The 60,948-nt window shown below is 48.1% G+C and overlaps 4 protein-coding genes, 2 long non-coding RNA genes and 1 pseudogene across 10 annotated transcripts in view; 3 read left to right on the top strand and 4 right to left on the bottom strand.

The window, feature by feature from the left end:
- Positions 1-16,331: 16,331 nt before the first annotated feature.
- LOC101836001 (O-sialoglycoprotein endopeptidase) lies at positions 16,332-23,300 on the bottom strand. Its single transcript, XM_005087477.4, has 11 exons — positions 23,078-23,300; positions 20,413-20,532; positions 20,109-20,284; positions 18,691-18,786; positions 18,144-18,193; positions 17,926-18,004; positions 17,423-17,488; positions 17,236-17,326; positions 16,967-17,042; positions 16,777-16,875; positions 16,332-16,537 (listed from the first exon to the last, which is right to left on the bottom strand). Exons 1-11 carry the CDS (start codon positions 23,190-23,192, stop codon positions 16,498-16,500), a joined length of 1,008 nt encoding a protein of 335 aa, XP_005087534.1. The 5' UTR covers positions 23,193-23,300; the 3' UTR covers positions 16,332-16,497.
- Positions 19,245-19,344, top strand: LOC121136125 (annotated as a pseudogene).
- Positions 23,301-23,354: 54 nt separating the features above from the next.
- Positions 23,355-25,790, top strand: Apex1 (apurinic/apyrimidinic endodeoxyribonuclease 1). Its single transcript, XM_013126273.3, has 5 exons — positions 23,355-23,446; positions 23,648-23,759; positions 23,955-24,139; positions 24,818-25,010; positions 25,097-25,790. The coding sequence occupies exons 2-5, from the start codon at positions 23,705-23,707 to the stop codon at positions 25,612-25,614; spliced, it is 951 nt and encodes a 316-aa protein (XP_012981727.1). The 5' UTR covers positions 23,355-23,446; positions 23,648-23,704; the 3' UTR covers positions 25,615-25,790.
- A 78-nt stretch (positions 25,791-25,868) lies between these two features.
- Positions 25,869-29,315, bottom strand: Pip4p1 (phosphatidylinositol-4,5-bisphosphate 4-phosphatase 1). Of its 4 annotated transcripts, none has more exons than XM_005087473.4 (7): positions 29,066-29,304; positions 28,598-28,788; positions 28,027-28,133; positions 27,685-27,790; positions 27,466-27,518; positions 27,283-27,373; positions 25,869-26,675 (listed from the first exon to the last, which is right to left on the bottom strand). In XM_005087473.4, exons 1-7 carry the CDS (start codon positions 29,226-29,228, stop codon positions 26,532-26,534), a joined length of 855 nt encoding a protein of 284 aa, XP_005087530.1. In that variant the 5' UTR covers positions 29,229-29,304; the 3' UTR covers positions 25,869-26,531. The 4 variants fall into 4 exon arrangements, with proteins under 4 accessions (XP_005087530.1, XP_005087531.1, XP_021079429.1 ...); XM_005087474.3 differs by having other exon boundaries at positions 29,087-29,303; XM_021223770.2 differs by lacking the exon at positions 27,685-27,790 and having other exon boundaries at positions 26,564-26,675; positions 29,066-29,315.
- An 11,432-nt stretch (positions 29,316-40,747) lies between these two features.
- Positions 40,748-47,802, top strand: LOC101828969 (purine nucleoside phosphorylase). The gene is made up of 6 exons (XM_040735766.1): positions 40,748-40,929; positions 44,484-44,653; positions 46,070-46,173; positions 46,365-46,540; positions 46,654-46,844; positions 47,227-47,802. Exons 1-6 carry the CDS (start codon positions 40,763-40,765, stop codon positions 47,445-47,447), a joined length of 1,029 nt encoding a protein of 342 aa, XP_040591700.1. The 5' UTR covers positions 40,748-40,762; the 3' UTR covers positions 47,448-47,802.
- Positions 47,803-54,406: 6,604 nt separating this feature from the next.
- Positions 54,407-55,596, bottom strand: LOC121136091. The gene is made up of 3 exons (XR_005873219.1): positions 55,502-55,596; positions 55,061-55,175; positions 54,407-54,636 (listed from the first exon to the last, which is right to left on the bottom strand). It is a non-coding gene; the product is annotated as an uncharacterized LOC121136091 (long non-coding RNA).
- A 2,141-nt stretch (positions 55,597-57,737) lies between these two features.
- Positions 57,738-60,948, bottom strand: part of LOC121136117 — a 5,425-nt gene continuing 2,214 nt past the window's right edge. The window contains exon 3 of one of the 2 annotated variants that reach the window (XR_005873243.1): positions 57,738-58,536. This is a non-coding gene — a long non-coding RNA (uncharacterized LOC121136117). Of the gene's footprint in view, positions 58,537-60,683 lie in introns of those variants that run through there. The other variant, XR_005873244.1, reaches the window with a different exon arrangement.

Raw genomic sequence — 60,948 nt, 5'->3', positions numbered from 1 at the left:
GACCTCTGGAAGAACAGACAGTGCTCTTAACCACTGAGCCATCTCTCCAGTCCCCAAACCCCCATTCTGTATGCTGTATAGTGTAGCGGTTAAATGCATGAGTATGTGGGTCCGGAAAGTCTGGGTTTCAATTCTGTATGACCCAGACTTTCTGCATGTACAAGTCTCCTCGGTAATCAATTGGGAATAGTAACTTACTTGGTTGCTGTAAAAGAAGTAATGTTTCGACTTTACTGCTTAAAAAACAATTACCTGTATTACTATCGTCGAAACTAGTGTTGAAACAAAAGTTAGGAGACACAGACCCTCCAGCTAGGTATTCACTTTTCAACTGTCTTAGAACAAGGGCAGTAGCCCTCAGTTTAGATTTCAAAAGAAAGCCTAAATATTTTACTAAACTCTATTCTTTTAACTAAAGGCACATTGCAACTCAAAGCACATTCCCAAATCCCCAGTGTCACAAAATCACCCGGGGTTACAGAAGATGAGGCAACCTCCTAGTCCTCGCTCACACCTTCGAGATAGCTGACAAGGTCCACCTGTGACACAGAGCCCAGGACCCAATCCCTCCTGACCAGTTAAGCTCTCTGCCGGTCCCTGGGGTTGAAAAGCACAGACGTCTGAAGATGGGAAAAGACCAAAGCAAGCTTCTGAGTGGGAATGCAGCAGAGCTGAAACGAAGAGCTTCCGCAACCGAAATCCCTTCCCACTGGGAGGAGCCATGATGGTGGGAGGGAAGGGCGAGCCATGTGGGATTTTGTTTCCATCCTGGGAGGGGGCGGGGCCTGGAGGCTGGGGCGTGGCTCAGAGGTCGGGGGCGGGGCCCAGCGGCCAGGGGCCGGTGCGGAGTCCGCAGGTCGGGAGTGAGGGTTTGTTTTGGACACCAGGAGCAGGGCCAGAAGGTCTGAGTGGGATCTAGAGGCAAGGGGCTGGCCGGGAAGCTGGAGCCGGTGATCCTCCCCAGGGGCTGCGGAGTTCCGCCTGCCTGCTGAGCCATGTAGTGGGAAGCCGCAACTCAGTTCAAAGTGTTGGTAATAGGGTGCTCCAAGCATTCACTAAGGATACTTTTACGTTTGGCTAGAACTGAAGGAAGTTGGAAGAAGAGTTGGATTTAGGAATTAATTTGACATTTGTCTCTCCTTCCTCTTTAATATCTGTGGGATTTGGGGGTGGGGGGATCCTTTAACCGCTTTGCCTGACTTTGTCCTGGTTGGTAGATGTAATTGCTGTACCTCCATACCCCCTGAAGGATTAGGTAAAAACCTCCATAGCTGCTTAACACTTTACATACCAGTGACAACCAAACTGAAAGTGCAAATCAAAGTCGTATGTGTGTGTATATGTATAATTTGGTTTTTCGGACAGGGTTTCTCTATGACTTTGGAGGCTGTCCTGGAACTAGCTCTTGTAGACCAGAGCTAGTCTCGAAGTCACAGAGATCCGCCTGCCTCTGCCTCCCGAGTGCTGGGATTAAAGGCGTGCGCCACCAACACCCGGCTAGTCGTAATATTTTTAAAGCTGTCTTCTGCCTAGCCTTCACTTCCCTGGAGTCCCAACCCTCCTGTGGAAGGGTCCTGAGAGACGGAATTACAGGAGCTGGGCCTATCTGTTGTGAAATACTTTAAGATATGTTACATTTGTTTTGGTTTTTTTTTTTAAGTTAGAAACAAGCTTGTTTCACTTGTCAATCCCAGCTCCCTCTCCCTCCCCTCCTCCCCTGCCCTCCCCACCAGGACTCCCAGTCCCCCACACAATCTACAATCCGAACATTTGTTTTAATAATGTAAAGATGTGTTGCATTCTTTTATGTTGCATTTGTTTAACTCTGTGAAGCTGTGATTCTTTGCCTGTTAAAAACACCTGATGGTCTAATAAAGAGCTGAATGGTCAATACAGAGGCAGGAGAAAGGACAGGCGGGGCTGGCAGAGAGAATAAAGAGGAGGAAATCTAGGAGGAGAGAAGGAGGGACGCGGATCAAGGAGCAGAAAAAAGTTAGGGCCAGTCACCCAGCTACATAGCCAGACACTGAATAAGAAGGAAAGAGAACATAGACAGAAATAGAGAAAGCGCAGAGGCAAAAGGTAGATGGGATAATTTAAGTTAAGAAAAGCTGGCGCCGGGCATTGGTGGTGCACGCCTTTAATCCCAGCACTCGGGAGGCAGAGGCAGGCAGATCTCTGTGAGTTCGAGACCAGCCTGGACTACCAAGCGAGTTCCAGGACAGCCTCCAAAGCCACAAAGAAACCCTGTCTCGAAAAACCAAAAGAAAAAAGAAAAAAAAGAAAAGCTGGCTAGAAGCTAGCCAAGCTAAGGCCGGGCCTTCATAAGAAAGAAGACTGTGTGTGTGTGTGTGTGTGTGTGTGTGTGTGTGTGTCTGTGTGTGCGTGTGTGTGTGTGTCTGTGTGTGTGTGTGTGCGTGTGTGTGTGTGTCTGTGTGTGTGTGTCTGTGTGTGTGTCTGTGTGTGTGTGTGTCTGTGTGTGTGAGTGTGTGTGTGTGGTGTGGTGTGTGTGTGAGTGTGTGTGTCTGTGTGTGTGTGTCTGTGTGTGTCTGTGTGTGTATGTGTGTGTGTGTCTGTGTGTGCGTGTGTGTGTCTGTGTGTGTGTCTGTGTGTGTGTCTGTGTGTGTGTCTGTGTGTGTGTGTCAGTGTGTGTGTGTGGTGTGGTGTGTGTGTGAGTGTGTGTGTCTGTGTGTGTGTGTGTGTGTCTGTGTGTGTGTGTGTGTGTGTGTGTGTGTGTGTGATTTATTTGGGTGCTGGGTGGCACCCTCCCCACTAGCCAAAAGATTAAAGAGCTCAAGAGTCAAAAAACAAACACCACTTGTCAACTTCCAGTGACTGTCACCAAAGGTGGTGATTACAACCCGGCTAGAACTTTGGTCTGCACACCTTGACCTTCTTCAGGGTCTGTTTAAATACACTCAGGAAGGATTAGAAAAGTAAACAGCAGACCCAGCTTCACCATGTTGTTTTCCAACTAGCTTTCCCTAACCTGAACGGTTCCTGAAGGGTTAAGCTTCAAAGTTTAAGATTTTAAAATGCAATGAGTCCAAGTGCACTTTGGGATACATAGCAGGCCCTCTTTCTAGAACAAGGAAACAAATACAACACTGTCAGCATAACTGAGGCTGGTGGCAGCTGGAGAATAATTTTATGTGGCCAAAGGACTTTAAGGTTTGGGCTATTTCTTTGGTTCTCCCAAGGCAACTTTCACAGTATCTGTTACCAAATGTCAGATTCTGTCTTTTCTATAGTCAAAAGGAAAGAAAAAAAAAAAGACATGACTTTCTACTGACAGCTGTGTGATATTACAGATAGTATCTAGATATTCAGTCATTTGAAATTTCTGTATTGCTGTCTTCAGAACTTTTTGGGGGGCGGGGTCGAGACATGGTTTCTTTGTACTGCTTTGGAGGCTGTCTTGGAACTTGCTCTGTAGACCAGACTGGCCTCGAACTCACAGAGATCCGCCTGCCTCTGCCTCTGCCTCTTGAGTGCTGAGATTAAAGGTGTGAGCCACCAATGCCCGGTGTGTTCAGAACATTTTTTTAACACATCACCTATTTAAAAATAAAGCATTGACTTAATGCCTCAGCCTAGCAAGGCCTGAAATATTTCAAATTTCAAAATAAGTTTACTTGTTCTGTAATTTTTTTTATATGATCAAATAACACACAAGCCATTTTGAGCAAGAAACTTTCTTATTTCTTGTTTGTTTGGTTTTTGATTTTCAAGACAGGGTTTCTCTGTAGTCCAGGCTGGCCTTGAATTAACAGAGATCAAATTTCCATTTTTAATCATGGTTATTCATACAGAATCACCTTGTAGTAATCAAAGTGCATGTTGGGATACACAGTAGACCCTGCTTCAAAAACAGGGCAAAAACAAACAAAAATACAACCCCATTAGCATAATAACAGAAGTTAACAGGCTGGCGGCTGCTGGAGAGCTTGGGAAACTACTTCTACAGTGATGTGTAGAAGAAACCTGCTCCTTCATTGCTGGGTTTATGCACATAGCAATACTACTATGTTACCAGAAGCCCAATGACATGCTCAGGTGTTCCTAAAACCTTCTAGGATAGGATAAATGTTTTCAAATGCCTCTCAGATCTCAGAACATGTTCTGGCACCTATAAAGAAATCCAAGTGTATATAATCTTTAACACAAGCACATGCCAACATTTATTAATGAGAAAATTCATTATGTCATGTTCAGTTATCATTGCCTTTTGGTTTGGGGATGGTCTAGCTAAATAGCCCAGAATGGCCTCAACTTAGATGCACCTGTGTCTGCCTCCCCAGTGCTGGGATTCTAAGGATGTGCCCCAATGCCCAGTTTTCTGATAGTTTCAGCATGACATCCCTTTAGCTGCCCCTGATAACTGGCATTTCTTTCCAGTAAAGAAGGTAACTGAGGAGGGGCACTATAGCCACCGTCTCCCAAAACACATGCCCTGGAGTAGAAATTCCCTGTGGATTTTGTTTTCAGTCACACAGGGCTCAGAAATACAGACAGAATGTATTCCAAGTGTGTGAGTCACAACATGACCTGAGAGTGACTTCATTAGCACCGGTGAACACTTAGCTATCAGCAAAAACAACTTTCTTCAGTCCACCCATTTCTGGTTAATGTCTTGTTTTCCCAGTTTTCAACAAGGGAGAGCTGTTTTAAGAGTTTCAAATGTTTAGCTGGGCAGTGGTGGCGCACGCCTTTTATTTAATCCCAGCACTCAGGAGGCAGAGGCAGGCGGATCTCTGTGAGTTTGAGGTCAGCCTGGTCTACAGAGCAAGTTCCAGGACAGCCTCCAAAGCAGTACAGAGAAACCCTGTATCGAACCCACCCCCTCAAAAAAAAAAAAAACAAGAGTTTCAAATTTTTAACAGATAGAAGTAATTAGAGGAAAATTTTACTGTCGTTCTTAGAGTCTCAGGAGTCAGCAATCACTATGACATGACTGGCAAGGATTTGAGCACTGAACGTACAGATTAAACACTCTCCCTTGAGAAATATCAGTCCCTATTCACCTCTCACCAACAGCCATCAATCATCATCCTCTCTGCCTTCACAAGTAGGTAGAGCACAGCCCAGTGAGGGCTATGAACTGTTCTTGTGTGAGTGTGGAGCTTTGCCAATTAGGAAGATCCCACATACTGAACTTCATGTCATAGTTGTAAACAAGTGCCATTTAACTAAAAACCTCTTAGCTATCTTAACAAGAGTAGTGTTTTTTTTTTTTTTTTTTTTTTTTTTAAATAACAAACGCAGTTTTTTTTATTTGTTTTATTATATATACGGTACTCTTGCCTGCATTGCATGTATGTCTGAACACCAGAGGAGGGCGCCAGGTCTCATTACAGATGATTGTGAGCCACCATGTGGTTGCTGGGAATTGAACTCAGGACCTTTGGAAGAGCAGACAGTGCTCTTAACCACTGAGCCATCTCTCCAGCCCAAGAGTAGTGTTTTTTTGTTTTGTTTTGGTTTGGTTTGGCTTGGTTTGGTTTTGGTTTTTTGAGACAGAGTTTTTCTGTGGTTTTGGAGGCTGTCCTGGAACTTGCTCTTGTAGATCAGGCTGGTCTCAAACTCACAGAGATCCACCTGCCTCTACTTCCCGAGTGCTGGGATTAAAGGCGAGCGCCACCACTGCCAGGTTTAACAAGAGTAGTGTCTTGAGGGTAGACCTTTTTTTCATGCTAGGAATGAACCCAAGTCCTCACACATTCTAGGCAACAGCCCAGCCACTGAGCTACAATCCTTATTTGAGTGCAGACACTTAAGACATTCAGAAACAGAATTTTGCTGGGCATAGTGGTGTATGCTTTTAAACCTAGGACTTGGGAGGCAGAGGCAGCCAGATTTCTGTGAGTTCAAGGCCAGCCTGGTCTACATAATGAGTTCCAGAACAACCAGAGCTACATAGTAAGACCATGTCTTGAAAAAAAAAAAGCTAAACTTAAAAAAACAAAGCAAAAATAAATAAATAAATCAAACAAACAAAAGACCAGGGTGTGCCAGTCCTTGTGGCACATGCCTATAATCTTAGCCACTTGGAGGGCAAGGGAGAATTGGGGTTTTAGGATTAGTCTGGGCTACATGGTTCGACCCTGCCTCAAAAATGATTAAATTTTACTTGTTTTTAAAACAGGGTTTCTCCCTGTGTTTCCACGACTGGTCCAGCACTTGTTATGCGTAGCCCAGGCTGGCCCTGATCTCGCTGTCTTTCTGCCCCAGCTTCCCAAGTGCTGGGATTTCAGGCAGTTGCCACCATGCCTAGCTTAAGATTTAACTTTCAATTATCTTGCTTTTCTCATTTACAAACCACCCTAGATCACTAGGAGTTTGGATTAATCTTGGGCATCAGATTTAATACATGAAGATCTTGTTAAATTTTCTCTACCTTTCAACTAAAACTTGCCAGTAACAGTATATAAACATGTTCTCCAAATTTTCCAAGTTCCCAATAATAAGCACATTTTGTGTGCATTTGTAAGTTGCTAAGCATTTTTAGCAAATAGAACATAAAAAAGTTCAAGATCACAGCTACTTGTCTTTGGACAGCTGCTATGCAAAGGCACCAGACTACACTATGTAAAATCCAGAATTTGTTCTATAAGGAGTAATTCACTCAGACTCACTAGAAAACATTCTGGATTTCCATGGAGCAAAGCATCGGACAAGCACGGGCACCAGAAATGGCTGAGCAGTATCCACAGAGAAGTTGGAAGGAAAGAGGAGGGTAAGAAAATAGAACTGCTCTCATGGAGAACAGACAGGAGGGAAACAAGACTGTGGTGCACCAGGACCCACCCAAACCTTCGTGCTTAGAGGATGAACCAGACCACACAGGAGCGCACCCGCACTTCTTCACCCAGTGAAACTGTAGCAGCCCTTGCTGTGACCAGAAAGCTGATCACAGGGAGGAGATGACTCTCCCTTCTGAAGGGTATGGAGCTCTCTTCCAAAACCACGCTTTTAGGGTGATAAGCACAATGAACCCCTATTAGAGAGACGTATTGCTTATGCTTTGTATCGGGGTAAATAAAAGGGGGTGAGGGAGAGACAGGGGGAAGGACAGAGACCATCCATAAGAGACTGTGAACACCAAACACTCGATGGTTTCTTGGCCAGCTCAACCTTGAGTCTCACACGCCCAGCCCAGACGCCTCCACACGCACAGTAACACGGAGTCCTGTTCAGAGTCCCATAGCACACAGTGGTCTTAGCCCCACAGCTACAGCCATACTCCATGACGGTCATTGACAGATTGCCTTTATTTTAGTCAGTGAAATTCATGTGGGCAAGTCACCAAGGCGGTATAGGCTGCCAGCATCACCCTAACATCTACTACATGGTACTCACCGGGATGCTAGTCCTGTAACTAGTATTTGTTATTAGCACGTTTCTGAGTTAAAAGACCGAAGGAGAATATTGGAGGCTGTTTGTACACGGTGAAGATGTATTGCTGTGGTTGGTATAATACAGAGCTGAATGGCCCAGTAGCTAGGCAGGAGGACAGGCAGGATTTCCGTGGAGAGAGAGGAAGAGGAAATGAATCCATGTGCACACACAAAGCACCATCGAGATGTGGAATGAGTTAGACACGCAAATGGGGGAGGTAAAGCTACTTAGGAGAACACAGACTAATAAAAAAATGGGTTAATTTAAGTTATAAGAGCTAGTGGGGCAAGCCTAAGCTAAGGCCGGACCTTCATAATTAATAACCAGTCTCCTTGCTGTTATTTGTGAACTGGTGGCCCAAAGGAAAGTCAGATTACAGGTGGGCTGGGCATGGCAGCACACACCTTTAATCCCAGCACTCAGGAGCAGAGGCAGGCGGATCTCTGCGAGTTCGAGGTCAGCCTGGTCTACAGAGTGAGTTCCAGGACAGTCAGAACTACACACAGGGAAATCCTGTTTTGAAAATTGCAAAATACTTAAACCTATTAACAAAAGACAAATATCTCTAGGATACTGAGCAAAAGATACAGTATGCACTTTAAACCTATGACGTCTAATTTCACCAATACATCAAGAAAATATAAGCATTGTCAATTAATTTGGCAGACATAAATAAGTACATTGACAGCCCGTGCTCATAGGAAGAAGTGAATGATTGGTGCCTCTGCGTGGAGAAATTGGTACCCACTTTCAGAGGCGGCTTGCTCTCCATCTGACACAGGGAGAGCAAACATCAGGCCAGGGCTTCCTCTGTAGGAGAGCCAGGAAAAAGGAATCTTTTCAGAGATAACTCCTGAGCAAATCCAGAAATGCCCCATTTAGAAAGCTCTACCTTATTATCTGCAATGAGAAAAGCCCACAGTAATGTCTTTAGGCTTATGATACCTTGTTATGCCTGCAGAGGTTTGTTTATTTGTTGTTGTTGTTTTTTTAATGAAGTTTAAAAACAAATTTTAATAGTCCAGTTGAGTTCCTTGAACTTCATCCTAACACAGGGACTATAAAGTGTGGGATATAGCTCAGTATTGTGTGTAAGTCTGTTTGGCAAAGATCAATATGTTGCTCCTACGATGAGCTTTTCTTACATAGCAAGTTGCCTGGGATAGCATGGAAATTTCTTTCTCATACCTTTTGGCTCCTGTGCAGGTCATTTTTCCAAAGCTAAATACTCAGGCTGTTGTCATGGGCTCTCTATGCATCAAAGACAATGGGAGAATTAGTCTCTATGGGATTTAGCACTAGCCTACTTGGAAAGCTGAGTTACATATGAAAATAATCTTAAAGAAACTGAAACCTAATGGGATAAAACCATGTCTGGGTCTATTCTCACATTTATGAAGATTATAATTCTAAATGCTATTTTATAGCTATTTTTAAAGTAACATCTAAAATTAGATGCCTGTTATGTTTCAGAGTCAATGCTAAGAACTTTTAGGGTTTTCTCTCAATTACAATCATAAAACGATTAACTTGAGTCCATTGTTGTTGTACAATACACAAGAAATTATCTAACCCCAAACACTGACAGAACTTGGTACAGACAGCTTATAAAACCACAACTAGGCCGGGCGTTGGTGGCGCACGCCTTTAATCCCAGCACTTGGGAGGCAGAGGCAGGCGGATCTCTGTGAGTTCGAGGCCAGCCTGGTCTACAAGAGCTAGTTCCAGGACAGCCTCCAAAGCCACAGAGAAAAACCAAAAAAAAACAAAACAAAAAAAAAAAAACACAACTAATCAGATTTACATCGACATACTTCCTTTTCTCTTACAGAATCCTTAAAAGATTAATAAAAGTTAAGAACAGATGAAGAACTAAACACTCTTTGTTGGTAGAGAGCTTGCCTAGCATACATGAAGCCCTGGGTTCAAATCCCAGCACAGAATAAACCAGGCTTGGTGGTGCACACCCACAATCCCAGCACTCTAGAGGCTGAGATAGGAAAATCAAGGTAATCCCTGGCTGCATATTAAAGTTTGAGGCCAGTTCGGGATACGTGAGATTCCATGTCAAAACAAAAGAATACGGGAATCTGATATGGTGGTACGTGCCTATAATCCCAGCACTTGAGAGACTGAGGCAGGAGGATTCCAAGTTTAAGAACAGCCTAAGAGGCATAGCCAGATCTTATTCCAATATAAAATTACAGGACAGTATGTTATTATGTAAGCTATTGCCAAGATATAGGAGTGTATCAAGCCACCTAAAATATAGAAAACAATATATGCAATGACAGCAGGCCGAAGATGAAGGGAAACTTCGTTTCATGAAGTTCCTGCCTTCAGGCCTTCTCGGTGTGTGGTTCCTGGCGAGCCCGTTAGTAAATGATGCAAGGCACTTGGGACCAGCCAGCGCATCACAATGACATGGCATTAAGTTACACACTCCTCCTATGGACCCAAGCTCCCTCTTCTCCAACTCTCCCCGTTAAGCTGCTAATGAAATCAAAGTGGGTCCCATGCCAGACAACGTCTTGTGGGAGTGGGCTACCCCGAAAGATCATAAACCAATTCAAGCTCAGACAAGCAATTGCAAATTGAATTGGTAACATAAAGAACCCTGAGTCACCACCACAGAGTTGATAAATCCTCATTAATGCTTTTCGTATGCATACGAAAGTGTTACCATCTTCACCTGTAATAACTAAAGTGTGATGTGTGTGTGTACACTCTCACAATCCTGCCCCTGCCTCCAGAGTGCTAGGATTACAGGTGGGCATCACCAATTTTGTTTTGGTTTTTAGAACAGGGTCTCATTATGTTAACCTGGCTGGCTTACAATTCTCTGTGTTGACCAGGCTGGGTGGGCTTGAACTCAGAGATCCTCTTGCTTTTGCCTCCCAGGAGATGGAATAAAGGTATGCATCACTATCCCCAGCGATTTTGTTATTTTTTTCTTATCCCAATTTTGTTAAAAGTTTAAGGTACCGCCAGGCGTTGGTGGGGCACCCCTTTAATCCCAGCACTCGGGAGGCAGAAGCAGGCGGATCTCTGTGAGTTCGAGGCCAGACTGGACCGACAGCCACGAAAACAATAAAAAAAAAAAACCAACAACAAAATACTGTCCTCTTTCCAACAGTGTAGTCTATTGGTGCTGTCACCAAAAGAATTCTAGCGCACCACCATATTTCCTTTCTTTCTTTTCCTTCATTTTCTTTCTTTCTTTTGTGTGTGTGGGGATGGGGGGGGCAAGGTGAAACAGGATCTCACTGTGTAGCTCTGGCATTCCTAGAACTTGACATGTAGACCAAGCTAGCTTTGAACCTATAGAGGTGAACCTGCCCCTCACCCCCGCATTCCTCTCCATACTCTAGCCAGGGGCTGTGGGACATAAGGGAGGAAGCTATCATATCTGGGTACCAAGTCACTCTCAATTCAGATGTCAGCAAAAGCAAGTACTTGATCTTTGGAGAACTGATGTGGACCGTCTCTCCTGCCATCCAGACCTTTTTCGTTTGAATCCACAAATCTTCCACCACGGAATCCAGGCTACTGTTTTTTCAGTGGGTTCCAGGTGTATACTCATCAGTATACTCCTAACCCAGGGCTGAGCTTCAAGCCCTGCCTTCTTCTATAAAGTATAGACCTGACAAACCATTAAATGTCATTAAATGTTGATTGAATTAACAAATCCAAATCCTGTACCAATGAAAACTTCGTGCCTGCCCTTGGCGAGACACAGGGAGGAGACTTTATTGGGCAAGCCAGATGTGGTGGTGAACGCCTTAAATCCCAGTACTCAGCAGGCACAAGCAGGCAGATCCAGGCCAACATGGTTACATAGTAAGAAAAACTTTAGGGAAACACTGAACCATCCATGAGTAAGCAGAAGCCTGAACTTTTTAAACAACTTAGGGTTTTTGCATACATGAAACTGTAAATGGGAAAATATGCAAGTGTCAGCTATGTGGGATAGCATTTAGAAAAATCAGGCGGCATTGGTGACACAGACTTGTAATCCCAGCCCTTGGGAGGATGAGGCAGGAGAATGCCATGCTGAAGTCTAGCCTGGGATATATAGCAAGACCTTGTCTTTAAAAAAATCAAAAACAAACAGTGTTTCTACAGCTATGATGGCAATTCAAGAAAGCTAGTGTTCTACTGGACTGAAACTAGGCACCATGAAAAGACTTTTGAATGACAGGAAAAATCTAGTTTTAGGATTGTTCAATCATTGCTTTATTCAGCACTAAGGATGAATGTTTTTATAACTTCAAAATAAAAAATGAGATAGTTAACCTTCTGAGTTAACAAAGCTGTTATCTGAAAATTTGTTTTTAGACAATAAGAAAGTATATGAGAGAAGAATAAATAAAAAGAAAAAAAAAAGGAAATGGGCCGATGTCATAATCCTACAATGGAAAAAAAACCTTAGGATGTGTGGTTGGAAGGGACCCTGAGGAATCTTACCTTTGGGTCATATTCTGTGTTGTTGACATTCAGAACTATTTTCCTCAGATCCAATTTACAGGCCAAATCTACAGTGGAAACTACTTGAACAAACAAGTCAACCCAGAAATTGATAACGACATAAATAATTTGAACACCAACTTCTTAGCGTATTTCACAGGCTTTCCCTTAGTAACTTGCTAGGGGAAGAATTCTCAGTGTTAAATGTAAAGTAACATAGTCCCTAGTAACTGTAAACCTCAATGTGCTAAAACATTTTCTAACATTTCATGACTAAAGTTAAATTTTAAAACATAAAAACACTGTCTTAAAACAGAAAACCAAAAATCCCAGTTTGCAAATTAATCTCTATTTTATATTCTTTATGTTTACCCAACGCTAAGTACCATTTAAAACAACTTCAGCACTCTAGTATAAACAACACAAGCCTTCAAGAATGTGTCTGTTAGCCCTGAACTTCCTCTTAGGGGACCAAGAATCGGTGCTTCCTTTTATACATAGCCAGACTGTCACTAGTTATAACCTGGTGGTGGCACACACCTCTGATCCCAGCACTCAGAAAGGCAAAGTCAGGCAGATCTCTGTGAATGCATTGTCTTGAAACACACACACACACCAACTGAAAAGTAGGGAAATTTGAAATTGTCTTCCCATTGTTCTGAAATTAGCTGTCATGTTCAGAAACATAAACTCTAACCTGGAACCATTCCCCACTTCAAAAGCAAGCACACTTAACTGTAGTTGAGGCACAATTCCAGAACACACCAAAACAGGGTCCGTTGGTCTCTTGGATGCCACAGGCAAAGCATCTGAAGTTGGTTTTCCTGGAGAGGGCTGGCTGGAGACGGCACCATCGGGGCACAGGTGTGAATGGGAGTCAGGTGACCTGGGGTTCTCAGCGTGAAATGAGAAACAGCAAAGGAGATAAAGAACCGCCAGCTAGAAAACAGACAGCAAAGTCTAAAGCCGTTTCAAAGAGCAAGTGTCAAAGGCTTCAGGCAGACTCACACATGAACCAGAACCTACCCTTAGATCTGTGACCAACTCATTAGCGACCCCGGGAAGAACAACTCTGCTGGGATAATTTTATTTGGGGTTTTTTTTTGTTTTGAGACAAAGTGTCTCTGTGTAGTCCTGGCTATCCTGAAACTTGCTCTATAGACCAGGCTGGCCTTGAACTCAGAGATCCACCTGGCTCTGCCTCCCGAGAGCATTCTTTTTGTTTTTTTGGGATAGGGTCTCACAGAACCTTGGACTCATGTGCCTAGATGACCTTGGAATACTCATCTTCCTGCCTCCACCTGCAGAGTCCCCGGGTTCGAGGTGTGCATTGCCACTGTAGGGCTTTGTATTAGGCAAGCATTTTACACCCTAAGCTCCATCCTCAGCCGCAGAAGAGATCTTAATAGAGGATTCAGAAAGAAAGTGGAGGCAACTCTTTTAAGTTGAGCTGTGAAGTACAGTTGTCCCGTCAACTCACTCACACTCAGTGACACCTGTTGGGTGGCTGTTTAGTAATAAGGACGTAGCTCACACACTCAGTGACACCTGTTGGATGGCTGTTTAGCAATAAGGACATAGCTCAGAACTGCCTAAGTCAAGCAACTGTATAATGGTACTCCATAGAGTTCTATAAAAACCAGAAGTAAAACCAAACCACATTTTTTCTTCCAGAAGGCAAGACCTGCTTTACATCCAAGGGTAGGAGTATGGGCTGTGTGTGGAGCAGTCTTCCAACCTTGATACCAATGATATTTTTGCATAGAGCTTTGTTTGTAGAGCTTTGCTATAGACCGCAGGGTACTGTCTGGCATCCTCGGCTTCTCCTTTTAGGCTTATTTTTATTTCGCGTGTATGGGTGTTTTGCCTCATGTCTGTGCTTGGGGCCTGAGGTCAGAAAGCATCAGATTCGTTGGAACTAAAGTTACAGACAATTGTGAGCTGACACCTGGCTGCTGGGAATCGAACTCAAATCGTCCTCTGCCAGTGCCCTTTCCGGCTGAGCCATCTCTCCGGCCCCTCCTTGGCTTCTCTTTAGTAGCATCTTCATTTTGTCTTCCTAGGATAAAATCAGACCTGGCTGGGAACCTCCGGCTTGTGGTGCCAGGACAGAAACGCTAGGTGTTCGGTATGAGGTGTGAACTTGGTAAAGGTGTGGTCTGAGTGAGCATGGCCCCCACGCGATCACACATCTGAATGCTTGGTCCCCAGCTGGTGGAACTGTTCGGAAAAGACTGGGAGGTGTGTCACTGGGGGTGGGCTTTGAGGTTGCAGAAGCCCACACTATTCCCAGCTAGCTCTCTAAGTTGTAGATCAGTATGCAAGCTCTCAGCTAGGGGTCCCTGCCGTGACAGTCGCGGACTCTATCACCCTTAGGAATAGAGAACATCAATTAAATGCTTTCCTCTGGTCACAGTGCACCGTCTCTTTACAGCAGCACAGTAACTTACTTAACTTACTAAAATACTTAAAAACGTTGAAATATATACGTAAGAAGTAGTTGGAAGGAAACTAAGAGACAAGGGTAATATGGACAGAGAGAGGTATGCTGAGGATTAAAAGATAGGGAAGTTATCAACGACAGCGAGTGAGAAGGCCAGGAAGACAACGAGGGGCGGGTGGGGAGGACCGCCTTCAGTATCATTGTGATCAGCCTGTGCGGGGTGAGAGGACGGCCTTCAGTATCATTGTGATCCATCAACCTGTGCGGGGCTGGGAGGACCGCCTTCAGTATCATTGTGATCAGCCTGTGCGGGGTGAGAGGACCGCCTTCAGTATCATTGTGATCAACCTGTGCGGGGCCGGGAGGACGGCCTTCAGTATCATTGTGATCAACCTGTGCGGGGCCGGGAGGACCGCCTTCAGTATCATTGTGATCAGCCTGTGCGGGCAGGTTGCACTTGCACTTTCGGCTGCACAGACGTGGGTATAAAGCAGGAAGCAGAATGGGGCTGGGAACGCAGCTCCTGCCAGACCTCTGGATTCAGGCCCTGCGCTGTACAAAGTGGGTGTGGTGAGGTGCGCCTGTAACCCAACGCTTGGGAGGCCGACACGGAGGAGTCATCCTGCACTAGTTTGTTCAAGGCCAGCCTGAGCATCTGCAACGAGGAATTTAACTGAGGAAAGGAAGTAGGGTCAAAGGGTTGCAGGTCCCGGAAGCGGGAGGAATTCCGCATACTAACCCGAGGAGCCAGAGAACAGCAGAAGCATGGGATGGGACTGTGACACGGGACAGTGTGTTGCAAGAGGTGGGGCGTGGCGGTGCACGCCTTTCTCCCGGCACTCAGGAGGCGGGGGCAGACTCTGAGGGTTTGAGGCCAGTCTAGTCCACGTATCAAACTCCAAACCGGCCAGGGCTACAGAGACCCTGTCTCAAAAAGGCAGAGGAGGGAAAGAAAGATGAGGAGCAGAGGGTGTGTGCACCAACTCCATGCCCAGTGGCACGTGGATGTGAAAGACTCCCTACCGGGCGTTAATAGAAGCAGTCTTTCCAAGCCGGGCGTTGGTGGCGCAAGCCTTTAATCCTAGCACTCGGGAGGCAGAGGCAGGCGGATCTCTGTAAATTCGAGACCAGCCTGGACTACAGAGCGAGTTCCAGGACAGCCTCCAAAGCCACAGAGAAACCCTGAATCGAAAAACCAAAAAAAAAAAAAAAAGCAGTCTTTCCAAAAATCCAGGCCTCAGAGCAACGCCGTGAAGAAAGCATTTGAACAAGAGGGCGAGGATATATGGATTTTACAAATGGCTGATTTTACAAGGAGTCTGGAAGTGGGAGCCCCCCCCCACAAAAAAGATGGAAAGGCACATGGCTGCCAGAGGCTGAGAGAGGAGCTTGGTAGTTCAGGGCCTCTTGTGGCAATATATATGACATAATTCTGTAGTTCTGATGCTTGTATTGGTGCTGAGGTGTTTATCTGGGATGCCTCCCCGATATCGGCCAGTGAAGGTGTTTGTAGGAGTACATTAAGTAAAGTTTATGAAGGACAGGAGTTTTAGTAAAGTTATCCTGAATATACACTTCAATGAATGTGAACGCAATTCGTTAAGTGTAGAGCACTCACTCAGCACAGGGCATCCCAGAATACTCCTAATTAGGATACTGTTGCTTTTTTTTGTTTTTGTTTTTGTTTTTGGTTTTTTGAGACAGGGTTTCTCTGTATTGTTTTGGAGCCTGTCCTGGAACTAACTCTTGTAGACCAGGCTGGTCTCGAACTCACAGAGATCCACCTGCCTCTGCCTCCCAAGTGCTGGGATTAAAGGCGTGCACCACCTACGCCCGGCAGGATACTGTTGTTAATGGGACGGTAGGACAGCACTCACGGCTGTCTCCAAGTGGCAGTCATCAAAACTATCTGCACCATCAACAAGTGCTACTCTGACCCCCACTGGCTTGTCCACTGACCTCACCGTAAGAATTTACCCAGCACTCACGCTGTGTATTGGTCCTGAAAAACTCAACCCAGTTGTCAACGTGTAAAAACAATTTCTTTATTTCAGAGTCATGTTGGGGTTCCATAGGAACCCTAAGTCTTGTGTGGGGTCCACACACTTGCCAGAGAAGAGTCCATAATATCACCAGGACACCCCCACAGCAGCGCCCACGCGGCAAGCTGTTCTGCTGTGTAAACGTCGCTAGTCCCTCCACGTCACCTCTACCTCGTCTGTCCTGTACCTGTGGAGAAGCAGGAAGACCCTGTTTGCACTGTTTTGGTTTGTCTTTTGAGACAGCATCTGTAACCCAGGCTTATCTCAAAATAGCAATCCTCCTGCCTTGCACCACATATTGGGACTGCAGGTACACGCCGACCAACCCCATCACCCACCGCATTGTCTGTTCTCTGACTTTCGCAGCGGTTAATTTTTACCTGTCTCCTGTACCTACCATCTACTCTCAGAGGAGGCGTCACTCACCTCTGTGTAATCCCAGACTCTCTGAGAGGGGTCCTGTGTCCGGCTTGAAACATCTCCCAACCTGCCTGGGCTATCATGGCCCCATTGTCAATGCAGAATCTGGGGAAGAAGTGACAACAAGGCTCGTGGCCTACACACAGAAAAGCCTGATAAGGGACCAGGAGAACTTGAGACAAGGAGGAGGCTTCACCTCTCATCTGTGGCAAAGAGCTGGGCTCCCCGCTCCTGGCACATGGCTGCCATCATCTCCTGCAGCCTCGTGTTACCTAGGAAGAGACAGGAACCACAGGGAACTCAGGCTTGGCCGTTTCGCTATCAAACCAGCTGTGCTCCCAGGACAGGTTACCAGGAGACCGGGGAAGAGATGGAACAGGTAACCCTCCAAACTCTGGTAATGTAGCGCTTCGGGAAGATGGCTATCAGGACTAGGAGGAAGGCGCGCTGCCCGGTGACACATACATCCAACTCCTCCTACGATGAGGGCTTCCTTGGAGCCACAGTGTGCCATGGCCCGCTCTGTGATCTCCACTAGCATTGCAAACACGGTTTCCTGTGGAAGACGGGGGAGGGGGGCATCAGAGCAGCACCCCACCTCAGCCCAGCTCCACTCGAGAGAGTTTTGCATCCCAGCTTTTCCCTCTTTTACCTGTAAAGAGAAGCACAGGTCCTCAGGGGTGCACTCCCCTGTGGCCAGCATTCTCTGCGCTGCATCCTGCAATTAGAGGGGGGGAGAGCAACCCAAGAGATGAGTGCCCGGCATGCGGCTTTCGTGAGAACAAAGATCCCTGCGCTTGGGAGCACAGCTGACTTCCTTACGACCGACATTCTAGGAGTGCCACACCCCGCGCCACTCGTCGTCTTCTGACTGTTCTTATTTTCAGGCCCTTTGCCCACGCAGGAAGGAACCACCTTCCCTACACCGCGTCCCTATTGTTAGAATAGCACCATTGTGATCCACCCAGCACCATTGTGATCCACCCAGCACCATTGTGATCCACCCAGCACCATTGTGATCTACCCAGCACCATTGTGATCCACCCAGCACCATTGTGAGTGAATGCTTATGCGGGAGTGAGCAGTGAGCACAGGGGACACACCACCTTCAGAAGCAGGGACGTGCTCCCGTCTGGTTACCGCTCTCACACTCACCTCGATGAAGGACAGAATCCCTGAGAACGAGACATCCATCCCCTTTACTGTGTATGGCAGCTCAACTAGCTTCTCGCCTCTACGTAGAAATGAATAAAGGCACTAAACCTGGAGTCAGCTGGCTGCTCGCCTCCAACGCCCCTCCCACGCCTCACTGGCATGCAGACAGAAGGCTCTAGAGCCCAGCCGCGGGCCAGGCGCTCCATACATCCTCTTACCTCTTTGCCATCTGCTCAATGTTGTAGCCGGGACTTGGGTCATTGGAAATCTACCGGAAGGAGAGAGAAGCAGAGAGCCAGGAATGCACTGTGTACAATGCACTCTTCTACACACGTGAATGGACTTAGCACTCTGGGATTCCTCCCCAAATCAAGGTGAGGAAAAGCAGTCAATATACATATATATATATTTTTTTTTTGGTTTTTTTTTTTGTTTTTTGTTTTGTTTTTCGAGACAGGGTTTCTCTGTATTGTTTTGGAGCCTGTCCTGGAACTCCCTCGGTAGACCAGGCTGGCCTCGAACTCACAGAGATCCGCCTGCCTCTGCCTCCCGAGTGCTGGGATTAAAGGCATGCGTCACCAACGCCCGGCCAGTATATATTTTTATAAATTGTACACATATAGAAGAACAAACATGTTCATAATAAGTTACGGATACATAAAGTGGCAGAGAAGGAAGTTAGATTTGCAAGAAGCCCAAAATCTAAAAATACTACTTCCTGCCTCTTATTTCTTTTTGTTCCCCAGACCGACATCAATGGCTTACCTTCAGCACTCTAGCAAAACGATCCAGACAATTTCCCACAGCAATATCAATAGTTTCCCCAAAGATGCGGTAGCGATGTTCTGAGTAGGATATCACCTAGGAATGACGAGAATGCCCATGAAACTTAAAGTGTTTCGCTATGTGACAGAAAGTGGCATATTGCCAACACAAGACATTCCAGTAAGAAAGGGAAGTTGTCTACAGTGGCTATGCAGTGAAGTCTAATGCCAGCCTAGACACACGGCGAGACCCTGTCTCAAGAAAACCAAACCAATCCAGGAGCTGGTGAAATGGCCCAGTAAGTCAAAACACTTGCCATGTGAGCCTAGAGACCTGAGTTTGACTCCTGCAACCCACATATAATAAAGGTCGACTCCTGAAGGTTGTTTCCTGACACACACGCATACACACACACACACACACACACACACACACACACACACACACACGTCCACATACACATACAAAACGAGCCCAAATATGACCAAGATATTAAATATATGTATGAAGTTGGCAAACAACAACAATGCTAATTTCAAAGAACTAACAAATCAGTGCTTACTTTGTAGCACATACTAAAATTGTAACGATGCAGAGAAGATTAGCAAGGCCCGTGCAAAGACTACACAAGCTCATGAAACATCCCATAGTATTTATCCTAACAAACAAACAGAAACCACAGACAGACAGACACACCAAAAGGAAACCCTAAAAATAAGAATTTAAAACAAAGCCAAACCGGAGCTTTTTGTGGCGATCCACACAGATATTCCGTAAGTAACAAAGAGTAATCTCGGCACTTGGAGGGAGTTAGGAAGATCAAGACAAGGCAGGGAAAGCCTGTCTGCCACGGTGAGGCCTTGTCACAAGATCATGAAACAACAAGAATGGAAGGCTGCTGATCCCAGCTACGGGGGCTGAGGAGGGCGGGTGAGTCTGGGGCTGGGTTATCTGGAGTCTGATTGTCAGAAAAGGAACTGAGTGGGTGGATACATGAAGAAAAATTATCTGTGGGATTAAAGAGATGGCCCAACCGGCAAAGCACTGACTGCTCTTCCAAAGGACCTGCGTTCAATTCCCAGCACCCATGTGGTGGCTCACAGCTGTCTATTTTTAAACTCCAGTTCCCCAGATCTGAGGACCTCTGATCATCCTTGGGCTCCTACACACATTAAAACAAACATACAAACAAAAAAAGACATTATCTTGAAGGGTTAAATCCACATTCCTTCCTTTTTAAACTTAGTTGCACGTGTGAAGTTCTAACATTTTAATTCTCCTCCAAACCCTGCAACTCTACACTTGTTGTGTTGTCTACAGTGTCTTAGGTCCAGAGCCCGGGCCTTGTCTTTGCAGCTCCTACGACTGAGGTGGAATACCTCAGAAGCACGACGGAACACAAAGACTACTGTAAATACCTGAGTATTTCCTCCGCTGACATACAGAACAGTCGGGCTTACGGCTCCGGTGATGAGGCGGCCCATTTCAATGTGACCTATGCAGTGGTTCACAGCCACCAAAGGCTTATTCCACAGCTGCGCCACAGTGCGAGCGACCACAGCTACAGAGGCCAGCGGGGCTCCCATTCCAGGACCTAACAGATGGGATCAGAGTGCTCGGCGTTAGGAAGAGCAGGTGAAGAAAGCAGACTGGAGAATGCAATGCGGGCAGCTGTGGCCCCGCACACACTTCCTCCCCTGCCGACCGCTCTCCCAGACTTACCTTTGGTGTAGGCGATGCAGTCAATGTCCTGGGAGGTTAACCCAGCCTCTGTCAGGGCCTCTTGCAGGAGGTCTAGGATGACAGCTCGATGGTGCCGGGCCGTGTCACCTGGAAGGAACCCTGAGGAAAGGCACCCAGATCAAGACGGGAACAAGGTAGGTATTGGGTTGGCGCAAAGGGAGCTGTGACATGGGTCTATAAATGTTAAACCATTATAACTGGGTTCAAACATTTCATCAAAACAGGAACTTTTTTTTTTTTTTTTAGAGACAACGTTTCTGTGAGAGCCTATTCTGGCACTCACTCTGCATACCAGAACAGCCTCGAAAGCCACAGAGAAACCCTGTCTCAACCCCCCCAAAAAAAAGAAAGAAAAAAAAAACCACGCAAACAATAACAAAATAGCAAAAAACAAGACCAAAAAAAAAAAAAACCTGAAACTAGTTTGTCTACTCCCCAAAGCAAGCCCATGCTTCAGCTCTCTCTCAGAAAGGCCCTTGTGCAGCCTGCTGGTTGTCCAGATGCTGAAGCAGCTGGGGTCGTCCCATTCCTTCCGCTCTTGAAGCACTGGTCAGGCCACACGCAGTGCGCACTGTTCTGAACTGAGGAGACGCCCGCAGGGCCAGCATCCCAGTGATCTGCTGAGCGAAGGTCTCAGATATGATGGGCTCACCGGGACTTACAAAGCTACAGTGGGTCAGGGCGCCAGCACACCACCGGTGACTGGGAGCTCTTTTGGTGAAAGTTTGGCTGTGGGAAGTGTTTCGAGGCCACCAGGCTGGTTGCGGCCAGTTTTTCACACAAGACACATCTTGTCATTGTCACAATCTGGTTGAGAGATGGCTGGTGGACGAGAGCTGAAGACAATGGCTGCTTCGATTTTTTCAGTTCCTGAGGCATCAACTGCCTGAGTCTTTTATTTAAAACTTTCCAGCTGACTTCAAATAGCCAACGCTCACTGCATGCTACACACAGAGTTCTTTGGCAAGTTTCTCTGTTGCTGCAAGATCGGCTTCCACGGCTGCTCACAATAAATGGGTCATGGTCAAGTTCTAGCAGCCAGTCATCTCCGCAAGCTCTTCAACAGCCGAGGTCCTGTTCCTTAGCAGTTCCAGGGGCCAAAGCGTGATGTATCCTTGATGTTTTACGATGTGTCCACTATTCCTACCGACTCACCCCCACCCCCAGCATTTGGAACTCAAAGTAATTGTTCAACCCTCTTTTTATTATTTATTTTGAGACAGGGTTTTACAATGTAGCCCTGGCTGGCCTGGAACTTGCTATATAGACCAGGCTGGCCCCAAATTCAGAGATCCGCCTGCTTCTGCCTCACGGAGTACTGGCAGATTACAGGTTTGATTAGCCCATCTGACTTTACTTTTACTTTTTGTCTAACATCATTTCCATAGTCTAAGATAAATATAAATAAACAGCAAGTAATGTCATTATAAAAAAAATCCCTCACCCCAAACCAAAACGTGATAAGCACACATTAAAATGACCTATTAGAAGTAAAAAAGAAAATAAAAATCAACAAAAAGATGTTTTAACGGTTTAGAAAAAAAAATCCCTTCATTGGCCTAGGTTTTAAGATACCGTCTTTGCAAGCCCCCAATTTTGAGACAAGGTCCCACATAGCCCAGGGTGACCTTAAACTCAAACCCTCTTGTCTCAGCCTCCCGAGTGCCATGATCACAGACTGTACCATGACTCAGCTTTCTTCCCAACCTCTAGACGGGCTACTTAGGTTCCAGAGATGCACATGTTCACATGCAGTCTTCAGAATCGATTCAACTTATCCACGCCTCCTACTCTTCAGTGACTGACTGTGATCCCAACGAACCCTGGACAAGGTCATCTTGTTGGACTTAATACATAGTAACCGCAGCAGTACGACTGTAGCTCCCCCTTTAAAGCAACTCAGAACCAGTGCCTAAAAGAGGGAGTCCCAAACACACAAGTATTTCTGCTATGTAACCTGAAACATCACACCTGTTGGGAGAGTTTTTACAGGTCCATGCAGCTTGTGTGTGTGTGTAAATAATCGTAATTGAGAATTGTGCGGTGTCCGGTGCTTTCACATAGCTCTCAAAACCCACTGATACCCACCTCCGTTCTAAATGTAATGAAAAAGACACCTAAACCATTGAAGACACAGTAACTTCTGATATCTGTTCTGCCGTCCTTTCTCATTTTAAACAATTACAGCGTAAAGCAATCTGTTTGTGCGACTATAGCGCAGTCTCACAACACTTTATTTTCGAATGTTCAGCACATAAAAGGGGCTCAATAACCTGAATACAACCGGGCACAGTGGCTCACACCCTTTAATCCCAGCACTCAGGAGGCAGAGGCAGACGGATCTCCCTGAGTTCGAGACCGGCCTGGTCTACGCAGCAAGTTCCAGGGTTACATAGTGAGACCCTGTCTCAAAAACAAAACAAAAAACCCGAAGGAACCCACGACGTCCGTGTGCACTGGGATACTTGTACGACTGCGACACTTCTAGCCGTCAAAGAGTTACCACCCGGACGCGACTCAAGGTTTCGTAACAGGGAACCCGGGCGCAAGGCTCAGCAGCAACACCCGGGAAGCTGGGGCAGGCAGCGGCACAGAATCCCGGGAAACGGCACGAAGCCCAGCAGCCCGGGCCGCAGCCACTCACCGGTGCCCGGGGCCGTGACGTAGGTGCGCCGCGGGTTCGCCAGCACCGTGCCGTCCCGCACCACGCCCACGCCGATCTTGTTGGCGCTGCCTTCGAACCCCAGCACCGCGGGCATGGTGCGCGCCGGCCCGGGAAGCCGCGGACGGCAGGACGAGGCGGAACCGGCGGCACCGCGAACAGCCCACAACCGAGCGACCGGGCCTTCGGGCGCCCTGAATGACGTCACGAGGTGCCAGGCGGACCAATCACAGGGCTCCGCATCCACGTGGGCGGGGAGGGCGACCTCGGGTCACGTGACCGCGCCAAGCTCCCACGTGGGAACGGGCGCGCTGCGGTCTTTGTGCTGCGAGCGGCTCCCTGGCTTCGCTGGTGGGTCCGGTAGCTTGTGCTCGCTGGTGGGGCGGCCCTGCTCGCACTAGGGCCTAACGGGGCCGCGGGGCTGGGGTGCACGTGGCGAGGAAGACTGGGTGACCGATTGCACCCCCCGCCCCACCCCGCGTGCGAGCGCCTGAGCTCGGGGAGGCTCGCTTCCTCTCCTTGTGTTTTGATCTCGCCGTTTCTTATCTGTAGGCAACTCAGTAAACACTGCTCCGGTGCTCCGGGCGCCTAAGGGCTTTCGCCACAGGGATGCCAAAGCGTGGGAAGAAGGCGGCGGCAGAAGACGGGAAAGAACCCAAGTCCGGTAAGGGGGTGAAATGAGCGCGTGGGCCACCCCCTCCCCCAACCCCGGCAAGTTTAGGACTCTGCTAGCCCACCATGCGCTACGCTACATGTGGACCAAGTTACGTTGCCAGGAGTACCGAGAAGTTAGGGTGACTAGAGCGTCTGGTGGGGTAGAGGTTGGAAACCCCTAGCTCTGACTTAACTCATTTTATAGAGCCAGAGACCAAGAAGAGTAAAGGAGCTGCAAAGAAAAACGAGGAGGCCGCAGGAGAGGGCCCCTTCCTGTATGAGGACGCTCCAGATAATAAGGTCTCACCCAGTGGCAAACATGCCACACTCAAGATATGCTCGTGGAATGTGGATGGGCTTCGAGCCTGGATTAAGAAGAAAGGTTTGGATGTGAGTACAATTCGGGAGGGAAGGAGACTTTCCTTGACAGACGAAAGAATTCTTTTGTAGCCCCGGGCGGTGGTGGCGCACGCCTTTAATCTCAGCCGAGACAGGCGGATCTCTGTGAGTTTCTATACCAGCCTGGTCTACAGTGCAAGTTCCAGGATAGCCAGGACTACACAGAAACCCTGTCTCAAAAAACAAAAAAAACTCGTTTCCTGTGAGCCCAGAGGATGCTTTGTTTTTTTCTTGACTGCAGTTGGGAGGACGAGAAATACCCTCCTTCAATCCCAATCACCTTGTTTCATTTTTTTTATTAGAAATAAGCTTGCTTCACATTTCAATCCCAGTTCCCTCTCCTGTCATATTCTTTTTAACTAGTCGCTGGGATATTGGAGTTTTAAAAAAAAACCTGAGTCTCCCTGGCATCCTCAATTCCAATAACTACTAAAGATCTAAGTGGGGGAGGGGCTGGAGCATTTTGCTCTACTTCCGGAGGCTCTGAATTAGGTTTCTAGCACCCAAGTCAAATGGCTCACGGGCATTCAAACATACACATACCCTGAAAAATCACATGATTTACACATATCCTGCTGCTTGATTGAGTTCCTTGTGTATGGGGACTCTGTCCTGTGTGTGTATGTAGTATGTAACACGTAAGATTGTAACTTTTCATGTTTCATTCAGTGGGTAAAGGAAGAAGCACCAGATATCTTGTGCCTTCAAGAAACCAAATGCTCAGAGAACAAACTCCCGGCAGAACTGCAGGACCTGCCTGGCCTCAGCCACCAGTACTGGTCGGCCCCATCAGACAAAGAAGGCTATAGTGGTGTGGGCTTACTTTCCCGCCAGTGCCCGCTCAAAGTCTCCTACGGCATTGGTGAGACTTGACTTTTATGTCTGAGTGTTCTTCAGCCGGTTAACTTTGTTTTGTTTTTAATTTTATGCTGGTTTTCTTTTCTGTAGGTGAGGAAGAGCATGATCAAGAAGGTCGGGTGATTGTGGCAGAATTTGACTCCTTTGTCCTGGTAACAGCCTATGTTCCCAATGCAGGCAGGGGCCTGGTAAGGCTGGAGTACCGACAGCGCTGGGATGAAGCCTTCTGCAAGTTTCTGAAGGACTTGGCTTCCAGAAAGCCTCTTGTGCTGTGTGGGGATCTCAATGTGGCTCATGAAGAAATTGACCTTCGAAACCCCAAAGGAAACAAGAAGAACGCTGGCTTTACTCCCCAGGAGCGCCAAGGCTTTGGGGAGTTGCTACAGGCTGTGCCGCTGGCCGACAGCTTCCGGCACCTGTACCCCAACACCCCCTATGCCTATACCTTTTGGACTTACATGATGAATGCTCGGGCTAAGAATGTCGGCTGGCGCCTTGATTACTTTTTGTTGTCACACTCCCTTCTGTCTTCATTGTGTGACAGCAAGATCCGCTCCAAGGCTCTCGGCAGTGACCACTGTCCCATCACCCTTTACCTGGCACTGTGACCCCGCTACAGTGACTTATGCCTGGGATGTAGCCTCCTCTCAAGCGCAGTGTCCTTTAGGCCCCGGATTTGTTTTTGTATGTGTGCCCCCCCCCCCTTGTTTTAGATGTTGAACCAAGCTTCTGGCTTCCTTTGAACAATTCAAGTGAAAATAAAAAGGCCCTACTTTCAACTTCATTATCTTTGTTTTCCCCTTGTAAATCTACAAACTCCCTTTTTTGTTTTTCATACACAACAGTTGTTAAATGGGAAAGGTTAGAGTCATGACATTATTTATTTACAAGCACAGATGAATTCCTAACCTCTCCAGAGACAGCAACCCTACCTCAGCCCAGTTAAGTGCTGCAACTGTAAGTAAGGAAAGTCGGTAGGAGGAATTCAGGGAAATACAGGGTTAGGGGACCACATCCCATATTAAATAGTTTATATACATCAGTTCTGTACAGAGCAGTGGCTGACCCCACCCCACAGGACCAGAAATGTGGGAGAAGGGACTGGGTGTTGAGGCCAGAGCCAGCCCCTGGTGAAGTGCAATAGCAGCAAGGGAGGTCCTAATGGTGCACATGAGGGAGGGGACACCCCCACACTTCCCACCCCACCCTGCCCTGGAATGTGTAAGGGTCAGGAATGGTTCTCAGGGAGCACACATCGGAAGGACGTGGCTAGAGCCATCGTTAGGATCCAGCTGTAGGGGCAATGTTTTGCCTGTTTACCCTAAAGAGCAACCCTTGGAAGAAAGCAGACAGCTAGCAATGGTCTTACCTACGCTTCCAAACCTAAGTAAGGGACTGGTCCTTCCTACCTCTCCCCAGGGAAAAGGGAGGCAGCGGCTTGGCTTCCTTGCAGAAGTCCAGAGAGCCTTTTGTAGTGTTACTGTTGCTACCAGGCAGCCAGCAGGCACAGACTGGATCAAGGGGCTCAGGAGAAGTTCTGGACAGGATGGCTGACCTTCATACAGCCCCAATAGAGGGCCCGGCCCAAACACAGAACAGCCAACAAAATGACCAGTGCCCAGGCTGCGTAGATCCCTCCATACTGCTGTGCGTGCTTCCATGTGCCAAACTGACAGACGAGGAAGAAGAAGAGAAGTTACTCTGGGTGCCACTGCCTCAAGTCTTAGACACAGTCTCTGTTCCCTGTCACTTCCCAAAGGTCAGGCGGCTTAGAAAGTTCTCCTGCCATCCCAGACATCTGCCACTATTCCTCACATCGAAGGAGTGAACTGGGACTCCTAACAACAACTCAGTTTTCTCTCCAGAGTGGGAATTCCTTCTTTGACTTCTTAGTTTATTAGTCACCTTTAACTTTAGTTTACCTGTCCTGAAAATGCTTCCCAACCTTACCGCCAAGCTGTAGCTGAGAATGACCTTGAAGTCTGATCCTCCTGGGTGCTGGGACCTACGGTTGCATCACGCCTTGTTTATGTGGTGCTGAGGTCAAATCCAGGGCTTCGTGCATGCCCGGCCAACACTTAGCAGCTAAGCCACATCTGGGACCGGTAACAATCTACTCCCCATGTTTGTATTACAGATGGGGCCTTGCTATGTAGCCGGTCACCCTTAAGACTGCCTCTATTCTTGGAATCAAGGACATACCCCAACACCCAGCTCCTTCTCAGATCTTAGCCTGTTGATGAGGCAGATAAGAGGTCTGCATCAAGACTACTCACAGCAAGGCCAGTGGCAGTGACTGCCAAGAGTAAACCAAGCAAGAAACAGCAGATACACCTCTTCCGAGGATATCTGCGCCCAATAGATGACCTGTGGGAGCCAACAGAATGGATATTTGGAACAGCCCTGCTGATATTACGCCGTATGTTACCCAGTTACCAGTGCAATGCCTAACCACTTACACTTTCCTGCAGTGAGGGCATCGTGCCAAGGTTCGGTCTGTGAATTCTGTCCACTATGGAAAAAGAGAAACAACCATAGAAAGAAGGTTCTCCTCAATGAGAACCCTGAGGCAAGGGGAAGTGTGACAAATGAGAATTAGGACAGTCTTTTCCAGAATTTATTACTATTCCCAGTACTCGCCCCCACCACCACAAGGGCTCCCCAATATCCCTCCTCACCAGAAACGTATTCTTGCAATGTCCACAGATGACTCTGACACCCATTGGCTGTGGCTCTGGACTTAGAGGTCCTGGATGCACAGGTCCTAGGTTGATGATTCTTTTGCTACATAGGGAGAAAGTTCTCAATTTGAACTGGGTCTGCTGGCACACAGTACCCCAGCACTTGGGAGGTGCAGGCAGGACTACTTAGGAGTTCAAGGTGCGCCACAGATCCTCCAGCCTCCGCCTCCCGAGTGCTGCGATTGATTATAAGCATGCTCCACCTTGCCCAGGTTCAGGTTTGGTGTGGTTTCTTCACAGTTCTGTCCAAGCACGGCCTTCCCACCTTATGTCTCTTACCAGTAGGGCCGAGGGCAAGCAATCCGCTGGGAAGTCACCTTGCAGATGAGGAGACAGTTACAGGGGCATCGGACATACTTCTTTCCTGGGGGTGCATTCTTGATGGGCTAGGGAACAACGAATAAAGGGACAATGGGTATATCAGCAAGCAAGCCGGTTATCCCAATCCTCTCTGAGAACATTTCTGACAAAGGAGAAGTCGCATGTGAGAGATACAAATGTTGCCAGCAGAGCAGGCTGTGTCTGTGACCTCAGCACTCAGAGACCACAGAGCCCGAGGTGAGCCTGGATCACTTGTGAGACTCCCTCAAAACAATAAACAAGAGAGCCCTGAAACACAACAATCAAAACTACAACAATTGCCAGGGAGAACTACACTTCAGGACGCAGAAAGCGCGTGGAAGTGAGGGCTGGTGACCACTATCTCTGGTGAACGGCTTCTGAGGCAACGGCCGGCGAAGATGCAGGAACTGAAAGTGGGTTTCGTGAAAGAGGTCTTGGGCAGGGTGTCTAGAACGGGAAAGAGGCTGCAGGAAGCAGGCCCGTGCTTTGGCAGATCGGTGTAACTCACAGTGGCTTCGTTGCAGACACCACATTTGACTACGTGCTGATGCATCTTGCCTTCCACGTTGATGGGAGACTGGCAGACTCGACAGGTAATCATGGGGGCACTCCCGCTATCCGGGCTAGTCAGGGGCGAGTAGGGGGGTGGGTCCTCTCCCGGCAACACGGCTGGGTGCCCCTCGGGGAACGGGGGAAACGCTGGAGAGGAAGCAGACAAAACCAAATCATCACCCGGACACTTCCCGCGGGGAACCCTCCTGCCGAAGCTCGACGCGCTTCTCAGCAGCAGCGGTCAGGCCGGCCGGCTCCCTCGGACCCCCTTGCGGGCCGGGCCCGGGCAGGGGGCTGCGGAGGAAGGATGCCTCGCCCCGCGACAGGTGCCACGGCGCCGCACCTGGCGCCCGACGGAGCGGGCTCCGCCCACCCCCGGACCCGGGCCGCCCCTAGGCCCTAGCGCCGCACACCGCCGGCTTACCCTGGGGCGGGGCATGTTTACCGGCTCCGTACGGAGGTGCGGAGGGCGTCAGGCCTCCGCCGGGCCCAGTCGCGCTCCCGCCCGGGCCCGCCAAGCCGTTGCCTCCAGCGCCGCCATCGCCGGGCTCGGACAGCAGCGGGGAGCGCTCTCCGTCCGCCGCCATGGCGCCTCCCGCTCCTGCCAGCCACCAGCTTGCCGCCGCCGCCGCCGCTACCGCCGCCGCCGCTACCGGGTCCCCACGGCGCCTGCGCGCCGCGCTCGCCCGCAGCCAGTGCCGCCCCGCCCCGCCCCGCCCACGTGACAGGCCGGCCCCGCCCCCTCGGCGCTGTCATTCGCCGAGGGCAACCGGCTGCCGGTTTGTGCAGGGAGCCTTCCGTCTCCGTTGGACGGCGGCGTGTCGCGTCACCGTCACATGGCCTTCCCGCAGCTGCTGAGTCCGTAAACACCGCACGTGACCGCAACTTGTGCGAGCCATTGGAAGCGCGGCCATCGCGCTACCTCCGGCCCAGGTGGGCGGCCGCGCCGCGCGAGTCACGTGCCCAGCCCGTCGCGGGAGCCCCTCCTCCTCCTCCTCGGTCCGAAGTCCCCCCTCCCCCGGGACGCCAACCTCTCGGCCCCAAGCTCAGCGCCACAAACGTGGGGGCGGCTTCAGTCCCTCCGGAGAGCCCGGCGTGGGCGTCCTGAGCTGCGGGTGGGCCGCGGGAAACGCCCCGAAGTCCTGGGCAAGCTTTGGAAAGCCTCGGGGCGTGGAGCAGGCCCCCGAGCTCAGCCCCCAGCTCCGCAGGAAATTGGTGACTTGGAAGCGCGGGGCTGTAAATGCTTGGAAGGATGAGGTGCCGGGAAGCCAGGGCATCCCAGGCCGGCCTCGGAAGCAGGTGCACGCGAGTGGGCGGGGCACGCGAAAGGTGTATTTTTCTGCTTAACAGCTCTTGCTGCTAAATCAAAGAAGTCTAGTTCGGTTCCCAAAACCCTCCCTAGGGCGCTTGCTGCCTGTAACTCCAGCTCCAGGGGACCCCCGGTGCCAATTTATGGCACCCAGCAACCGGACAAATGTGGCTTATGGGAGTGTGCACGTACACCTGCATAAAAATAAAGCCACGCAAAATCTAAAACCAGCAGGTCACAGTGTAGGACTGTAACCCCAGAATTTGGAATATGGAGACAGGAGGGTCAGACATTCGGGTTTGCCTTGAGGTCTGAGGCCAGCCTAAGCCATAGGGAGACTGCCTCAAAACTTAACCTCTGAGCCATCTCCAGTCCCCTGTAAGTATTCTTATGACAAAACTGTTGTGTAAAAAAAGAAGTCTTGGAAGTTTTTCCCTTAAATTATTTTTTATTGATTATTTGGTAGTCTCACAGCATGCACCCCAATTACACTGACCTTCCAGTCTTTCCAAGCCCCCTGTGTCCTCTTCCCCAAAAAGTACATTTTGGGCTGTACATGTATTCACTGGAGCACGGTGAAATTCCTAGTGACCATCCCTGAAGGAAAGATGAATCTTTCTCTTGCTCATCCATGCCAGAAACTATCAGTTGAGACCCCTTCGGTAGGAGCCAGGACCAGCTCCCCCAACTCCATTGCCACTGCCTGTACTGCAGTGTAGGACCAAGAAATGGGTGGGACCTTGTCTTCCAAGCCCTGGGGTATTAACATGGCGTCAGGCAGTAACCTAGACGACCGGCCACCCCATGGGCTCTGGTGATAGCCCTTGGTTATATCGGGATCACCGCAGACATCAGTATGGCCCTCGGTTATATCCGGATCACTGCAGACATCAGTATGGCCCTCGGTTATATCCGGATCACTGCAGACATCAGTATGGCCCTCGGTTATATCCGGATCACTGCAGACATCAGTATGGCCTGCAGACATCAGTATGGCCCTCGGTTATATCAGGATCACTGCAGACATCAGTATGGCCCGCGGTTATATCAGGACCACTGCAGACATCAGTATGGCCCTCGGTTATATCGGGACCACTGCAGACATCAGTATGGCCCTCGGTTATATCAGGACCACTGACCCACTAATGGCTGTCAGTGGCTGCACGGGGCACATGCTGAAACATGACGGCAGATGGTTGTACATACTGCTCGCATCAGCACAGCACCCCAAAACAGCAAAGCCTGAAGGCATCACCAAGGCCTCAGGCCGCATCATAAACAGCATACAACATGGATCTCAGGATTCATTGTGGCCCGGGGCAGTAGCATTGGCCACGGGCACCGCCGCGGCCTCTGGTGGCATCACGGGCCATGAGGTCCTTCAAGGAGGTCTAATCCAGAGTGTGACTTTTCCTCATCTCAGGCCTCTGTTGTCCCCAGAGCTGGGAGGACCCTGAGGCCGGGCTCGGGGGCTGAGTCCGCACCTGATGAGCTCCAGGCTGTTGTGTACACCATGCCAACCCTGCTGGGGATGACATCACATGGACCTCGGCCCTCTCTGCCGCCCCTGCCATCACGTCCCCAACCCCGCCTCTCCATACCGCACACACCCCTCTCTCTGTTCTTCCATCGTCCCCACCTCCCCGTCACTCTCTTGCTTTTTGTAGTGTCACCCACCGTCAGGGGTGGGACCTGGCTGTCTTCTGCCGCCACCCTGCCATGTGACCCAAATTCTTTCTGTTTGGAAAGAGATGATTTTTTTTAAAGATTTATTTATTATGAATACAACATCCTGGCCCTATGTATGTCTGCAAGCCAGAAGAGGGCACCAGATCTCATTATGGATGGTTGTGAGCCACCATGTGGTTGCTGGGAATTGAACTCAGGACCTCTGGAAGAGTAGTCAGTGCTGTTAACCTCTGAGCCATGTCTCCAGCCCGGAAAGAGATGATTTTAAGAGTTACATTTCATCTGTTGGTTTGTTTGTTTTGAGACAGGAGCTCACAGATGCTCACCTGCATCTGTCTCCCGGTTGGTGGAATCAAAGGCTTGTACCACCACGATATTTAACACACACAATTTCATTATACAGTGTGTGTGTGTGTGTGTGTGTGTGTTTATTTGTTGGGAGGTCAGACAGAAGACATCTTTTGGGGTCTGGTTCTCTCCACTATGTGGGTCCTGATAATTGAATCCATGTTGTCAAGTTGGACAAAGTACCTTTACCCTCTGAGAAATCACACTAGTTCCAATGCACTTACTAATGTGTGTGTGTGTGTGTGTGTGTGTGTGTGTGTGTGTTTGAGTTTATGTTCACCAAATGTATGCAGGAGCCTGCTGAGGTCAGAAGAGGTAATTGGAGTTTCTTGAACTATGTTACAGACATCTGTGAGGTGCTCTGTAGATGCTGGAATGGAACTTAGGCTCTTTGCAAGAACAATAAACATTCTTTACTGCTGAGCCATCTCTCCAGACCCTTCTGTAAACCTTGATTGCCAAAATTTTCTTGGATGGAGCCTCTACTTAGTCTGAAGATGGAGTAATTAATCACTCACTACCTGTTTTAAATAATACATGCATAGGGAGAGATCTCTATTAGTCAGGTCTTGATTTTTGCCACCACCCAGAGAGGAAGAAGCCTGGATGGCATGTCTAATAGCAACTCAGAGCAAATGAAGTCCCTTACTTTGACATTAGAAGGGAGAGGTCTTGCGCACACCTTTAGTTCCAGCACTTAGGAGGCAGAGGTAGGTGGATCTCTGTGACTTCAAGACCAGCCTGGTCTACAAGTGCTAGTTCCAGGACATCCTCCAAAGCCACAGAGAAACCCTGTCTCGAAAAAGAAAATTTAAAGAAGGAGGGGGGGAGTGGTCTCTGAAACTATAGGAGAGTAGTTCTGAATTTAACAGATTGGGGAAGATACTAAACTGGACAGGTCACAATTTAGGAAGTTAACCCTGTTGTTTCACCATACCTTGGAGCTACTATGACAGCAATTTAGGTGTGGCTGAGCCCCTTTAGAGAGTCTGTGTTCTAACATTGCCCAGAGTGCTGGGCAGAGCCCTGTAGGAGAATGCAGATCACTAAAGTCTATCTTTCCTTCGAGAGACAGTATGTTTTGATAGTGATCAGAAATTACATGCCCAGAAAACAAGGTAATTTATGAGAAAGGCCATGAAGGTGATAGAAAACATTAACATGGAGAAATAATAGTTCTGGTCTTCAGATAGAGATAATAGATTGGATAGACAGATGTATGGGTGACAGACAGACAGACAGACAGACAGACAGATGATATCCACATATATTTTAATTTGTGTGGGTGTTTTGCTTGCATGTCAATGTACCACTTTCCTGCCTAGTGCCGGCAGAAGCCAGAAGAGGGCGTTGGATCCCATGCGACTGGATTACAGATTGTTGTAAATCACCATATAGGTGTTGGAAATTGAACCCAGCTCCTTTGGAAGAGTATCCAGTGCCATAACTTCCGAACTACCTCTCCATCTTAGTTCTTTTGGTCTTCAGTCCAAAGACTTTTGGTGCATGACAGACAACACCCAAACAGTAACGTGATCTCCTGATTCTGTCATGTTCTCTGAGTGGTTCCTCTAACATACCCCTTGGGCTTCCTCATGAACACACACTCAGAAGATTACTGGAAACAGCTCATTGGCCAGAGATGGCCTCACTCACATAGGTGATAATTTGGAGTACCAGATTGGCCTAGCGTCTGTGGAGTCTGGTGTTCCTGAAGTGCAAAAGCAATAAAAGAGAAGTTACCAAGCATCATCAGGCTAGGTCTTAGTACTACCACGGTTATTTCTTTACTATATTCTGGTGTTCATAGCAAACCATGGATCCTGTCTATGCTGGACAGACCCCACCCCCCTTGCTGTTTTTGAGGTAGAGTCTTTGTAGGCCAGACTGGTGTTGAACTCTTGTTGACTCTCCTGTCTTGGCTTCTCTGGTGCTGGGATCACAGGTATGTGTCACCATATCTAGATCTTATGATGAAAGCCACTATAATATTTTTTCTTCTTTCATCCTCTTTCTGGCCCTCTTCCTTTGTTTCCTTTGTCTTAGTTAGGGTTTCTATCACTGTGAAGGGACACCATGACTGTGGCAACTCTTATAGAGGAAAACATTTAATTGGGGGTGGCTTACAGCTCAGAGATTTGTTCCATTACCATCGTGGTGCGACATGGTGGTGTGCAGGCAGACATGGCGCTGGAGCTGAGAGTCTTATATCTTGGTAAGCAGACAACAGGAAGTGGACTGTCTCACTTGGCCTAGTTTGAGCATATATGAGGCCCCAAAGCCTGCCTCCACAGTGACGCACTTCCTCCAAAGCCACACCTCCTAATAGTGCCACTCCCTCTAAGGGCCGTTTCCTTTCACACCACCACACCTTTCCTTCTCCTTTTCGCTCCTTACCTGGCCTCTCTCCTCTCCTCTCCTTTCCTGTCTCCTTGAAGATGAACTTTATGGCATGCATGCTAAGCCACTGCGCCATAGCGCCATAACCCGACTACCACCTCAGCCCCAGTGAGTGTGTTTTCCAGCCTGTTCATCTATCAGGGCCGTTACAGAAACGCAATGAACATCTACTCCATGTGAAGGGCCCTCCTTGAGAAACTTATGCTCAGGGTAGAGGAACAAAATAACGTAAACACTGGCAGATGAAATGTCAACACTAGTAATCTTTTATTGTATGAAAAAAATCAATGCTAGAAAGTCATGTGCTTCATAATAAATAACAATGTAACTTAAGTATAAGAAGAGAGGAGGGTTGGAGATCTAGTTCAGTTGGCACCATACACAAAGCACTACATAAATTGAGTATGGTCATTTATGCCTGCGGTCTTAGCACTCAGGTTGTAGGAACTTCAAGTTCATTTTCAGCCACATAAGAAAGCCTGGACGTATGTGAGTCTGTCTCAAAGAAACAAGACAGAAACAGTGACAGTAAAGATGAGATCACTTCTATCTAGTCAGGACAAGCAAGGAAATCCTTTTTTATTGGTTTTTAAATTTATTTTTAGATATATTCATTTTTTATACATATAAATGTTTTGCTCACGTGTATGCGCACCAAGTGTATGTCTGGTGCCTGAGGAAGTCAGAAGAAGGCATCGTATACTCTGCAACTGGAGTTATGGTTGGTAGTGAACTACCATGTGGGTGCTGTGAATAGAACCCAGGTCCTTTGCAAGAACAGTAAGTGCTTTTAACTCCTGAACCATCTTCCAAGCCCCAGAAATCTTTAAAACTAGAAAAGTAGTTGGGTGAGGCAGGGTGGTGGCGCGCGCCTTTAGTCCTGCATTTGGGAATCAGAGGCAAGTGGATCTTGTTAGGATTCAGGTGTTATGCTGGCCTCCTGTCCCCCGTCACCTCGCAGGATGTACTCAGGCAGTACTCTGGCCAGCCCAAGGTCCTGTGGCTGCTCCATCACTGCATAGTCTGCAAACTCCGCCTAGTCTGCTCTCTTTCCCGCTGTTCCTCTGAAGGGGCAGACAGGACTTACTCCCTCCCTCTCTTCCTCTCTTTCTCTTCTCTCCCCCCTCTCCCTTCCCTTTCTCCCCTCCTTGCCCTTTCCCCAGTAAAACTTCCCACTCAAGCCTTGTCTGCCTGGTGCGTTTGTCCCTTGCCTGCCATGGGATCCGCCACAGTTCCCTACTTCACTCCATATTGTAACATACATCCCACCAGGAAGTAGCATAGTTAGGCCTATCACAGAAATACATCTCCTGGTACCAGTTTCTGACTTAGTCGCTGTTCCATTGCTGTGAACAGACACCATGACCTTGGCATCTCTTATAAAAGAAAGTGTTTAACTTGGGGATTGCTGACAGTTTCAGAGGCTTAGTCCATTATCATCAAAGCAGGGAGCTGAGTCTGACAGGGGTTCTGAAACCTCAAAGCCCACACTCAGTGACACACCTCCTCCAGCAAGGCCTCACCTATCCCAACAATGCCACCCCTAATTCTTCTAATCATTTCGAACAGTTCTTGCCTCTGGTGACAAAACATTCAAATACATGACCCTATGGGAAGCATTTTTTTTAAAAGATTCATTTGTTTGTTATGTATAGTGTTCTGTTTGCATGTATCCCTGCCGGCCAGAGGAGGGCGCCAGATCTCATCACAGATGGTTGTGAGCCATCCTGTGGTTTCTGGAGATTGAAGAAGCTCTTGAAGACCAGCTAGTGTTCTTAACCACCGAGACATCTCTCCAGACCCTAATTTTGTTTGTTTGTTTGTTTGTTTGTTTGTTTGAGACAAGGCTTCTCTGTGTAGCCTTGGTTGTCCTGGAACTTGCTGCGTAGACCAGTCTGGCCTCTAACTCACAGAAAACCACCTGCTTCTGCCTCCCGAGTGCTGGGATTAATGGCGTGCACAGCCTGGCATCATGGGTTTTTGGGGGTGGGGCATTCTTATTCAAACTACCACATGAAGTATGGCTGATTCCCTCAATGGGAGCAGCCTCTGTGAGCTAACAGCCCCTCCCACCTTGTGATGTTATTTAACTTAATCACTGCTTTAAAAGTATTCTGGTGGCCAGACCCCTACTTGAGAGGCTCAGGCAGGAGGATGCAAGCTCAAGGCTTGAATGGCTCCATAGTGATTCTAAAGCCAAGTTGGGTACCTTAGTGAAACTGCCTTAAAACAGAAAGAAAAGGGCACGGGACACAGTTCAATAGAAGAGTGCTTGCCCAGCGCATCTGAGATGTTAGGTTCAATATTCACCAAGGGGGTTGAGGGTGAGGAGGTTGGGGTGGCAGTGAGTGGGGAGGGGTCACTCTCAAATACGGGATTAAGAGTGGCTTCGGTGTATACATTTGTTTATGAAAGGAAAGATAAAGTAAAAAAAAACCCGATAAATTTAGCAGGAAGGTAGGTGTAAGGAAAGGAACTGCAGATACTTACATTTTCTTCACATGGCAGCCAAGTCGTAACTAGTGCATGGCTTGCAGAGGCAGAGCAGGGGCAGCATTTGTCTGGCTTCTGTCGCTCGAAGTATTCCAATTTTAGTAACATTTTTAACTTTCAGATGGCATGCTTTTTCCTCATGGATGTCTGTGCCCCTGGTGAATTCCCGGTGCCGGAGATGAGAAGAGGGCACCAGATCCCCCGGGACTGGAGTCGCGGAGGTTGTGAGCCGCGGAGGTTGTGAGCCGCGGAGGTTGTGAGCCGAGGTATGGTTGCCAGGAGCCACCGCTGGCTGCTCAGCAGGGGCAACAAGTGCCCTAACAGCTGAGCATCTCTCCAGCCATGTGCTCTCCTCCTTCTCTTCTCTGAGTTAGTGGCTCATCATCTCCACTTCCAGACCAAAGGATGCTTTTGAGGAGCCGGAGGAGAGGGACAGCTCAGTGGTTAAGAGCAGAGTGTGTACTGCTCTTGCAGAGGACCCAGATTTGGTTCTCTGCACCCACATCAGGCAACTCACAACTGCCTGCAACTCCAGCTCCAGGGGACTCAACACCTCTGGTTTCTGTAAGTTACCCGCACTGGTGTCCACTCCCTCCGCAAAAACACATGCACATATTTAAAGTTAAAATATGTATGTTTTGGAGACAGTCTCTCTATTCCATCCTGGAATTCTGTGAGCGTCAGGCTGGCCTCAGAGATCTTCCTGCCTCTGCCTCTGGAGTGTTTGGATTAAGGGCATGTGCTACCATACCCAGCATGAAATAAACATTTAAAACATGATTTTCATAATATGCAGAGTGAATTAGTCGTTAGTCCAGAGGGCAGGGTTGAGCAGGGGGCAGGGTTGAGCAGGGTGGGGAGGGGTGGGGACTTCTCTGGGCTTTTGCTCCCTTGTGACTCATGTCTTTCATGAGGCTCAGTCCTTTTTTTTGTTTGTTTGTTTTATGAGACAGGGTTTCTCTGTATTGTTTTGGAGGCTGTCGGTCCAGCCCGGACTCGAACTCACAGAGATCCGCCTGCCTCTGCCTCCTGAGTGCTGGGAATAAAGGCGTGCGCCACCACCGGAGGCCCAGTTCTTTTTATTTAGGAAGCCGTCAGCCGCCCTCTCTGGAGCCATTCTTTGGGGTCAAAGCTATTATATGACTTCTTAGTGCTACCCGGTTTTTCCAAGCCCTCAGGGAGGAGGCACAAATGGGGAAATGAAAATGAAATAAAAGAACGAAAGTGAAACTTCAAATGACAAAATAAAGTAGAACAATTTTAATTTCAATAATTAGAGAAATATTGGTGGTAGTGGGAGTAAATACTTCTTTTTATTTATTATTTATTTTTATGGTTTTTCAAGACAGGGTTTCTCTGTGTAATAGTCCTGGCTGTCCTGGAACTCACTCTGTAGACAAGGCTGGCCTTAAACTCACTGAGATCTGCCTGCCTCTGCCTCTGCCTCCCAAGTGCAGGAGTAAACTCTATTTTGTGATCTAGAGAGAATGAGAGATAACAGTTGAATTGCGATGTGGTCTCATATAGGCCAGGATAACCTCCAACCTATTTGTAGCTAAGAATGACCTTGAATTTCTGGACCTTCTATCTTTACGTTCCAAGTTCTGAGCTTACAGACATGGACCGACATACCCAGCTTTGTATGGTGTTGGAGACTGAGCCCAGGGCTTTACGCAAGCTAGACAGATATTCTATCAATGAGTTACAGCCCAGCTCTCGAGATTCTTCTGCAAGAATTCTGCTTGGGTTTTTTGTTTCTTTTGTTTTTTGTTGTTGTTGTTTTTGAGACAGGGTCTCTCTGTATAACAGCTCTGGCTGTCCTGGAGCTCACCCTGTGGACCAGGTTGGCCTCAACCTTAGAGATCCTCCTGCCTCTGCCTCTTTTTTTTTTCAAGACAGGATTTCTCTGTGGCTTTGGAGGCTGTCCTGGAACTCGCTCTGTAGACCAGGCTGGCCTCGAACTCACAGAGATCCGCCTGCCTCTGCCTCCCGAGTGCTGGGATTAAAGGCATGCGCCACCAACGCCCGGCTCTGCCTCTGCCTCTGCCTCTTAAGTACTGAGATTAAAAGTGTGCACCACCACTTATGACTATATGATCATAGTTTTATTAAATGCTAATAACAACATGTGGCTATTCTGAGTATTGTGGGATTCTAGACGGTGCTGACAGACTAAATGAACCACTAATTTTTCTTTGATTCGATTTAAAGTTAGGGGGATATTAAAAGTTTAAAAAGAGACAATGGGAAGCTTACTGTGTGTTTATTATAATTATAGTCATAATTATAGTGCCAGGTACTTATTAAAACACTTAACCATATTTTATATGATCCTTGCAAGAGTAGCAAGTAAATCACTCTAATAATTTTCCAGATGAGAAAATTGAGGCACAGAAATTTTATTGGGGATGGATGGCACAGTTGGTAGACAAAGGGTAGAGAAAGAACTCATACAGAGGTAGTTTGATTACAGAGCCTACTCATTTATAATTGTATAAACTCAGGAATGAGATCATATCAAAGTGACTGGGACCATGATTCTCAAACTCTGTGCTGTGATGGAGACCCCTGAAGGTACCATTAGGTAGGTTTAAATATTTATATATTTTATTTATGTATTTTAAATGTATATTATTTGTTTGAGATTGACTGTCCTTATGTTGCTTAAGCTAGCCTCAAACTTCTGGACTCACCTGACCTTTTTTGCCTCCGTCTCCCCAGTAGTTGGAACTCAGGCCAGAGCCACCATTCTAGGTACATGCCCACACACACACACGCTCACACTCACTCACACTCACACACACTCACACACTCTCTCACACACACTCACACTCACACACACTCACACACACTCACACACACTCACACTCACTCACAGCAGTATTGAAGATGGAATTCAGGACCTAATGCATACTGAGAAAGCGCTCTCCTCCCCGAGACAGGGTTTCTCTGTGTTACAGTCCTGGAACTCGCTTTGGAGGCCAGGCTGGCCTCGAACTCGAACAGAGATCCACCTGTCTCTGCCTCCCGAGTACTGGAATTAAAGGCGTGCACCACCACACTTGGTCCTAATGTTTAAAAAAAAAAAACCTAATGATGATAATAACATAGACGAATTAAAAATTAAAAAGAGCAATCAAGGCCGGGCGTTGGTGGCGCACGCCTTTAATCCCAGCACTCGGGAGGCAGAGGCAGGCGGATCACTGTGAGTTCGAGACCAGCCTGGTCTACTGAGCGAGTTCCAGGACAGCCTCCAAAGCTACAAAGAAACCCTGTCTCGAAAAACCAAAAAAAAAAAAAAAAAAAAACCATATATATATTTTCTTTCTTTCCACCACACCCGGAACTCACAGAGATCCTCTGCTTCTGCCCTGAGCAGCGCTGGGATTAAAGGTATGCGCCACCACACTGGGCTATTATTGTTTTGCATGGCTCCCTCCCTCCTCCCACCCGTTCAACCTGTCACCATGCTGTCCGAGCTAAGCAGTCTAGAACTCCCCGCGATCTGGGCCTCTGCGTGTCTCCCCAAATCCTGTAGGCACCGAGTCAGCACTGTTACTCACGCGGCCCTGTTTCCCTATTCCGGAAAGTAACTCGGACAACGTCTTACTTCGTTTTATTCTAGAATCGCACTATCAGTGGTTTGAATATTTTTCGCTCCTCGAATTCTTCCCCAATAACGCAGCGGGAGAATGGAGTTGCCGATGGGCGGTTCCGGGGCTCGCTGTCCACCCTGCTTCTTCCCACACAGGCTTGCTTTCCTGGCTGGGAGAGCCAGGAGCGTGTGCGGGGCTGTGTGGCTGCCCCAGGCTGGGAGAGGGTCCCTGGGAGCAGAACGCGGCCGGGGTTTCCTGCCACACCTCTGGATGAGGGTGTATCACCATGGAGACGAGGCCGCTGCCATTGGCTGGCGCCAGGGGCTGGGGCTATAAAGCCGGGCCCGGAGCGCAGTGCACTAGCAGTGTTGGCCGGACTCAGACGGTGTCGCCCGCGGAGCGGAAAGGGCAGGATCTCAGCGCGGCCGTCGGCGACACCATGGAGAAAAACGAGTGAGTGTCAGGCCCGGGGACTCGGGCGTTCTGCCGAGGGCGACGGGCTGTCGCCGAGACCTGGGAACTCAGCAGCCCGGGCCCAGAGAAGGAGCGATTCCGCCGGGGATGCAGAGAGAGGCCTGGCACGGAGCCGGGTGGCGGACTCAGGGCTCCGGAACGGTGGGGACGCTTGCGCGGCTGGGCGGGCGCGGGAATCCAGCTGGAGGGGCGCCCCAGGGCAGGAAGGAGCAGGGTAGCGCAGTGTAGGCGACCCCCATCAGGAACTGTTGTGCCTCTGTGGCGTGTCGGGATGCTAGTGGAAAAGCAGGGACGAGCCCTGCCTACTTCGTAACACAAGTTTGCATCCTAGGGGTCCGGGTAACCCAGGAGATAATTCTGTTGTGCTATCCCGCAGTTCCTCCTTTAGAAGGAAAAATCGCTCGCTTTCCAAGACAGCCCCAATCTTCCCTCCAAACTAGGGGTTGCCTTAACAAGTTGGGATCTCTTTAGGGCTGGGAAATCTGTATTTATTGATCTACTCAGAAGACACCCACCCCTTCCTGTCCACTTTAAGGAAAAAAACAACAACGAGTTTTGCGTCGGGAATTCCCAGATTAACTCACAAGCAGAACTGCAAGGGCTCACAGTAGCTTTGGAGTGACCGCAGGTCCGAGGTGTTCTTTCTTCAGGGCTGAGCCGTGGCTGCACATGGCTGATTGCCATGAACCATTTCTTCCCGCCCCTTTGGGATGCTGTTTCATTAGTTTCTTGCCTCATTTTGTCACCCCGTGACTCTATCCGTCCCCGCCCTGCCTAGCTGTTTCATCGAGGGTAACCTGTTGTGTGTGGTCCTGTTTGTTTCCTACAATAGACTCCTGTGACTGTGTCTTGCTTTAACATCAGGTGGGCTCGTTATCCTAATGTCTGGGTCTGCCAGGAAGCTGGGACTTAAGACTCTCTTGCTGGAAGAAACACGTTTCTTGCTGAGGCTTTTTTAGTTGTGTCCAATTCACGTACACCACAGTTCTTCCACTTCCAGGAGCAATCTTTGATCTTTGCAGTTAGTTGATTGTGATGGAATTGGACTTGGGACTGTTTGAAGGTTCTGGGTTGGTTTTTTTTTTTTAACCCTTTGGTTTCTTGAGACAGTGTTTCTCTATGTAACAGTTCTGGCTGTCCTAGAACTCACTATATAGACTATCTCTGGCTGTCCTACGACTCGATTTGTGAATCAGGCTGTCCTGGAACTACCTGTCTCTGTCTCCTGAGTACTGGCATGAAAGGCATTTCGCCACAACTCCTGGCTTCTTAGCAAGTTTTTAATCTGAAGGGATAGGCCCAGATGTGGTGATATATTGTTTGTGACTTTTTAAAAAAGCCACTGGAGATTAAAATAACAAAGCAGCTATACTAGTTATCCATAGAAGCCAGGCAGTGGTGTCATACTTTAATCCCAGGACTCAGGAAACAAAGGCAGATGGCTCTCTGCGAGTTCAAGGCCACCCAGGGCTACACTAGATTGAATCAGTCTAAAAGAGCAACAAAGCTCACCCGTTTGATCCCAGCATTTGGGATCACACGCCCTTAATCCCAGGTGGAGATGGAGGATATGGCTGGTCAGGGAAAGGAATAAAAGGAGGAGGAGAAGCCAGGCGGTGGTGGCGCACGCCTTTAATCCCAGCACTCGGGAGGCAGAGGCAGGCGGATCTCTGTGAGTTCAAGACCAGCCTGGACTACCGAGTGAGTTCCAGGACAGCCTCCAAAGCCACAGAGAAACCCTGTCTCGAAAAACCAAAAAAAAAAAAAAAAAAAAAACCCTGTCTCGAAAAACCAAAAAAAAAAAAAAAAAAAAAAAAAAAGGAGGAGAAGACAGGAACTGAGAGCTTTTGTCTCTGAGGAGTCGTGGAGACAGGATTGCCGGATTGCCATTTCAGCCCGGTAGAGTTAAGATCTACTGGCTTAGCTGCTTTGCTTCTCTGATCTTCAGTTTAAATATTGGTGGTGTTTGCTGTTTTCAGACAGGGTCTAGTGTAACTTAGGCCAGTCTGAAACTCAGTATGTAACCCAGGCTGGCCCTGGGCTCCAGATCCTCTTGTCTCTCTCTACCTTGAAGTACTGAAATGACAGTGTGAGCTATGATTCACGGCTAAGAAACTTAACGATTGCAAAGCAGAACAAAAACCAGGCCTATTATCTCACAGCATTGGTTATAAAATCCTAAACCAGTGTTGTCTGTGTGGATTTTCAGCAGACACTTGTTAAAAATGGAGGTTTCTGGGTGTAACATGAAAAATCAAGACTGAGAGACTGACGTTTAGTTTCTGATTTTTTTTAAAGATTTATTTATTTATTGTGAATACAACATCCTGCCTCCATATATGCCTGCACGCCAGAAGAGGGCACTAGATCTCATTATGGATGGTTGTAAGCCACCATGTGGTTGCTGGGAATTGAACTCAGGACCTCTGAAGAACAGTCCATGCTCTTAACCTCTGAGCCATCTCTCCAGCCCTAGTTTCTGATCTTAAGATATACATACTCATTATAGTCTTTGTTTTTTAAATAGATCTATGTATCCCTGGCTGGCCTGGAACTCATTATATAAACCAGATAGGCCTTGAACTCACAGAGATAGATCCACCTGCCTCTGCCACCCCAATCCGGGGATGAAAGGTGTGGACCACCAGGCTCGGCCACTGAGTATCTTTGTTAATTACAAATGACAGAGGTCCATATCCAGGAGTCAAAGAAACATGTCCAGAGGAACTGAAGCTCATGTATAGACTTGTACTATTAGTGTTCTTAGTGCTTATTAATACATAGTAAAGATAAGAAGGTAGAGTACTCACTACAAAGCCTGGTCAAGTTCCATCCTCGGGATCTACAAGGTGGAAGGCGAGAACTAATTCACAAGTTATCCCATGACCAACACACACAATCTATAGCATGCTTTGAACACACCACGCACACATATACATACCAACTAAATTAAATTTTTAAATGAAAAACTAAATTAAAATTTTTTTTTACCCAAAGAACTGCCTAAAGTCCTAGCTACTCTAGTAGCTGGGGTGAGAAGATTCCTCGAGCCTGGGGGTTGGAGATTAGTTTAGGCAATGTAGGAAAACCCTGTATCAAACAGACAAAGCAAAGCAAAAGGCAAGTAACTCGCCTCCAGGAAGGCCTTAATTCATACTGATTCCTCTGCTTGATTTGACTACTGCATCGTAACTCTGAAACCTCTGTTCCTATGTGTGTCATACCAGAGCACGGGCCTCCTAAGGCCCGGGTACAGCTTGTTGGCTGAGCACTTAAGAAGGTGAGGCTGTTAATGGAAACAGACTTCATTAATTTTTGTCATGCTCTGGACTGAAGGAAGGATGTTTCACCTTAGACTTTTAGTGGGCCTGATTCAAAAGAGATGGGGAAGTGGTTGAATAAACAGTGGACTCCCTCTGGCCTGCCATCTCTGTCCTCTGATGCCTTAGAATATCCACCAGGTTTTTTGTGCTAACAGTTATTTTCCTCTGCGCTTGGGACGGAAGGTGAATTTACTTTGTTCTTTTCCCTAGATTCACGTACGAAGATTACCAGAGCACCGCTGAGTGGCTTCTGTCTCACACCCTGCATCGACCTCAAGTGGCAGTGATCTGTGGTTCTGGGTTGGGAGGTCTGACTAATAAATTAACTCAGGCCCAGATCTTTGAATACAGTGAAATACCCAACTTTCCCCAAAGCACAGGTACTGGCTGGAAATGAGATGTTGAGGGTATCTTAGTTACTGTTCTGTTGCTGTGAGGACACACCGTGACCAACACAACTCTAAAAGCATTTAATTTGGGGCTTCTTTTCAGTTTCTGAGATTCAGTTCATTATCATGTGGAGCATGCAGCATGCATGACTCTAGAGCAGTAGCCATGAACTACATCTGAAGGCCAAGAAAATCACTCGCTGGCGACTAAGTATCCAAGCGTATGAATCTATGGCTCGCTGGCGACTAAGTATCCAGGCGTATGAACCTATGGGAGCCACTCTTATTCAGACCGCCATGATGGACAAATGTGCAATCACAATCATAGTCAGACAGATGTTCCTACTTTTGTCCTATCATTTGACCAAAGACAAATGCAAGAGAGGGAAGCAGACACTGGGGAATCAGAATGACTTTAGGAAGAAATTACCCTGATTGAAATTCCATAGTGTGTGTTTGGGTAGTGAAATTCTCTAGTATGTTGTGTGATGGCTCTGCAGGAAAGTTCCTGTCCCCAAGCATGACGTTCAGTCCCCAAGACCCATGTACTGAAAGGAAAGAATTGAAACTCTGTGTGTGTGTGTGTGTCTGTCTGTCTGTCTGTCTGTGTCTTTCTCTGTCTCTGTCTCTGTGTGTGTCTCTCTCTCTGTCTCCTCCCTCTGTGTATGTGTCTCTCTCTCAGCTATATCAACTTTGTTCTATTACTAGTTTTTTTTTATGATTCTTGTTGTTTCTAGTCCCTCTTCTTGACAGATTCATTCCTTAGAGGAATATAGACACTGACAGGTAATGGGGATGGTAGTGATGCTTAATCTTTGTGCTCCCAGGCCCCATATACCCAGGATGAGTGTTCTTTCCCAGTAGGCCAAAAGGAAAGAGTTGTATGGTCTCAAACTGGTTCTTCCTCACTCATCTTTAGGATGCCAGCATATACCAGGAGCTCCCTAGCAGGAATAAGGAGGCATACAGTTAGTTAGAGTTAGCTGTCAGACACGTGGTAAGAATGTGGAAAAATCGTGGAAGAGGCCTATAATTACTGAGTCCACTATCCAACGTTCATTTGTACTCACTTTTGCTCCCTTACAATATGAATCTCTCTTTGATATGTCATGTTTTGTTGGAACTCACGGGAGACATGCCCTTTCCTAAACAGAAACGGAGGAGGAGTGGATTGGAATGTGGGAACAGAGGGAGGGGGGGCTGGGAGGAGAGGAGGGAGGGAAAACTGGTTTTTTGTTGTTGTTATATGTTCACATCAAATATTCTTATCCCACATCTCTAACCTCAAGTTACACCAGACTTCCGTTATCTTCTGCTAATTATATCCTCATATGTTATACACAGTGACTGCCAGGGTGTGTGTTACAGGAAAGAATGGTCACTTTGCTTTTCCTTCTCTGTGTGCAGTGCAAGGTCACGCCGGCCGGCTGGTGTTTGGGTTCCTGAATGGCAAAGCCTGTGTCATGATGCAGGGCAGGTTCCACACGTATGAAGGGTACTCACTGTCAAAGGTAAGTCAGGGACACAAGTTTGGTTGGACTTGGAGGAAGGTGCGGAGAGCTATTCTACCTTATTGTCTATTTCAGCTGGGTGAATTTTTGACGTCTTGTTTCCTCTTGTTTCAATGTGTGTATTACGCATACCTTTGTGGGTAGGTTGGTGAGGTTTTGAAAAATCTTTTTCTGATCTTTTTGCACCTAAGGTGACATTCCCGGTGAGGGTCTTCCATCTTCTGGGTGTAGACACTTTGGTAGTCACCAATGCAGCTGGAGGACTCAACCCCAATTTTGAAGTTGGAGATATCATGCTGATCCGTGATCACATCAACCTGCCTGGTTTCTCTGGTCAAAACCCTCTCCGAGGCCCCAATGATGAAAGGTACACATCTCTATCCTTGGCTCTATATGTGGAGGGTCTGGGCTTGGCCAAGAGTTGGGAAAGAAAAGTTCACTTAGTGCCGTGTATCTGAGGTAATGCAGTCTGTGCTCTAGGTTTGGAGTCCGTTTCCCTGCGATGTCTGATGCTTATGACCGGAATATGAGACAGAAGGCTTTGACTGCCTGGAAACAAATGGGGGAGCAACGGGAATTACAGGAAGGCACCTATGTGATGTTGGCAGGACCCAACTTTGAGACCGTGGCAGAGAGCCGCCTGCTAAGAATGCTGGGAGCAGATGCTGTTGGTGAGAAGGGGGGTTTGAGGGAAAGATCTGGTAAAACAGCAAAGGGGAGGAAGAGGTTGTGGATCTGGGTAAGGATGAACTGGATTACTAGGAAAGTGGTGAAGACAGGCTTGAGCTTCAACACTGTTACAGAATATCAGTACAGCTGCCTTCTGTACCTGTGGCTGGAAGTTGCCTCATATCATTAATTGCCGCAAATGACAGAAACAGACTGTATTGGTGAAGTGTATCAAAAACTAGTAAGACTACTTGAAGAGGCGTGGGACAGTAAGTGCTCAACGCTGATTTAGTCGCTTTGGATGCTTTCTGAGATTTAATGAGTTTGTGAGAGTGGACGGTGAGGAAAACCGCATGAGGGTCACCTTTTCTTTCTCCCCATCAGGCATGAGCACGGTCCCGGAAGTTATCGTTGCACGACATTGTGGGCTCCGTGTCTTCGGTTTCTCACTCATTACTAACAAGGTTGTCATGGATTACGCAAACCTGGAGAAGGCCAATCACCAGGAAGTCTTAGAAGCTGGAAAAGCAGCGGCACAGAAGCTGGAACATTTTGTCTCCATTCTTATGGAGAGCATTCCATCCCGGGAGCATGCTGCCAGCTGACCGGCCTCGGGTGCTCGGTGCTGCCCTGGTGGGGTCACTAGTCTCTGCTGTCAGATTGTAGCAGAAAGGGAGAGGAGGATCCCTGCCCTTCACCCCCCAATGTCTCCCGCTGTTCTGATGACCGTCTCTGTTGCTCAGCTGCCTTCACAGAACCGTTGAACTTTGACTCCTTTGGAGGAGCCGGAGCTCGCCGCCCCACCACGGTTGGGACTTCCGCCTTCAAACAGTACCTGCTAGGTCTCCCATGTTCCTCTGGGCTCAGCCTGGCTCCCCTAACGCACTAGAGACCAAAGACCAACCCAATACCTCTCTATTTAGTACCACAATGTTTGGAGAATAAAGAGATCACACGCTTTCTTTTTGTGTGTAATTTGGTGTGAAGATGAGGCATTGGCCAGGATTGACTTGAGGAGCTCTGGGACCACGTCTTGTATGAGTCTCTGGTTTTTGGAAGCAGCTAAGGATGGAGAAGAGGTTGTGGCAAAGGATGAAAGTGAAGAATGGGGCGGGGCGGGGCGGGGCGGGGCGGGGCGGGGCGGGGCAGCCTCTTCCTTGAGCTCTGCTTTGCCCCGGCCGCTTTCCTGAGTATCCGCATCCCACGGCCCTCGCTTCTGTTCCTTAGCTGCCACTTTCTCCTCGCATCCTTTTTAGCCTCTAGCTTTTCAGTCATTTTTTCCACTCCGTCCTGACAACGCAGCAGCAAATCCCTTTTGCCATTGTTTTGCACCTCTGGCCAGGTGCTTTCCAATCCCAGTCAAGCCTGTGAGGTGGTTCATACTCGGTGTCTCCTTCAGCCCTGTGGGGTGGCTATTCTTGGTGTCAACTTGACTCCATCTGGAATTAGTTAAAGCTCAAAAATAGAGGGCACACTCGTGAGGGATTTTCCCTTCATTTGAGATGGAAAGACCTACTTCTAATCTGGGTCTTTGAGGTAGACAGTCACACCCTTAATAAGATCTTGAGTTGGGAAGACACGCCTTTAGTGCAGATCTAATCTGGACCACACCCGCTGGAAGCCCATATGAGGACATGGAAGAAGGAAGGAAGCGTTTGCTCTTTGCCTGCTTGCCCTGTCCTTGCTGGAAGTCCACTCCTTCGCTGACAAAATAGTCGACTTCTTCAGGCTTCCAGCATATACTGAAAGCAAGATGAGATAGCCAGCTTCATGGACTGAGCAATTACTGGATTCTTGGACTTGCTGTTCATAGTCAGCCAATGTTAGATAAGGCGAACCATAGCCTGTAATCAATGAATCAATCAGTCTCTCTCTCTCTCTCTCTCTCTCATCTTTCACTTTGCTGACTTGTTAAGGAAATTGCACTACTCTCTCTTCCAAAACTAAAATCTTAGGAGACAAGAGAAATGGCTCAAAATCAAGGAACCAGGTCTGGAAGGATCCCCTAATCAAAAGAATTTCTTGGAAAAACTAGTGATGAGGCCACTCTTGTAGAGAGGCCTGTAGGGTGCCTGCAAATGGACTGATTTTTCTTGGTTTCATGGACAGTATCAAGACATACACTCAAGCCGGGCGGTGGTGGCGCACGCCTTTAATCCCAACACTCGGGAGGCAGAGGCAGGCGGATCTCTGTGAGTTCGAGGCTGGGCTGGACCGATAGCCTCCAAAACAATACAGAGAAACCCTGTCTCGTAAAAACCAAAAAAAAAAAACAAACATACACTCAAATTGTATTTTTTATTGATTCTGCCATGGTCAGCTTTGTTATCAACAAATACTTATGTACGGTGTGTGGAACACTGTCCTAAGCAATCATAACATAAGTTGGTATAAGAGGAAGAAGGTGGGGCTGGAGAGATGGCTCAGAGGTTAAGAGCACTGGCTGCTCTTCCAGAGGTCCTGAGTTCAATTCCCAACAACCACATGGTGGCTCACAGCCATCCATAACAAGATATGGTTCCCTCTTCTGACTTGCAGGGATGCGTGCAGACAGAGCACTGTATACATAAAAAAATAAAAATAAATAAAAAAAGAGGAAGAAGGTGAGAGAAAATGTATATAAAAAACGGCAAGCTTAAGATAGTCATGCCCTTTGTCTGTTAATGACTTTGTACTAATCTTTACATTTATTTTATGTATCAGAATCATCTTTTTCCATTAAACTGTGAGGACACCCTAAGTTTTGAGAGGAAAAGAAGGAACACAATGCTATATGGAAAGCAGTATACTTTAAGGGCTAATGATCATATCTGCTTCAAGAATTCAAAGGAGAACTAAATTGGGAGTGGGGGAAGAGGGTGTGTTAATGTATTCCTGAGACTTGAGTTAAGAAAGACAGTGGTAAAGATATCCCAGAAGGTGCCGCTTAAGGCACATTTGGGAATGTTTTATTATTTAAAAAAAATGACGCCAAGCATTAGTGGCACAGCTGAGCAGTGGTGGCGCACACCTATAATCCCAGCACTCAGGAGGCAAAGGCAGGTAGATCTCTGAATTCAAGGCCAGCCTGGTCTACAGAGCGAGTTCTAGGACAGCTATGGCTGTTACACAGAGGAAACCTGTCTCAAAACACCTAAATAAATAAATAGAAGGCTAAACTGAAGAAAGGAACAGAAAGATAAGAGGTAAAGTTGGTCAGGGCCCTGCTCTAGGTAGAGGTGTTAAAAGCTGCATTTCCCATGCTAATGAGATGGCCGATCAAGTCCAATAAACTAAAGACCTATAGCCAACAACTGCACTGATTATTTTGTCTGCCTAAATGAAGTAAAAAGCACTATTTTTTTCAAATGGTAAGTTTTGCAATAGAGTCTTGTGTCCCTAACTAGACTGGAACACAACTCATTGTGTAGTTTGGAGTTACAGCTTGCAGGGGGACAGGACAGTACAAAAGGAGGGATGACTGAGAAAAATGCATCATGACATATGTGCACTAACCTAACAGATGACCACAAAAGGCTTTTAGATGGTGGTTCACAGAAATGAGCTCTAGAGAGGTAAAACTGTTAGTATCAGGTATTTAACTTTTTCTCAGGTTATAGGGTGTGTGTGTGTGTGTGTGTGTGTGTGTGTGTATGTGATGTTGTACAGTGCTAGCTGTTAGAGGCTATGGAGATAGTTTAGTGGTAGAGAACTTGCTTCGAGTGTGCAATAGCCTAGCTTCAGTGACCCCCCCCCCCAGTGAAATGTAAAACTAAAGCTCACAATAAAGAGACACCCTGGAGGAACGTGGAAGGTATGAAGCTAGTGACTTCTGGTCCAGTTTCTGTCCTCCAGCCCCATCCAACAACACCCTTCACGGTCCTGTGCTAAGATGAGAGGTCCGCTTGAACAAGACAGGAGCTAGTCAAGCTATGCATCCCACAGTTGTGCTCCACCGTTTACAGCATACGAACATCAGCAAGGTTTGCTCCCATCGAGTCCGCTACGTGAGATGAGCTTTGCTGCATCACGGTCTCTCTGGGATGATTCTGTGGCTACAGATATTTCTGACTTCTTGCAGAGACCCAAAGTTTGGGGAGTGGGGAGAATGTGGGCGAGAGGAGGGGACCATTGTCAGCTAACACACAGTGTTCCTTGCACCAACCTCACTTTGAAATGCCCAGGTTTCACCTTACTATTAGTTTTGTACAAATTAGTAACACTTACTTGGCCTGGCTTGTTTTGAATGTGCATGAAAGGAGTCCACACATACCCAGGTAGAGGATGAACAGGTATTTATTTGCGGAACACTCACACAACAATGGTAAATAACCACCGTGGTCTTCTGCCCCTGGAGATGCGGGCTCAGCCCCTCAGGATGCTCTGACCACAACCCAAGAGAGTTCGAGCCAGCCCCTCCTCTTCCTTATAAAGGGTCATATGCAAACACACTGAAGTCACACCCTAAGGTGTAGCCCCCACCCAGAGTCCACTGCAGGAACAAGATGCCACTACATTGCTTTTTTTTCCCCCAGCAATTTAAATGTAGCTGGGAAGCAGCTCAGTCAATGAAGTGCTTGCCTTGCATGCAGGAGGAAGTTTGATTCCTCGGAACACCAACAGTAAATAACCAGGCATGGTGGTGGTTTCCTTTCAGTGCTGGGGGTGGTGGGATGGGGGTGGGGGTGAAGGAGGATCCCTGGGCTCAGTGGATACTGGCAAGCCTACTTGGTGACTTACACACTCGTGGAAGACTCTCAAACAATGAAGCGGACAACACCTGACGGATGATATTTCGAGGTTGTCCTCCGGCTTCCACATGCACACGTGTGTGCACCTGGACACACACGGACATAGCAGTGTTCTGGTTTCGTCTGCGTTTATCCAGGATTTATACTGATAAAATGGATACAGTTTTTTCTGCTTTTATTAGACATGCCAGTTGGTGTGTTAGATGCATCATGCTACTTTTAATCAACACATTTTTGGAGCTATTTTACGCCAGCAAATTAGGTGTTTCCTTGATAACTTAAGTCAGTGCAGCCAAGAATACATCGTATAGCCTTAATTTTGGGGGAAGCAAAGGAAGTGTGAACAAAACTCTCCAGAAAGAAGCTGCCCTTCCAGCCGGGCAGTGGTGGCGTACGCCTTTAATCCCAACACTCGGGAGGCAGAGGCAGGCGGATCTCTGTGAGTTCGAGGCCAGGCTGGACTGACAGCCTCCAAAACAATACAGAGAAACCCTGTCTCGTAAAACCAAAAAAAAAAAAAGAAGCTGCCATTCCAACTGAACCCTCTGCAAGGCTGACTGTTGGAGCTGGAGTGACCGTGGAGAGCCTGGACGTCACAAGTCCAGAGGCAAATAACCTGGACCACCTTCAGCCTGCTTAATAGCCATTCACTTCCCTCCTCTGTCACTGACTGACAGCTTTGTGCCAGCTGAGTAAATCACTTGGAACGTACAAACGGCACCGGTTTCCACCGACCAGTAGCTTCCACCAACCACAAGCTAAAACATCTGTAGCAAAGGTGTCCTCGCTTTGCTGTAGCCTGCTTCTTGGATGTCTCTAACAATGGATTTGAAAAGTGTCTTGTAGGGGAAAGACCATTTGTTAATTAGCATATTCATTTATTGTATGCACATGAGCACAGGGTGCCTTTGTGCACCTGGAGCTCCGAGAACAGCTTGGGGAGTTGTTTCTCTTTTTCCCTGTGGGCCACAGAGATCAAACTTGGTTGTCGGGCTTGGTGGCAAGTACTTTAGTTTGCTGAGCCATCGGACCACCCATGAAATGATTGATGGCTTTCTTTGTTCTGTTACTATAAAAACTTCCTGAAACTCTTCCATGTTGGAAAATAGAATTTTGGATAACCTAAATCTGTGTTCCTGGGCCATGGTCACTCATATTTGGATCCAGAATAAATTATCTCCTATCCACTTTCAGGTAGGAGCCGTGATTCTTTGACAACAGGAGTTTATGATATTATTCTTCTTTTCTTTTTTTAAGGCTGTTTCCTATTATGTAGATTGATTATCTTTGGGAACAAAAGGACCGCTTCAGCACACAGAGGGTAGGTAAGGAAATGTCACCTCCACTCCAGCATAGCCAGAGGGAGGGAAAGGGACCATGCCACCCTGTCCCTGGCCCAGCCCTGCTCCACGCTGTGCCTTCTGTGTAACTTTGATTTGCTTGAGATCTGTGTGGCCCTTTTCTGGTAAATTGTGCATGCTTCTTGTAATAATATTTTGTTTCTAAGGAATGTCTTTTGAACTAACACTGGCTGTATGCCTGGTTTTTCTGCCACCGCTGATTTGTATTTCAATAAAAATGGAAATCTTTTCTATAATATCCCTACCTCATTTTTAGGTTGGGCCTAAATTAGATTTGACACTTTTCCAGACCCATTTGCCTTCCTTCTCCTGCACCAGCCAAAGAAACCCCTCCTCCGTTTGGCTTTCACTTTCCTTCCTACTTGTCAGTTTGCCAGGCTCTTGCCTGGTTTACCTCACCGCCAGTCTCTTTTTCCCAGCTCCGTTCTCTGGCTCTCCTCTCCAGCTGTGTGTTGGGGGAGGGACACCATTTTGCGTGTGAGCCAGGGGCGTTGGGCTTCCCTTTCCCAGTTTCATTCTGGATGCTGCAGTTCCAAGCTCCCGCTTGAATCAAAGGGTGAATGTGGCCAGCTGCCTTGCCCTGGAGCTTGACCTGCTTTGGCTCCTCGGAAGGCTCCTTACTCCCCAAGGGCTGCCCAGGGCCATTTCCAATCAGACTGTGAACCCTCATCGCTCCACTGGGATAAACAACACCATAGTTAGTGCATTCTGCCTCCCAACCCCAGCAAAGCACGACAGTCATTCAACTGCAATCGGATTGACGATTGGATATTGTTATATTTGTTTGCTTGTTTTAATTTGGTGTGTGTGTGTGGTGTGTGTGTGTGTGTGCACAAGTACGAAGGTGTGAACATCAGAGGACAGCCTGAGGTTCCCAGGACTCAGAGGTTTCAGGCTTGGCAGGAGCAGCTTTTCCCCTGAGCCTCCCCTCTGGGGCCTCACACCAAAGAAGCCCCTCCTCCATTTGGCTGGGTTCCTGTCTGCTCTGTTTCACTCGCCAATCTCGTCCTTTCCCAGCTCTGGTCTCTGGCCGTTTTCTCTAGGCAGCATTTTGCCTCTTGTTTTTGTTTCCAAGAGTGGGGGTTTTACGTAGCCCAGGCTGGCCTTCAAGTTTTTATGTAGCCGAGGATGACCTGGAACACCCGACCCTTCTGCCTCTGCCTTCTGCGTGCTTAGATCACAAGCTTATGCCGTCTTGCCTGGCTCCGGTTCTTATTTTAGTACAGGTGTTTTAAAGACGCTCACTCTGAACATAAGGAAATGTCAGGGAACCTATCAGACTCCTGAGAAACAAAGCCAAGTAGAAGAGTGTCTGAAATTTCAGGTGGGTGGCCGTTAGGTCTCCTTGGATGCCAGGTGCTGTCCTCTCACAAATGGATAGGGACTGTTAGTCCCAGAGACGTGCGGAGAAAGAGTGTCAGCTCAAATCATCACGGCCAAGTTAATTAAAGCAAGCGATTAATTAAAACAAGCTTCTCTATTTTATACTCAGATTGCCTCCCTCTAAGGCAAAGTTCCAGAGGTCATCATTGAATGTGAGAAAGACAAAGCTTTCACAGCTCACGAGAAGGAAGTTTCCAAGTGGGAGGCTTGGGGGGGACAAAATAGGTGGGGTCGCAGGAGCAGAACACAAGCACAGCAAGTCAGTCCCTCCCGAAAGAAAGACGTGGTTGCAAGGCAGTCCTAGGTGGCCATATAACCTTCTGAAACAAAGGCAGGGTTACAAGATCGTTATAAACTCAAAGATATGACTGCGGTTCCTGGGACAGGCGTACAGAACCGCCTGCTGTTGGGCTACGGTGGGCACAGCCCAATTCTTAGGAAACAGAGGTCTAATGATAAGAAATGAACCTAGCCTGCTTCACTACAAGATGACCTTTAAGCCTAAGATGGAGGCAGGCTAAATCTTCAGAATCCCCAGTATGCGAACTTAGACTTACGAAGTACCTTAGCCCTGATGATCCAGCCTGCCACTCCACTGCTGTTTTATCAACAGTAGGACTGGTTGGCTTTGCAGAACCATAATGCTTATTTACAATTCTCTGTTGCATTTACCTTATGCGTTTTTTCTATTGGTTTTGAACTTCAGTCTTTTTTTTTTTAAATCACATTTACGTATTTACTTACCGCGTGGGGAGCGCACATGTGGAGGGTTCTCTCACTTTCCTGTCTAGAGCTCGGGTTTTGAAGTCGGGGTGGTGTCGTGCTTGGCCTCCCCACTGAGCCATCTTTCTGACCCATCCTATTAATTGATTAACTAATTTGTTAATTATGTGGTGCTAGAGCGCTAAGCAAATCTCAGCCCCTAACTGTGTCCACCCAATAACCAAATGTGCTATGAAAGGAAAACCAATCAGATGTACTAAGAAGCACTCAGCAGGAATGCAAGGGCACGTGTGTATATGTGTACATACATACACATACACACTTGTAAGCACACATATGCAGCTGCATAGCTCACAGTCACTGCTGTCGTTCACGAAACCTTGAGGAAGTCTAAGCATTCTCAAACTCGTGTCAGGGCCCCATTGTTATTCTTTCAGGACAAGAAATGTCCCACAGACTCACGTTTCAGTACTCAGCCTATGGTTGCTAGGGATTTGAGACAATCAAGGTCAAGGAACCTTTAGTAGGGGCTTCGCTGGGGGCGGGGTTTGAGTGTATATCATGTACGTCACGGGGGGCGGGGTTTGAGTGTTTCTATCAGGCACATCACTGGGGGCGGGGTTTGAGTGTTTGTGGCAGGTGCGTCACTGGGGGCGGGGTTTGAGTGTTTCTATCAGGCACATCACTGGGGGCGGGGTTTGAGTGTTTAATACAGGCACGTCACTGGGGGCGGGGTTTGAGTGTTTGTGGCAGGTGCGTCACTGGGGGCGGGGTTTGAGTGTTTCTAGCAGGGGCGTCACTGGGGGCGGGGTTTGAGTGTTTATGGCAGGGGCGTCACTGGGGGCGGGGTTTGAGTGTTTATGGCAGGGGCGTCACTGGGGGCGGGGTTTGAGTGTTTAATACAGGCACGTCACTGGGGGCGGGGTTTGAGTGTTTATGGCAGGCGCATCACTGGGGGCGGGGTTTGAGTGTTTATGGCAGGCGCGTCACTGGGGGCGGGGTTTGAGTGTTTATGGCAGGCGCATCACTGGGGGCGGGGTTTGAGTGTTTATGGCAGGGGCGTCACTGGGGCGGGGTTTGAGTGTTTATGGCAGGGGCGTCACTGGGGGCCGGGTTTGAGTGTTTATGGCAGGCGCGTCACTGGGGCGGGGTTTCAGTGTTTATAGCAGGCGCGTCACTGGGGGCGGGGTTTGAGTGTATATGGCAGGGGCGTCACTGGGGCGGGGTTTGAGTGTTTATGGCAGGGGCGTCACTGGGGGCCGGGTTTGAGTGTTTATGGCAGGCGCGTCACTGGGGCGGGGTTTCAGTGTTTATAGCAGGCGCGTCACTGGGGGCGGGGTTTGAGTGTTTATGGCAGGCGCGTCACTGGGGGCGGGGTTTGAGTGTTTATGGCAGGGGCGTCACTGGGGCGGGGTTTGAGTGTTTATGGCAGGGGCGTCACTGGGGGCGGGGTTTGAGTGTATATGGCAGGGGCGTCACTGGGGCGGGGTTTGAGTGTTTCTAGCAGGCACGTCACTGGAGGCGGGGTTTGAGTGTTTATAGCAGGCTCGTCACTGGGGGCGGGGTTTGAGTGTTTATGGCAGGGGCGTCACTGGGGCGGGGTTTCAGTGTTTATGGCAGGCGCGTCACTGGGGCGGGGTTTGAGTGTTTCTAGCATGTACGTCACTGGGGGCGGGGTTTGAGTGTTTATGGCAGGGGCGTCACTGGGGGCGGGGTTTGAGTGTTTATGGCAGGGGCGTCACTGGGGGCGGGGTTTGAGTGTTTATGGCAGGGGCGTCACTGGGGGCGGGGTTTGAGTGTTTGTGGCAGGTGCGTCACTGGGGCGGGGTTTGAGTGTTTCTAGCAGGCACGTCACTGGAGGCGGGGTTTGAGTGTTTCTAGCAGGGGCGTCACTGGGGGCGGGGTTTGAGTGTTTATGGCAGGGGCGTCACTGGGGGCGGGGTTTGAGTGTTTATGGCAGGCGCGTCACTGGGGGCGGGGTTTGAGTGTTTCTAGCAGGCACGTCACTGGGGTGGGGTTTGAGTGTTTCTAGCATGTACGTCACTGGGGGCGGGGTTTGAGTGTTTATGGCAGGGGCGTCACTGGGGGCGGGGTTTGAGTGTTTATGGCAGGGGCGTCACTGGGGGCGGGGTTTGAGTGTTTATGGCAGGCACGTCACTGGGGGCGGGGTTTGAGTGTTTAATACAGGCACGTCACTGGGGGCGGGGTTTGAGTGTTTCTAGCATGAACGTCACTGGGGGCGGGGTTTGACTGTTTCTAGCAGGGGCGTCACTGGGGGCGGGGTTTGAGTGTGTATAGCAGGCTCGTCACTGGGGGCGGGGTTTGAGTGTTTAATACAGGCGCGTCACAGGGGGCGGGGTTTGAGTGTTTCTAGCATGAGCGTCACTGGGGGCGGGGTTTGAGTGTATATCATTTACGTTACTGGGGGCTGGGTTTGAGTGTATAGCAGGCGTGTCACTGGAGGCGGGGTTTGAGTGTTTATAATTTTGCCGCACTTCCTGCTCACGTCCTGTGCTTTCTGTGTGTGACGAGAGGTCCCTCAGCTTCTTGCTCTGGCCGCCTTCCGGTGCCGCGTCTCCCTCATATGGACTCTTTCTCTGTAACTGTGAGAGAAAATAAAGTCTTTCCTTCCAGAAGTCACTTTGGTCGTGGTGCTTTACCATAACAGCGTGTCTTGAAAGATAATAAATACAGAAAGTATGCGCATTCATTTACTTACTGATCTAGCGTTCGGAGTATAGAGAGAAGCAGCATGACAGTGCTGTACTTGTCACATTTAAGTTAAGGGAGGGAGAACTGGGAGTAGCATGTGACATTTGAACCCCAAAGCCTATCTCCAGTGACATGCTTCCTAGAGTAAGGCAGACTTCCTAAATTTCCCAAACAGTGCCGCCTGCTGCGGGACCAAGTATTCAACGCTCAAGACTATGGGGGACAGATCCTTCAAACTACTACAAAGAAGGAAGAAGTAAAAAGGATTAAAAAAAATCAAATTAAGACAAACAGAAGGCAAGGCAAATAAAACAAAAACAAGCACAGAGGTGTTTGGTTGCTTTTTGGAGCAGCGTCGTTTTGCTGAGCTTTTCACTGGGCAGCAGGATCCTTCCGGCCAAGAAAACCGCGGGGACCAGCGAACTCGTAAGAATCCACACAAGAGAAAGGCCCACCACCCTGGCCTGCTGCCCCGCAGCTGACCAATGAAGCTGTCACGAAGGATCCCTGTGCCTGCCTCTCTGGGGTATGTGAGAGGTCTCCGCACATCACTTCTCCAGAATGGCAAAGGAAACTTCCCGGGACTCGGGAGCCAAGCTGGGGTTTCAGAGAGCGTTATCTGTGGCTTGAGGAGCTAGTACAGCCTCCCTAGTGGGTTTGTGTGAAGATAATCTGTGCACTTCCCTGGGGATGTGACTCTGCGCTGTGACTGCTTAGTCCCAGAAGTCCATCCTTAGCACCGAGGACGGTGATCCATGAGCTGGCATTTCCACTTGCTGGAACGGCTGTGATGAATAAGACCAATATTAGCAAGTGCTGTCAAAGATGCCAACAAACAGTGCACTCGCCTGTAGCTAGCAGGATCAAAAAGTAGGTTTAGATTAGAAAGTAGGTTGGTCATTCTCAAGGGACGGGAGAGATGGCTCAGTGGTGAAGAGTACTGGGTGTTCTTCCAGAGGACGAAGGTTCAAGTCCCAGAACAGAAACAGTGTTTCACAGCCATTTTTAACTGGCCTCTGTGGGCACTTCTGGGATAAAATAAAAACAAAGCACCATAAGATCCACTCTTAGCTACATCTTTTCCATTTCTTGGGCAGGTAACCATGGATCAGTGTGGTAGGCCAAGTCAGCTGGTTAGAAGATAACACCAGGCTGGGCGTTGGTGGCGCACGCCTTTAATCCCAGCACTGGGGAGGCAGAGGCAGGTGGATATCTGTGAGTCCGAGGTCAGCTTGGTCTACAGATCGAGTTCCAGGACAGCCTCCAAAACAATACAGAGAGACCCTGTCTCGAACACCCCACCACACGCACACAAAAGAAGGTAACACCAAACCTGAAAGAAAAGAATTCCAGGAAGACTGCCATGACCACAGCAAGAGGATGCTTTAACCGGGTCAATGGCATATTGGGAAACAATCCCAAGCTTGTTACGTTATTGTGGGTGCTGTATTTCATCCTGGGGTCAAATCAATAAGAGAGATGTGAAAGGCTCATGAGGTCAACACTTGCATTTGTGTTTTCCTTCCCTCTCTCCTAAGATTTTTCTGTTTCTATGGCTCATGCATTTGAGCGTGTGGTTCCCACGTGTTGGAGTGCTTAGGAAGGAAGAGGAGATGTGGTCTTGCTGGAGGAGGTGTGTCACTGGGAGGGGGGGGTCACAAGCTCACACCAGCCCCAGTCTTACCTTCTCTCTGTTTACACCTTGCAGATCAGGCGTAGGTGCTCAGCTACTACCGCTCTAGGGCTGTGTTTGCCTACCCGGGGCTATGTGCCCGCCATGATGGCCATGGATTAATCCTTTGAAACCATAGGCAAGCCTCCAATTAGATGTCTTTTTAAGTTGCTCTGGTCATGGTGTTTCATCACAGCAACGGAAGAGTAACTGAGGCTGAGCCACTTGCACAGAAAAACATCCGCAGCAGCACTATTCATAACGGATGAAACCCAGAAACCACCTAGCACATCAGCTAGTGAATGAATACATTTCTGTGTTAGTCTGTCTATATGATGGCACACTAAACCACTGAGACAGACCTCAACATATGCTAAGTATGTGACCATGTATTTGTGGTTCTGTTTATATTAAATGTTCAGGAAAGGCATTTATAGATGAGTGGTCTCCTGTGGTTCACAGTAGAACAACAGCTAATGTAAATTAGCCTAGAGGTCTTATCTCTAGTATTAGAATAGTCCAGAACTGACTGATGGCGATTGTTGCAGCACTGGGTAAAGTGTCTAAAAATATCACTGGGTTGAACACGTGAAACAGGTGAATTCTATGGTGTGTAAATATACCCCAATAAGATGTATTATATTATTTATTTGCTTAAGATAAGGTCTCCCTCAATAGCCCTGGGTGACCTCAAACTCAAAATGATCCTTCTGTCTCAGTCTTCCAAGAGCTGGGATTATAGGCATACATCATTACACCTACCTTAATAAAATGGTATGGGAGCTGGGCATAGTGGCACACGCCTTTAGTTCCAGCACTTTGAAGGCAGAGGCAGGCAGATCCCTCAGTTTGATGCTAGCCTGGTCTACATGTAGAGGAATTGCAGGACATCCAGAGCTACACAGAGAAACCTTGTTTTGAAAATAATCATAATAAATAAAGTGAAATGGATGGGGGGGTTGGGTAGACAAGTGAAGATGTCCTTGTCCTTGCAGACTCTGGTGAACAGAAACCAGTGACTCCCACAGTTACACAGTACCTATTATTAGTTTTCAGGCAACTGCACTGGCCTGCCTTTGGGGTTCTGACAGGATACGTCCTCAGCTGAAACCACTAAGAGCATCTCCTGTGCACATTCATTACATTCCCTTTTAAAAGGACCCTGCCCACTCCCCCCTTCCCCCGTTCCTCTCTCTCTCTGCTTCTCTGCCTGCCTCACTGTCTCCCCTCCCCTCCCTGTCTCTCTTTTCTGCTGCTCCTGTCCCCAGAGGCTGGTATGCCCCCCCTCCATTCTCTTTCCCCTAATAAAAATCCCCTCCATATGAGCCCTGTGGAATGGCATCTTTTGCTCACGCCACTTCTTAATCGAACCATCAGATGCAGCTCAGGAGCTACCTGGCTGGATTCACACCAGTGAAGTAAAGCCAGATCTTGGGGCTGCAGGAAGGAGCTTTTCCTGAAGCAAAGTTGACACTGAGATTCCCAAGGCGCATTCCAGAGAGGAAAAAAGCCTTATCCAAGGTCA

The sequence above is a fragment of the Mesocricetus auratus genome, unplaced genomic scaffold (genome assembly GCF_017639785.1).
Source record: "Mesocricetus auratus isolate SY011 unplaced genomic scaffold, BCM_Maur_2.0 Super-Scaffold_100048, whole genome shotgun sequence".
NCBI classification, from domain to species: domain Eukaryota; kingdom Metazoa; phylum Chordata; class Mammalia; order Rodentia; family Cricetidae; genus Mesocricetus; species Mesocricetus auratus.
This window is presented reverse-complemented; position numbering and strand designations above follow the sequence as displayed.

Bases quoted from the DNA above. Each gene is read 5' to 3' on its own strand.
- LOC101836001 (XM_005087477.4), bottom strand. From the start codon at position 23,192: ATGCCCGCGGTGCTGGGGTTCGAAGGCAGCGCCAACAAGATCGGCGTG. The intron at 18,194-18,690 runs GTAAGCCATTGA...TCCTTCCGGTAG, and splicing joins GTTTTGCTAGAGTGCTGAAG to ATTTCCAATGACCCAAGTCC. The intron at 18,005-18,143 runs GTAAGAGGATGT...ATTTCTACGTAG, and splicing joins ATTGAGCAGATGGCAAAGAG to AGGCGAGAAGCTAGTTGAGC.
- Apex1 (XM_013126273.3), top strand. From the start codon at position 23,705: ATGCCAAAGCGTGGGAAGAAGGCGGCGGCAGAAGACGGGAAAGAACCC. The intron at 24,140-24,817 runs GTGAGTACAATT...TGTTTCATTCAG, and splicing joins TTAAGAAGAAAGGTTTGGAT to TGGGTAAAGGAAGAAGCACC. The intron at 25,011-25,096 runs GTGAGACTTGAC...TCTTTTCTGTAG, and splicing joins CAAAGTCTCCTACGGCATTG to GTGAGGAAGAGCATGATCAA.
- Pip4p1 (XM_005087473.4), bottom strand. From the start codon at position 29,228: ATGGCGGCGGACGGAGAGCGCTCCCCGCTGCTGTCCGAGCCCGGCGAT. The intron at 27,519-27,684 runs GTGAGGAGGGAT...CTTTTTCCATAG, and splicing joins ATTGCAAGAATACGTTTCTG to TGGACAGAATTCACAGACCG. The intron at 26,676-27,282 runs GTGAGTAGTCTT...CTCGTCTGTCAG, and splicing joins TCACTGCCACTGGCCTTGCT to TTTGGCACATGGAAGCACGC.
- LOC101828969 (XM_040735766.1), top strand. From the start codon at position 40,763: ATGGAGACGAGGCCGCTGCCATTGGCTGGCGCCAGGGGCTGGGGCTAT. The intron at 44,654-46,069 runs GTACTGGCTGGA...CTCTGTGTGCAG, and splicing joins CAACTTTCCCCAAAGCACAG to TGCAAGGTCACGCCGGCCGG. The intron at 46,174-46,364 runs GTAAGTCAGGGA...TTTGCACCTAAG, and splicing joins AAGGGTACTCACTGTCAAAG to GTGACATTCCCGGTGAGGGT.